Source organism: Cynocephalus volans, chromosome 15 (assembly GCF_027409185.1).
Source record: "Cynocephalus volans isolate mCynVol1 chromosome 15, mCynVol1.pri, whole genome shotgun sequence".
Classification (NCBI taxonomy): domain Eukaryota; kingdom Metazoa; phylum Chordata; class Mammalia; order Dermoptera; family Cynocephalidae; genus Cynocephalus; species Cynocephalus volans.
In genome coordinates, this window is record NC_084474.1 from 19490659 (window position 1) to 19562747 (window position 72089).

A 72089-nucleotide genomic window follows, 5' to 3' on the forward strand; every position below is an offset into this window, starting at 1 on the left:
CTTCCCGGTCCCCCTGCGTCTCCCTCCACTCCTGTTCCCAGGGATCGAGCTCCTCGCAGACATCTTAGCATGTGAAGTTTTGGTCAGGCTTTGTTTTCTAGGGAACCTAGGCCATGAAGATCGCTATATCTTGAGAAGACCCTAGAAAAAAAGGGGAAAAAAGTTAAAGTACTTTTCTTTATATTAGCATTTTGACCCTACTGTCACTATTTTAACATGGTGAAATATATTGCCAAGAAAGCTAAATTTCCTGACTGAAACTCATGTCAACTTTTATCACCCAAAAGTTTGGGGTTTATACTGCTTGGCTGACAGAAGTGTTTACAATTTTCATCAGTATTAGGGATATACTTTGCCTGGAGCAGTAGCAACAAGGAAGAGAAATATAACCTTCCAGGAGGTATCAAAAAAAAAAAAAAAAAAAAAAAGCAAATAATGTTAGGTAATGTTAAAGTGTTTGGGTAAACTACTTTGCATCTACAATTTTTTTCTGTCTTTTAACTGTTGATCTAACAAGATATGTAATTATAAGTAGAAAGTGGAAGTAGTATATTTTATATTAAGCCAATAAGAAAATATGTTAGATATAAAAAGCATAAATGGAATACATTTTGCTAATGGCTTTTGTGTTCCCTGAACAGGCAGTTAGTTTATTTAGGGTTTATGGCTGAAGAGTAAACCTGGGAGGAAATGAAAATCTTTTATAGTGCTTATCCTGCAAACTGAAACCTTTTAAATCATGTATGTAATAAAGCCCAAAACAGAATTTTTGCATTATGCCCTTGTATAGTTCGTGCTCACTAACCGTTTAAATTATGTGGCTTTAACCTCAATTCTTGCCATGACAGATTAGGATGTGGCTGTGGGACATACCCACCCAAGGGAGGTAGTATAGAACATGCCTCACTGTTATGTGAAAGAGCAGGTGAGAAGCTGTGTATTTATCTAACAACTGTCCATCTGTCATGGACTGGATGCTGTTTCCAGAGTTATTAATTCTCTTGCTTTGTATGCGGGCACAGAGTGTTCCCACACCAGCAACAAGCTGTGTAACAGATGCCCATGTACTTCAAACCTAGCATCTGATCATTCCGATGGGTGTGATCTGTCTTTTTATGTCTAAGGGCTTTTTCAGGAGCCTCTGCAGGCTGGGCTTTCTGCATATACACAGCAAGCTGGACATGCCGGAAAATTAACACCACCAAATCCCCCCTCCCCTCTAACCCATAGCCAGTAATTATCCAGATCTGCTGCTAAGTCCCCCAGCTTTCTCATCCCTTTGTTGGGATAAATCTAAAATTCAGAAGTATTTTTTTACACCAGTGTTGCTCAAAATATGCTCTGCTGTCTTGTGCAAAAACTTTATAGTCTGTATTGGAAAGCGTCATTGCACTTGGCTGGATAGCACAGAATGACACCCACCGGAGTCATTGCTGTTCTCTGTCCTCTCTCCTGTCTTCACCTGTTTGCTGTCCATTGTGCCTCTGCCCTCGGTTTCATGAATGTCCTCAAGTTTGTGTGCTTTTAGCAGACTTTGCTAGCTCACATCCAACTTTCAACTCTTTGCTTTTCAAGGGAATTGTAGTCTTACACTGCTGGTCACCTGTGAGGTAATATTTAGTCTCCCATGATAAGGTTTCATGCACAGTACAGGAACACATTAGGGGCTCAGTAAATATTATATTCTTCCCCTTTATTCAAATAACAGGTATATAAGGACATCTGTGACAGTAAATTAAAGGCAGTATGCATTATGATTAAAGCTAGAAATATAAAGCCAGACTTCCTAGGTCAAAGTCCTGGCTTCATCGCTTACCAGCTGGGACAACCTTGGGCAAGTCATTTAACCATGTTTTTCCTCAGTTTCATTGTTTGTAAAACGGGGATAACAATAGTACCCAACTTATGGCATTGTGAGCATTAAATAAGTGAATTATGTGAAGTGCTTAGAAGAATACTTAACTCAGAGTAAGTGCTATATAAATATGTCATTTTCAATTATCACTGTGGACCTCCCCTGCACTGTTTTCTTCTGAGAAAAGCAGAGTGCCTTCTCTTTCCTCTTCTATTGTTTCATTCTTTAATGCTTTTGTTTCAAATTTTTGTTCAGAAATTTCACTTTTGGTATTCCCCCCCTTTCTATTTATTTAAGAAGTTGGTAAATCCTCACCGATGGCACGGAGTGCAATGTAAGTACATGCTTTTTCAGTTGCCTTACCCACAGAAATCACCTAAGTCATCTCCCTAACCCTGATAGCTATAGTCTCCTCAACTTGCACCAGCATCCCCTGGGCTGCTCTTCAGACCTTCAGATCCTGAGCCCCATCTCAGACCATCTAAAGCAGAATCTGTGGGTAGTAGGGCTCAGAGATCTCAATGGAATAAGGTACCTGAGGGATTCCTGTGACGCTGCTTCTATCTCTCCACACATGGATATTTGCCTTGGTTCTTCAGGAATGGATCTCAATGTCTGCTTCCACCCGCTCATTCAGTTCCCTAAATGCCCTCAGTTCTGCTATTGTAAGTCATCTCTTGACATTAAGAGTTTTTAGGCTGAGCACAATAAAGGAAAGGGAAGGCTGCTGTATCATTCATTTGCTCCTGGAATGGAGAACCTGGCCCAAGCCTTACTCTGCCATGGCCTTGATGGTTGTAAGGTGAATTGCTCATGTGAATAGTATGGACTTCTCTGGTGCTGGGGGAGCCTAGCTATTATGACATCTAAAAATAGAAGCCAGCAGCTTGACAGCCTGAACTGTGGCCAAATCCTGCCAGTTCCTTAGCTTTAAAAGCTGTGGAAACAGCTTTTAGACCTTAAAACTGCCTTTAGACCTCCTTAACACAATTGTACTCCTCAAAACAACTTTTAGTGGTTGCACTAGGATTTGAAATGTATGTTTACAACGAATGTGAGCACACTCTCATATAACAACTATAGTCCTTCATAGGCTGTGCTGGTATCTTAACCAGTTTTCCCGAATCCTCCCTCCTTTTCCTTATAGAATTGCTGTCACTAATTACACACATCCATATAGTATAATTATCCACTATGCTATTACTATTATTACTTTGAGCAGTTTTCTATTAGATCAATTATGAACAAGAAAAATAAGAGAATCTATTTTTACTATTATTTATTCCTTCTCTGACACTTTCTTTATTGAGACAGAGTTTCTGAATATATCATTTTATGTCTCCCTGAAGAAATTTTTTAATGGGATATGTTTTTTAGAGCAGTTTAGTTTCACTGCAAAATTGAGCAGGGCATTCCCACGTACCTTCTGCTCCCACACGCACAGCCTGCCCTCCATCATCGTCCTGCCCCAGAGGGGTACATTTGTTAGAGTCAATGAACCTTCATTGGCACTTCAATATCACCAAAAGTTCATGGTTTATGTTAGAGTTCACTTCGGGATTGTACATTTTATGGGTTTTGACAAATGTATAATTACAGGGACCCACGATGATGACATGCAGAATAGTTTCACTGCCTTAAATATGCTTTGTGCTCTTCCTCTTCAATTCTCCCTCCTCCTTAGCCTCCAGCAACCATGGATCTTGTCACTATCTTCATAGTTTTGCCTTTTCTGGAATGTCATATAGTTGAAATCATGCAGTATATGGCATTTGTAGATTGACTTCTTTCACTTAGTAATATGTATTTAAGTTTCCTCCATATCTTTTAATGCTTGGTAGCTACTTTTGTTGAATAATATTCCGTTGTCTGGATGTACCACAGTTTATTTATCCACTCATCTACTGAACGACATCTTGGTTGCTTCCAAGTTTTGGCAATTATGTATAAAGCTGCTGTAAACATTCATGTACAGGTGTTGAGTGGACATAAGTTTTCAGCTCCTTTGGGTGTATACCACAGAGCATAATTGCTGGATATAAGACTAAAAGTATGTTTAGTTTTATAAAACACTATCAAGCTGCCTTGCAAAGTGGCTCTACCATTTTGCATTTCCCCCAGCAATGAATGTGAGTTCTTGTTCTACATACTTGCCAGCATGTGATGCTGTTAATATCCTGAATTTTGACCATTCTAATAGATATGTAGTAACATCTCATTGTTGTTTTAATTCCTTAAAGATTTTCTCTCTCTGTTTATATTACCCATCTGTTCTTGCATTTTGTCTACTTTTTTCATTATATCCCTTAGCGTATTATTCACAGTTATTTTACATTTCTCATCTGGTAATTCCAGAATCTGTATCCTATCTGAGTCTGGTTCTGATGCTTGCTTTGTCTCTTGAGACTTGATTTTTAATGTCCTTTATATGCCCTGTAATTTTTTCTTGAAGGCTAGACATGACTCATGAGGTAATGGGAACTGAGATAAATGGACCTTTCTTGTGAGATTTTATGTTAATGTGGGTAGGAGATGGCTAGGAGATGGGCTGCATGTAGTGTCTGTAGGTGTCAAAGATTTTAATTTCCTTGAGTGTCCTTGTTTGTTGTCTTCTCTGTTTTCTTTGGATTTCGCTAAAAATATTTTCTTAAATGGAATGTCTGTCTTGTAGTTCTTTTAGCTGAAATCCAGTGATATTATATGAAAGCCTTATAGCTGTGGTGGTAAGGTGTGGGGGGAGGAAAGTTCTATCCTGTGAGTGAGAATAAGTTCAGTCTTTCAGTGCCTGTTTCCCCAGGCTGTGAACTTCACAGGTGTGTCTCAGTTTCTTTCCCACTTAGGTGAGAGAGGAAGACAAAAGCATTCTGGAACTGAGTCATTTCCCTTCCCTGATGTCAGATAAGGCTTTTTGGTAAAGTTTTTTTCCAGAAGCTCTGGTCCTTGTTATAGAGAAAGCTCTGGGAGTACTTCAAAATAGTTAACTTCTCAGCCTGTATATATTCCATTATCCTCCCAATTAAACCTTTTGGGTGTAATATTTGAATGCTACTGTGACCATAAATTCCAAGGAAACTAAAAAAAAAAAAAATGAAACTACCACATTAACTGAAAGGATAAGCAATAAGAATAACAATATTTTCTAACTTTCTTGAATAAGGGAAGTCTTAGTGATTGTTGTTTATTAATTCTAAGAGAGAAAGCAACAAGCTAGTGGGTCAGGAGAAAGAATGATAGTTCATTTATCTCAATTCTGAGGAATACAAAGTTAATGAAAATGAATAAATGGGAGGCTACTGTTCAATTCAGTGACAAGAAATGAATATTGAAATCTTTTAAATGATTTTTCAAAACCAAATGGCATAAAAGTTGAGAGTATCAAGATCTCACATGAGTACCAGCCTTAATGAGTCCAATTTGCTCCCTTGAGCTTTGGCAAGTTCAAACTATATATTTCTTAGACAGAGAGAATATTAAAAACCTTTCTTTCCTGCTGTGTTCTCATAAATCTCTCTAACAGCACACCTAGGCCTGTTTTGAGAGGAAATCTATTCCTACAGAGAATAGTCTTCCCCACTTGGCAACCCAGCTGTTAAGATGCATTTGAGCATGCTGGCGTTAAGTACAGAAAGGGATCTTGTCTTTGTGTTCCACTCCTGAGAACAAAGGTGCCAAATAGCCGCACACTCTACATTCACTGAACTGCCAGCTTTGGGACTAGTCACCTCCATTGCTGGCAGGTGAAAACACCCCCACCAAAAATAATAACATGACTTGGAGGAAGAAGAGGTCTCATTCTTTAGGAGGCCAAGGTTCATGAAGGTGGGGAAGGGGGCACTTCTCTTCCCCAAACCTAAGAATGGGAAGCTTCCGGAGCGTAAAGTATGCATGCGCCTATAAGAAGAAGAGAACAGTTTTTTTAAAATAAATATCTGTGATGCAAACAGAATTGTTGATGTCTTTCTACGTTGCTGAATTAGGGAAGAAAATATTGGAGGAAACTCATTTGGTGGATTCTGCTCTGGAGGGAACGGCACCTGAGCACTGTGCTCTTCGTTTTCCTGGACCACCCTTGATTTCCCAGTTTTTGGCAGGTGGCTCCCGCACATGCCTACAGCCCATAGTTTGATGGGGAATGATGAGGATCGTGATGTGTACATCAAAAGAACGCCCTGTGAGACAGACTTATGCTTTTAGGAAGACGGAGTAAATGCAATTTTCTCTGTTCTCCCTCTAAGCACAGCTAAAAACCTGGGTGTTGTATATAAAATAAAAGTAAGAAAACTCTGAAAGTTAGATAGGAAGTGGACAAAGTAGGAATTTGGGGAACAAGGAGCAACACAGTGGTGAGTTTTTGGGGTTTTTTTTTGTTTTGTTTTCTTCCTTCCTTCCTTCCTTCCTTCCTTCCTTCCTTCCTTCCTTCCTTCCTTCCTTCCTTCCTTCCTTCCTTTCTTTTCTTTTCTTTTCTTTCTTTTCTTTTCTTTCGTTCTTGCTTTATATATCCCAGTCTACGTGATGGAGAAGACAGAATCCCAGAAACACCAACATGTGTAGGAAAAAAAAAAAAGCCCTAACAGACATTTTTCTTGCCCTCATAAAGACTAGGAAAAGGACAGCCTGGCAAGACAGCAATCTTTACTTCAGCCAAAAACACAGAAATAATTGTGGCCCCACCCATGCCAGGGAAGGTGAGTGGGAAGTTTAGATTTCTACCTTTTGGGGGCCATAGCAAGGTGTGCCAACACTGTCTGCAGGGTGGTATCAGAGGAGGCCATCTCCATCTGGCAGTGATGAGCGCCCTGCCACTTTCCCACGGTGGTAGTGTATGTGAGGGGCTTGGCCTTCCATCTTCACCTGGCAGTAACGAGATATCCCCCCTCTTTCCCATTGGGGTGGTTTCATAGGAGGCCTATTGGAGAGTAAAGATTTTCACCACTTCCCAGAAGTAAGGAGGCCACACCTCTCCCACGGTGTCAGCAGAGACCAGGTGTAGAAAACTAATAAAGCACTCCAGCCCCTCCCAGCTGAGGAGGTATCAGCGAAGGCCTGGTAAGGAACCAGAATCCCCACCCCCACTCAGCAGTAGCAAGGAGCTCCCCCCGCCAGGTGTTGATGAAAACTTATGGAGAGCCTGGACTTCTACCAGCAGTTGGGAGTTACATCAGGGAGGAAGAAACAACATGGTAAAAGAGATGGCTGAATTAAATAGATTTTCTTTCTCCCCTTGAGTTTTCTAAATTATGGTTGATGGTTGGTGAAAAATCATAATATTGTCTGATATGGTCCTCAATGTATGTAGAGAAAATATTTAAGACAATCATAAATGGAGTGGGTTAATACATTAAAGAGAGGCAAAGGTTTTATAATTCACTCATGCACCAGGATATGCTTAACACCAGTAGACTGATATGTTTTGATGTATAATGTAATACCCAGTGTAACCACTAAAAATTCTAAAAAAGAAATATACTTAAAACAGTGCAGATATATCAAAGTGAAAATCTAAAAAAATGTGCAAGCAACCCACAGGAAAGGCACATAAAAGAAAATACATAAATGAAAAACAAAGGAAAGTAACAAAAAATAAATAAATAAAAGGGGAGGTTTACTCCCTAATATATCAATAATTGCATTAATTGTAAATTGTCTAAATACATGAATTAAAAGACAGAACTTAGAAGGATGGATTAAAAAAAACATGACCCATACTCATGACAGAAATCAAACAAGAAGTAAATAAATGGAGAGTCATTTTATGTTGATGGATAGGAAGATTCAGTACTGCCAAGATATCAATTTTTATCAAGTTGATCTATACGTTCATCACAACCCCAGTGAAATTTCCAGCAAATCGTTTTGTGGATATCAATAAACTGATTCTAAAGTTTATAAGGAGAGGTAAAAGACCCAGAACAGCCAGTGCACTACTGAGGAGGAAGAACAAAGCTGGTAGGCTAACCCTAACCAACTTCAAGATTTACTCTAAGGCTACAGTATTGAGGCAGTGAGGTACCGATGCAGGAATGGACAAATAGGTCCGTGGAACAGAATACAGATCCAATAGACCCCAAGATATAGTGAACTCGTTTGACAAAGGAGCAAAGGCAATATAATGGTGACAAGATAGAGTTTTCAAGAAATGGTGCAGCATAACTGGACATCCATATGACCCCCCCAAAAAAAGAATTTAGACACAGACCTTACATCCTTCCCAAAGTTAACTCGAAATGGATCGTAGACCTAAATATAAAATGCAAAACTATAAAACTCCTAGAAGATAACAGAAGAAAATCAAGATAACCTTGGGCATGACTTTTTAGATACAATACCAAAGGCACAATCTATGAAAGAAATAACTGATAAATAAACTTCATTAAAAAAAAAAACTGCTCTGCAAAAGATCCTGTTAAGAGAACGAGAAGATAAGCCACAGACTAGGAGAAAATACTTGTGCAAGATATATCTGATAAAGGACTGTAATCCAACATATACAAAGAACTCTAAAAACTCAATAATGAGAAATAAACAACCTGATTTAAAAATGGGCAAAAAAATCCGAGCATACACCCCACCAAAGAAAATATACGAGTGGCAAATAATCATATGAAGATATGTTCAACATCGTATGTCATAAGGGAACTGTAAATTTAAAAAAAAAAATGAGATACCACTACATACTTATTAGAAGGCCAAAATCTAGAACACTGACAACGCTACCTGTTGGAGAGGACATAGAGAAACAGGAACTCTCATTTGTTGCTGATGGGAATGAAGAATGGTACAGCCAATTTGAAAGGCAGTTTGGCAGATTCTTACAAAAGTAAACAAACTCTGTATACAGGAGCAAAGACATGGAATCAACCTAAACGTCCATGGATGGATGATTGGAAAAGGAAACTGTGGTACATATACACTATGGAATACTGCTCTGCCAAAAAAAAGAATGAAATACTTCCATTTGCAAGAACACGGATGAACTTTGAGAAACTTATGTTGAGTGAAATAAGCAAAACACAGAGGGATAAATACCGCATGTGCTCACTCATATGTGGGAGCTAAGAGAGGAAGGAAGGAAAGAAAGAAAGGCCACAGTGCTGCGCTGGTCTTACAGAGGGAGGGAGCATTCCTGGGGCTGCAAAGCGCAGTGTCGGGGAGGGGGGGTAGTTGGGGGACAATTGGGTGGAGACACGGGGTATAAAAGCAATTTCTGGTAATTTGTATCTCATGAATATTCATAATAATAATAAATAATTAATTAATTAAAAAAAAATAATGCACTGGGAGACTGCCAGCAGGGATTAGTCATGAGATGTTGCCAAATCGCACAAGTGACTACCAAGAGTAACAGAAACAGAAAGCTCCTCATTCATGGACTGGTAGAGCTATTGCATATCTTCATAACCGTGTTGTTGTCATTCAAAGGAGGAATCGTAACCTTCCTGATGTAGTGCTCTTAGTCCTCTGCTTCCACGGTCAACATAAGCATGGTACGTGGGAAGAGGTGGGGAGCAGTCTGTGAGGACCAGAGCACAGCCTCCTTCTACCCTGAGCAAAGGTGGGATGGACACAAGATCTCTGAAATATTTACGAGAATGAAATTTCAAAATAAACAGGATTGAGTTGTAAGAACCCCAAATGAGAGTGTTAATGATTCGAATAACATAACAAATCATAATATAACTATATGTAATGTTTCCATATTATAACTATAATAAAATATTATGGATTCTGACTATGAGCATGTCATGGCAGTCCACCAACAGGTGGGTAAGGACATATTTAACACAGCAAAAATGATGGCAATTGTCAAATAATGATGACACGTTTTCATTTTTAGACTCTAATGGATTGCCATTCTGAAATAAATTAGTCATGCATTATAAAATTGAGAAAAGAAATCACAGCCAGGATAGAGTGACAGAGAATAGGTGCTTCTTCTGCCATACTCGTACAGGTCCTTGTGGTATCTTTTAGGAGCCTAGCACACTTTTTGGGACTCCTTCATTGTCCCCTTTTAAAGGCAAAAAATCCCTGTTCCCTTCACCAACCTCCTATGACACACCCACAGTATTTCTCACTTTGTGTATTTTTTAAATCTTTCTGCTCACATCTTTTTCCTTCTTAATTACCTTTTTAGTAAAAATATATAATGTTCACTCAGAGATTTGAATATTACAGGAACTGTTGAACACTTTACCAACATTACACTATTTAATCTGCACAACAAACAATACAGTGGGTACAAATACTATCCTGTTTTTTAGACAAGGCAAACTAGATCACAGAGAGCTTAAAAAACTTGTCCAAGGTCACATAGTTGTCAAAATTTAAAAATGCCCCCCAAAAAGCAATTAAAAATTGTTTTATAATTATTTAGAAGAATGTTTGATTTTCTCAGGGTTGCTTATTGCCGAAAAATATTTTTTTGGACCAATATGATAAATATGTGAGAAGACTCAGTTCGATGATACATTTTTTTTTAAAAGCCCTCTCCCTACCCTCACATGCCTTTACTTCCACCCCATACTCTTGGTATTCAAAAAGAAACATAAAGACCAGCCCATGTGTTACAATGAGATGCTCTCTAATGGGTATGTAGAAGAAATTAAATTTGAGATTTTTTATCAGATTGCAAGATATGTAACTGAATATGAACCTTAGTCTAGGACACAAGCCAAAAAGATAAAAAATAATAAAGACTACTCAGAAGTCAATGCTTTTCTTTCTTTTAGGAAGAGAGATGAAAGGGGGAAAATTGTATTATGGGGTAATCTTTATCTAGTAATCACAATGTGCTTCCTAAAGAGATGTGCTAGCCTTTTATAACACTAAAATTAAAAACGCATATTTTAAGGCATCTGCATTTTACCCACTTTTTAATTTACATAAAGAACAAATGCAAGCTTATTGGAAGAGGATCCATGGTTGTTATCATAACCAGCAAGGATGATTGGAGTGTGGTACAATGATAAGGACAGAGGTTAATTCAGCACTAATGAAGTCTGTATTCATTATGGATGCAAACCTAATTTTATCTCTATATTTAACAACAACAACAAAAAAAATTAAGAGGCTACTCTCAGAGAAACCTTGGGGAATCTCTACAACACATTTGGCTCTTTAAAAATTTACTTGTCTACGTAGCTTTCTTTTAAAATCTCAATTAATGTCCTTAGAGATACAACCAATACAATTAATTATAATGGCATAGAATTGAGGAAGGAGCATATAGTAAATTTCTCCTTACAATACACCTGCCTTGAGGTTCTACTAAATTTTGGAAATTAGATTCTGAAGTAGTGCCATGGAGTAAGCAAGAATAAAGGCCATGTAAAAATGAACCTACAACAATTTTCATTCCCACTTTGGAAGTAAAAGCAAAAGGCATGTACCCTCGGGTAAAGGGCACGGAATTTGTTGGGGGCCAGTATCCCACACTAATATAAGAATAAGCCTGCTCCTGCTGGGATTGGAACAGGAAACACACTTCTATCCAAAAATCCTCGCAGGTATAAGGCAGAGTTTATATACAGAACAGCAAAAATACAGCAGACTTCTTTTCAGAAACTATGTAAAGCAGAAAGCAACAAAATAACATCTTTAAGGGACTAAAAAATAGTACATACTATCAATGCAGATAAAAAAAATCTTTAAAAAATTTGGGCAAGTAAATGGTTTTCTGGTCAACCAAAGTTGATAGAATTCATTGCCAGCAGACTGCACTACAGTAAATGTTGAAGGAAATTCTCCAGTGAGAAGTGGGATACTAAGGGCAAAAGTGAGAATAGACATAAAAAACAATTTTTATGTTTTTAATGTCTTTATAAGACAATTGACTTAAAAAATATTAAGAATGTATTGTAGGATTCATAGCATATGTAGAAGTAAATGTATGACACGAATATTAAAAATGATGGAATATAGGAAATGTAAATATACCATTGATAAGCAGATGGCAAATAAGCCATGGAGAAATGCCCAATATCATTAATCATTAGGAAAATACACATTAAAACCATGATAAGATACCCCTGCACATTTACTAGAATGATTAAAGATCAAAGACTGAAGAAAGAAAGACTAGTGAGCAGGTGGAGCAACTAGAACTCATGCATTGTTGATGAAATGTCAAATGATACAACTGCTTTGCAAGCCAGCTTGACAGTTTCTTAAAAACTTAAACATACAGTTAGCATATAATCCAGCAATTCTATTTCTAGGCATCTACCAAAGAGAAATAAAAACAATTGCCTACATAAAGAGTTCTGTCGGAATGTTTATGGCAGTTTCACTCATAATCAACAACCACTGAACACCATCCAAATGTCCTTCAACTAATGAATGAAAAACAAATTGTGGTATATCCATTCAATGGAATTCTACTTGCCAATAAAAGGGCACAAATTACTAACACATTCAACAACATGGATAAGTCTCAAAGTGTTATGCTGAGTGAAATGAGTCAGACACAAAAGTCTACATACAGTGTCATCTCATTTACATAACCATCTGGAAAAAGTAAAACTGTAGTGTCAGAAATAGAATCAGTGGTTAACACAGCCCAGGGTGAGGGAGAGGTTGACTGCAAAGAGGCCCAAGAGGCATAGAAATGCTACATAGTTTGATTGTCATGGTGATTACACTGTTGTATCCATTTATCAAAACTCCTCTCTACTTAGAAAGGGTGCATTTTTCTAAATGTCAACTATACCTCAACAAAGCAGACTTAGAAGAAATAAGTGCTCACAATAATTTGGCCTATACTCTAAAGCAAAGCCTTTTGATCTTCTAATCTATGGCAGCATCACAGAATCAAAAGTTGTTCTCCTTTGGCAAATTCACTCTCTGCTTTCCCAAACCCCACCAAATTATGCTAAACAAAACACAGTTAAAATCTTCAAGATATCTCTTCCAGTCAGATTGCTGCCACTAATTCCACCTGGATAGCAGTTTTGAAAGCTGACACTGGCCCACTTTGACCCTTTCTCTCAGATATGGATTTTCAACAGCCCCCAGTAAGATCCCCACCTCATAGAGTCCCATGCATTGCTCCAGGCCTGCAAAGGTTTTCATTCTGGAATTTTATTATCCTATATGCTACATCCACATTCTGGAATTTTGTTATCCTATATGCTACATCCACACCTAAGGGAAGAGATGATCCCAGCAGAACAGAAAGGAAGAGAGGTCAATACTTTTGACTTTCAAAAAGCTTAGCCCACCCCAACATCTAGCCCTGTGACTGACAGCACCAGTGCGCTGGCCTTCTTGCTGGCAGCAGCACTCCCAGCCTCTGCTGCAGACATCAGTGCTGAATGAGTAGTCCACAAAAGCCACCACCTCAGCAGCTGCCACGACAAGGGTGGCTAGTGGTCACACCAGCAGCTACTGTTGCCTTATAGGTGGCCTGCTGACCACTTATTAGCATAGACAGAAGGACAGTCAGCAGTGGAGCACAGACAAAGAGGTGAGCGAGCACAGACCCACAGTCCAGGGGCCCAAACCACAGGGAGAATTATGTCACAATATTTGGTAGCACAACTGGGGGTGGGAGGTACATGTGCAGCCCATGGGACTGCCTTCATCTGGGTAGAGACACATGTAGAATACCCTGAGAGTACAGAAACCCAGGATACTCAGAGTAAAGAAGAAAATTCCCAATTACCACCAAACCATTCCCCAACTGGGAGAAACAAAACAAGGACCCAGGAGGAACCTCTGCTTGTAGGAAAGAAGAAAGAGAAAATCCACTCAGGGTCACCCATTCAAACTGAGGAGCACCAGTATACCCCAGTGCACCCATCAGGGTCAGGGGAAGCTAGGTGAGGTGTCAATAGACCTGCCCAATGTCACCCACCATAGCCAAAGAGTGGCAGAGCACAGGGGTGCTTTAACCAAGAATTTGAGAGCTTGCCCACATCCTGGATGAACCAACATAGTGTCACCAACCTCTGCAAGAAATTAGTAAGCACCCTAGGGACTAGGCCACAGAGGCACTCACATACAATTTCAACAGTGAATTCAGCCAGAGTACCCACATGGAGACTACACTACTGCATGTGCCTGGAACCAATACTAACACACCCCATTCAATGGTCATTATAAAGCACATCTACAAGAAAACTCTCTCACCTCAAAGCCCACTCCAGAGCACTAGAAAAAGCAACTTCTCTTCCAGATGACTAGACACCAAGGTAGAGATACTAGAAATATGAAAAAGCAAGAAAATATGACACCACCAAAGGAATATAATACTTCTCAGACTCTATAGAGCAGGAAGTCCTTGAAATGACTGAAAATGAATTCCAAGCAACAATCTTAAGGAAACACAATGAGATACAAGAAGACTCAGAAGACACAACAAAATGAGAAAAAGTATCCAGGATCTGAAGGAGGAAATGTACAAAGAGATTAATGCCTTAAAAAAGAATGTAGCAGAGCTTCTGGAGCTGAAGGATTCATTCAATGAAATAAAAAACACAGCTGAGAGCTTAAGCAGTAGGCTAGAGCAAGCAGAAGAAAGAATTTCTGATCTTGAAGATAGTCTTTTTGAAATAACATAGGCAAACCAAAAAAAAAAAAAAAAAAAAAAAGAAAGAAAAAAATTATTAAAAAAGAATTTTTAAAAAATGAAGAAAATCTAAAAGACCTGACAGACAACCTGAAGCACACAAACATCCATATAATGGGTATTCCAGAAGGGTAGGATAAGGAAAAGGCACTGAAAACATTTTTAATGAAATAATGTCAGAAAACTTCCCAGGTATAGGGAGAGATATGGACTGTCAGACCCAGGAGGCCTGAAGATCCCCAAATAGATTCAATCCAAAAAGGTCCTCTCCAAGACACATTATAGTCAAATTGGCAAAGTTCAAAGACAAAGAGAGAATCTTAAAAGTAGAAAAATAAAAGCATCAAGCTACCTATGAGGAAGCCCCCATCAGACTAACAGCAAGCTTCTCAACAGAAATCCTAAAGGCCAAGAAAATGGGATAATATATTCAAAATAAAAATTTAAGGGCCGAGCCCGTGGCGCACTCGGTAGAGTGCTGCGCTGGGAGCGCGGCGACGCTCCCGCCGCGGGTTCGGATCCTATATAAGACTGACCAGTGCACTCACTGGCTGAGTGCCGGTCACGAAAAAACGTCAAACAAAATAAGAAAAAATAAAAATAAAAAAATAAAAAAAACAAAATAAAAATTTAAAAAAAAAAACCCTGCCAGCCAAGAATACTATACTCAGCAAGGCTATCCATTAGGAATGAGGGAGAGTGCTCACTTCGGCAGCACATATACTAAAATAGGAATGAGGGAGAAATAGCATATTTCCCAGACAAACAAAAATGTGGGAGTTCACACCATATGGCCAGCCCTACAAGAAATCCTCAAGGGAGTACTGCATCTGGAATTTGACAAACAACAATTGCTACCATGAATAAACAAGAAAGAACAAAATCCAGTAGTAGAACAAAAATGCAAATGAGAAAGATAAAGAAACTTTACATAACCACCTCAAAAAACCAACAAACATGGAAGACAACAATAAAAAGTGAAGAAAGGAACAAAATATTTTTAAAACATCCAAACAAAAATCAACAAAACGTCAGGAGCAAATCAACACCTTTCAATAATAACCCTAAATGTGAATAGATGAAACTCCCCACTCAAAAGACACAGACTGGATGATTGGATTAAAAAGCTAGGCCCAACTATATGCTATCTTCAAGGGACTCACCTCACCTGTAAAGATGCACACAGATTAATAGTGAAAGGATGGAAAAAGATATACCATGGTAATGAAAACTGAAAACGAGCAAGAGTAGCTATTCTTACATTGGATAAAGTAGACTTTAAACTAAGAATCATAAAAAGAGACAAAGAAGTCCACTAATGATGATAAAGGGATCTATCTACCAAGAAGACATAATGATCATAAATATATATGTAATCCACATTGGAGCACCCAGATATACAAAGCAAACACTGTTAGACCTAAAGAATGAGATATACCCAAACATGATAGTAGTTGGGGACCTGAACATGCCTCTCTCAATATTAGACAGATCATTGAGGCAACAAATCAACAGAGTAACACAGCATTTAGACCATACTTTAGAGCAATTGGTCTTGGTAGACATCTACAGAACATTTCATCCAACAACCACAGAATATACATTCTTTTCATCAGCACATAGAACATTCTCCAGGATAGACCACATATTAGGCCACAAATCAAGTCTCAACAAGCTTAAAAAAACTGAAATTATTTCAAGTATATTTTCAGACCACAACAGATTATAACTAGAAATCAATAAAAACGGAAACTCTGGAAACTATACAAACACATGAAAATTGAACAACATGTTTCTGAATGACGTATGGGTCCAAGAAGAAATAAAACAAGATATCAAAAAATTTCTTGAAACTAATGAAAATAAAGGTGCATCATACTAAAACCTGTGGGATACTGCAAATGCAGTACTAAGAAGGAAGTTTATTACAATAAATACTTACATCAAAAGAATAGAAAGATTTCAAATAAACAACCTAATGCTATGCTTAACTGGAAAAACAAGAACAATCTAATCCCAAAGTCAGTACATGGAAATAAATAATTAAGATCAGAGTAGAACTAAATGAAGTAGAAATCCAAAAATGGTAGAAGAGATGAAACAAAAGTTGTTTTTTTGAGAAGATAAACAAAATAGATAAACCCTTAGCTAGGCTAACTAAAAAAAGAAGAGAGAAGACTCAAATAAAAATTCAAAATGAAAAAGGAGACATTACAACTGATGCCAAAGAAATACAAAGAATCAATAGAGACTGTTATAAACAACTATGCATGAACAAATTTGAAAACCTGAAGGAAATGGACAAATTTCTGGACACATACAAACAACCTAGACTGATCCAAGAAGATATAGAAAACCTGAATAGATCTACAACAAGCAAGAAAATTGAAGCAGTAATCAGCAGTCTCCTGAGAAATAAAGGCCCAAGCTCAGATGGCTTTACTGCTGAATTCTACCAAACAATTAAAGAGGAATTAATATCAATTATCTTCAAACTATTGAAACAGAGGCCATTCCCCCCAAATCATTCTATGAGGCCACCATCACCCTGATATGAAAACCAGACAAAGATATAACAAAAAAAGAAAACTATAGGCTAATATCTTTGATGAGCATAGATGCAAATATCCTCAATAAAATATCAGCAAATAGAATACAACAACACATCAAAAAAATTATACACCATGATCAAAGTGGTATTCAACCCAGGGATGCAGGTTCCACGTATGCAAGTCAATAAACATGATACACTATATCAACAAAATCAAGGACAAAAAACATATGATTATCTCAATAGATGCAGATAAAGCATTTGACAAAATTCATCATAACTTCATGGTAAAGAATGTCAGCAAATTAGGTCTAGAAGGTAAATATCTCAACACAATCAAAGCCATATACCACAAACCTACCACCAACACCCTGAATGGTGAAAAGTTGAAAGCTTTTCCCTTAAGAACAGGAACAAGACAAGGAAACCCACTCTTACCACTCCTATTTAACATAGTATTGGAAGTTCTAGCAAGAGCAATCAGGCAAGAGAAAGAAAGAAAAGGCATCCAGATTGGAAAAGACAAAGTCAAACTGTTCCTGTTTGCAGATGACATATCCTATATATAGAAAAACCTAAACACTCTACCAAAAAACTCCTAGAGCTGATAAACAATTTCAGTAAATTTATAGGATACAAAATCAACATGCAAAAATCAGTAGTTTCTTTATACTCCAACAACAAAATAGCTGAAAAAGAAATCAATAGACTTCCAGTCAAGATGGCAGAACAGATGATTCCCAGCACCACTCTCTCTCCCAAATCAACAAATTTACAACTATAAAAAAGCAATGACAGCCAAGTTGGGGTCACTAGAGCTCAGGGGAAGAGGAGAAGAGACCTACGGAGTGCATGAAGGCAGGAGAAGCCACAATGAGAGAAAGAAAAAGTTGCTCTGACTGCTTTGAATCCTTGCCACCTCCAGGGTGGAGCTGCTGAGCACATGGAGCAGGATCTGGCAAAAACTGCAGCTGTGCTCTTTGGATGAAGTTGCTTGGAGGCAGCAGGGGAGAGGAAGGCCTTGGTTGCCCCCAGGTCAGCAAGACCACTAATCGGGTTCCTATGGATCCACATAGGCACTCGCTCCTGAGTCAGGGTGGTGGGGGGCCAAGGGCCTCAGCCACATTCCCCCAACACATGCAGCCAGCCTAGTGATGACTCCCAAGCTGCTGCAGGAAGCGTCCAGTGCTCTCCTGAGCTGGGGAAGTGGGGAGCTGATGGTCTTGACCATGCCCCTCAACATGTGCAACCAGCTCAGTGATGACCACCAAACTGCAGCAAGAAGGGCCCTGGATTCCTGAGCTTGGGTGGTGGGGGGCTGAGGGCTTTTGCCACACACCCCTGACATCTGCACCCATCCTGGCAATGACTAAGCAACCACTGGAAGCCCCCTGGTCTACCCTGTGTGAACGAGATGGGTGTCACAGGCCTTAATTCCACCCCTCTTCCTTCCATCCCATTTGTTTCCCCTTTCCCTTCTCCCCCTCCTTCCCAACTGCTCTGCAACAACATCATAGAACATAAAAAGATAATATTAATTAAAATAAAAAAGAAATCAAGAAAGTAACCCATTTACAATAGTCACCAAAATAAACTAAACTAAAATAAAATACCTAGGAATAAAGTTAATCAAGGATCTGAAATATCTCTTTGATGAGAACTACAAATCACTGCTGAAAGAAATTAAAGAGGACACAAAAAGATGGGAAGACATTCCATGCTCTTTGATTGGAAGAATTAATATTGTGAAAATGTCCATAGTACCCTACTGATCTACAGATTCAATGCAATCCCCATCAAAACACCAATGACATTCTTCACAGAAATAGAAAAAGAAAATCCTAACATTCATGTGCAACAGCAAAAGACCTCAAATAAACAAAGGAATCATGAGCAAAACATATAAAGTCAGAGGCATAACACTATCTGACTTCAAGTTATACTACAAAGCTATAGTAACCAAAACAGCATGATACTAGCATAAAAACAGACACACAGACCAATAGAACAGAACAGAGAACCCAGAGATAACCTACATACTGATCTTCAACAAAGGCACCAAGAACACTCATTGAGGAAGACTGCCTCTTTGATAAATGCTGGGAAAACTGAACATCCATATGCAGAAAGTGAAACTAGACATTTAATTCTCTGTATGTATACTAAAATCAACTCAAAATGGATTAAAAACTTAATATACGTCCTGAAAGTATAAAACTCCTAAAAGAAAATAAACGGGAAGCTTTTCAGGAAGCAGGACTGGGGGAAGACTTTATTAATATGACCTCAGAAGCACAGGTAACAAAAGGAAAAATAAAGGGGATTATATGAAACTAAAAAGCTTATGCACAGCAAAAGAAACAATTAACACAGTAAAAAGACAACCTACAGAGTGGGAGAAAATATTTCCAAACTGTGCATCCAACAAAAGACCAATATCCAGAATAAACAAGAAACTGAAACAACTTAGTAAAAGAATAAATAAACCCAATTTTAAAAAATGGGCAAAGGAGCTGAATAGGCATTTCTCAAAGGAAGACATATAAATGTCCAACACGTATGTGAAAAAATGCTCAACATCACTAAGCATCAGGGAAATAGAAATCAAAACTACACTGAGATATCATCTCACCCCAGGTAGACTTTCTATTATCAAAAAGACAGAGAACAACAAATACTGGTGAGGATATGGAGAAAGGAGAACCTTCCTACACTGTTGGTGGGACTGAAAATTGGTGCAGCCATTATGGAAAATGGTGTGGAGTTTCCTCAAACAGCTACAGATAGAACTGCCATATAATCCAGCAATCACACTGCTGGGTATGTACACAAAGGAGCGGAAATCATCATGTCGAAGGGATACCAGCACGCCTGTGTTTATCACAGCTCTATTTACGGTAGCCAAGTGTTGGAACAAACAGATGACTTCATCAGATGACTGAATAGGGAAAATGTGGTTTGTATACACAATGGAATACTACTCTGCCATAAAAAGAATGAAATTCTGCCATTTGCAGCAACATGGATGAACTTAGAGAAAATTAAGTTAAGTGAAATAAGCCAGGCACAGAAAGAGAAATACCACATTTCCTCATTTATAAAGTGGGAGCTAAAAATAAATAAATAAAATTTTAAAAAGAAAAAAAGAAAAATGCAACAATCAATATCATAGTAATATGTTGAACTTTCAAGTGAAGAGAACAGAACTGAGGTTACCAGAGATGAGATGAGAGAGGGAGAGGGGGATAAGGGAGGAATTGGTAAGTGGCCATGAAAATCAATTACATTTATAATGTTCAATATACTAATTATCCTGATTTGAATATTGTGGAGGATATTGACACTAATAAAACACATGTATTTCACAGGGCCATAGCTTACAGTGTAGTAGGACCAAAGTCCTTAGTTTAGCAGGACCAATGTCCTGTCGTTTAAGCCATAGCTCAATTCTTTAGAAATACACATAGAAATGCTAAGATTGAAAAAGACCAAACAACAACAACAACAAATTTCATAGGACTTAAGTCTTTGATGTAGATAAAAAAATTGAAACACAGCAAAAGTGATTGCTCTTGGGGCAGTTGTCCTTGGTGCAGCTAAACCTAAATGATGGGAAAGTATGTGAGCTAAAGGCTTCAAGGCTATTCTGCTAGTTAGTGGTGGGGTGATGTTACACATCTTACCCTCAGCTGTTTCTTTAAGTTTCTTGGGGAGCTAAGCACTGCCATCGTGACTATCTCATTGTTTCTTTTTGTATGTCACATAGCTTAGTTTTATGACTCCTTTTGATGGTAAATTGCTTGAACTATTTTAAGTCACACCTGCTTCAATGAAAATTGTCATGTAGCCAGTTTGTTTATGTTTTCACTATGATTGATTAACCACCTGTGTTTCTTCTGTAACTTTCTTGCCTGCACAATAGAAACTGAGAGAAAACCTGACTTGGTGCTGTGCCTGGGGCCCTTCTCTCTTGAAGGAGTTCTCCCATCCCAACCTCCCATCCAGGGACAGACTCTGGTTCTGTGGGTGAAGTTAAGGGTGAACCAGGAGGAAGGCAAAGAAGGCTTAGATTCAGTTTTCTTAAGAAGACACCTTGGGCCTTGATGCCTCTCCCTCCACCAATAGCATCGAAGACACAGAGAGGAGATATGGTTCCTCTTCCCCAGGCTAGGGCTCTAAAATCTAGCAAGGTCTCAAAGCTACCTCATAGCCAACAAGTTGTAGGAAGAGAAAAATATTTACATGCCGTGTTAGAAAGATTGGTCTCGAATCACTGCAGAAGTAGGGCAGTATCTCCTGTGGGCCCTAGAGTGGCTCAAACTTGATGTAGTGAGTTGGTGGAGGTGAAGAGAGGTTATGTTCAGGACAGAAAAAATCCCAGCATGAGCAAATAGCCAGAGACCAGAAGGGACAAGGGTATGTTGGTGGCTGCCAGTCCACGGATGACACAAAGACGTCAACGGATCCCATTCTATTCCTCCCACTTCCAACTTGAGGTCTTGGCATCACATAAGCTCACATAACATAGTGACCATTCTGGAGAAAGCGATGAAGCAGGGCTGTAATTTAAGGTCAATCTTTAATCACTCGGTTCATAAGTTCTCCAAAATGCAAATCATGTTGCTGGAGAAACATGATAAAAAATTTTCTTCATAGCATATATGGGTTTATAGGGTGAGATTTTCACCTCTATTTAATTATTAATTAATTAATTTATTTATTTATTTTATTTTTACAAAAGCAATTTTTTAAAAACTTTTTAAAACCCACTTTAATCCATGACATTATTTATTCAACTTGATTTCCAGTAATGTTTTTATTTTTTATTTATTTTTTTAAAAATTTTATTTTCTCGATATACATTGTGGCTGATTATTGCTCCCCATCACCAAAACCTCCCTCCCTGCTCCCTCCCTCCCTCCCCCGCAACAATGTCCTTTCTGTTTGCTTGTCGTATCAACTTCAAGTAATTGTGGTTGTTATATCTTCTTCCCCCCCCCCGGTTTTGTGTGTGTGTGTGTGTGTGTGTGTGTGTGTGTGTGTGTGTGTGTGTTTGTGTGTGTGTGTGTGTGTGAATTTATTTATTTATTTTTAGCTCCCACCAATAAGTGAGAACATGTGGTATTTCTCTTTCTGTGCCTGACTTGTTTCACTTAATATAATTCTCTCGAGGTCCATCCATGTTGTTGCAAATGGCAGTATTTCATTCATTTTTATAGCTGAGTAGTATTCCATTGTGTAGATGTACCACATTTTCCGTATCCACTCCACTGATGATGGACATTTGGGCTGGTTCCAACTCTTGGCTATTGTAAAGAGTGCTGCGATGAACATTGGGGAACAGGTATACCTTCGACTTGATGATTTCCATTCCTCTGGGTATATTCCCAACAGTGGGATAGCCGGGTCGTATGGTAGATCTATCTGCAGTTGTTTGAGGAACCTCCATACCATTTTCCATAGAGGCTGCACCATTTTGCAGTCCCACCAACAATGTATGAGAGTTCCTTTTTCTCCGCAACCTCGCCAGCATTTATCGTTCAGAGTCTTTTGGATTTTAGCCATCCTAACTGGGTTGAGATGGTATCTCAGTGTGGTTTTGACTTGCATTTCCTGGATGCTGCGTGATGCTGAGCATTTTTTCATATGTCTGTTGGCCATTTGTATATCTTCCTTAGAGAAATGCCTACTTAGCTCTTTTGCCCATTTTTTAATTGGGTTGCTTGTTTTCTTCTTGTAAAGTTGTTTGAGTTCCTTATATATTCTGGATATTAATCCTTTGTCAGATGTATATTTTGCAAATCTTTTCTCCCACTCTGTTGGTTGTCTTTTAACTCTTTTAATTGTTTCTTTTGCTGTGCAGAAGCTTTTTAGTTTGATATAATCCCATTTGTTTATTTTTCCTTTGGTTGCCCGTGCTTTTGGGGTCGTATTCATGAAATCTGTGTCCAGTCCTATTACCTGAAGTGTTTCTCCTATGTTTTCTTTAAGAAGTTTTATTGTTTCAGGGTGTATATTTAAATCCTTAATCCATTTTGAGTTGATTTTAGTATACGGTGAGAGGTATGGATCTAGTTTCATTCTCCTGCATATGGATATCCAGTTATCCCAGCACCATTTGCTGAAGAGGCAGTCCCTTCCCCAGTGAATAGGCTTGGTGCCTTTGTCAAAGATCAGATGGCAGTAAGTGTGTGGGTTGATTTCTGGATTCTCTATTCTATTCCATTGATCAGTGTGTCTGTTTTTATGCCAGTACCATACTGTTTTGGTTATTATAGCTTTGTAGTATAGCTTGAAGTCAGGTAGTGTTATGCCTCCAGCTTTATTTTTTTTGCTAAGCATTGCTTTGGCTATGCATGGTCTTTTATTGTTCTGTATAAATGACTGGATAGTTTTCTCCATTTCTGAAAAAAATGTCTTTCGAATTTTGATGGGGATTGCATTGAATTTGTATATCACTTTGGGTAGTATGATCATTTTCACTATGTTGATTCTTCCATTCCAAGAGCATGGGATATCTTTCCATCTTCTTTTATCCTCTCTAATTTCTCTCAGCACTGGTTTGTAGTTCCCATTACAGACATTTTTCACCTCCTTGGTTAACTCAATTCCTAAGTATTTTATTTTTTTGGTGGCTATTGTAAATGGGCAGGCTTTCTTGATTTCTCGTTCTGCATGTTCACTATTGGAGAAAAGAAATGCTACTGATTTTTGTGTGTTGATTTTGTATCCTGCTACTGTGCTGAAATCATTTATCAATTCCAAGAGTTTTTTTGTAGAGGTTTTAGGCTTTTCGATATATAGGATCATGTCATCTGCAAACAGGGACAGTTTGACTTCATCTTTTCCAATCTGGATACCCTTTATTTCCTTCTCTTCTCTGATTGCTCTGGCTAGTACTTCCAACACTATGTTGAATAGGAGTGGTGAGAGTGGGCATCCTTGTCTAGTTCCTGTTCTTAAAGGAAAAGCTTTCAGCTTTTCCCCATTCAGGATGATATTGGCAGTGGGTTTGGCATATATGGCTTTAATTATGTTGAGATACTTTCCCTCTATACCTAACTTATAGAGGGTCTTTGTCATGAATGAGTGCTGAACTTTATCAAATGCTTTTTCAGCATCTATAGAGATGATCATATGGTCCTTGTGTTTGAGTTTATTAATATGGTGTATCACATTTATTGATTTGCGTATGTTGAACCAGCCTTGCATCCCTGGGATGAATCCCACTTGATCGTGATGAATAATTTTTCGTATGTGTTGCTGTATTCTGTTTGCTAGTATTTTAGTGAGGATTTTTGCATCTATATTCATCAAGGATATCGGCCTGTAGTTTTCCTTTTTGGTTATATCTTTACCTGGTTTTGGTATCAGGATGATGTTTGCTTCATAGAATGAGTTTGGGAGGTTTGCTTCCGTTTCAATCTTTTGGAATAGTTTGTAAAGAATCGGTGTCAATTCCTCTTTGAATGTTTGGTAAAATTCTGCTGTGAATCCATCTGGTCCTGGGCTTTTCTTTGTTGGGAGCCTTCTGATAACAGCTTCAATCTCCTTTATTGCTATTGGTCTGTTCAAATTTTCTACGTCTTCATGGTTCAGTTTTGGGAGCTTGTGTGTGTCCAGAAATTTATCCATTTCCTCCAGATTTTCAAGTTTGTTGGCGTATAGTTGTTTATAGTAGTCTCGAATGATTCCTTGTATTTCAGATGAATCAGTTGTAATATTGCCTTTTTCATTTCTAATTTTTGTTATTTGAGTCTTCTCTCTTCTTTTTTTTGTTAGCCATGCTAATGGTTTGTCAATTTTATTTATCTTTTCAAAAAACCGACTTTTTGATTTGTTGATCTTTTGAATTGTTTTTTGGTTTTCAATTTCATTCAGTTCTGCTCTGATCTTAATGATTTCTTTCCGTCTGCTAACTTTAGGTTTGGATTGTTCTTGTTTTTCTAGTTCTTTAAGGTGAAGTGTTAGGTTGTTCACTTGCCATCTTTCCATTCTTCTGAGGTGAGCATTTAATGCAATAAATTTTCCCCTCAATACTGCTTTTGCAGTATCCCACAGGTTTTGGTATGATGTATCATTATTTTCATTAGTTTCAATAAATTTTTTGATTTCCTGCTTGATTTCTTCTTGGACCCATATGTCATTAAATAGAATGCTGTTTAATTTCCATGTGTTTGTATAGTTTCCAGAGTTTCATTTGTTATTAATTTCTAGTTTTAATCCATTGTGGTCTGAGAAGATACATGGGATAATTCCAATTTTTTTGAATTTATTGAGACTTGATTTGTGACCTAATATGTGATCTATCCTGGAGAATGATCCATGTGCTGATGAGAAGAATGAATATTCTGAGGTTGTTGGGTAGAATGTTCTGTAGATATCTTCCAATTCCAATTGGTCTAGAGTCTTGTTTAGATCTTGTGTTTCTCTACTGATTCTTTGCCTAGATGATCTGTCTAATATTGACAGTGGGGTGTTCAGGTCCCCTGCTATTATGGTATTAGTGTCTATTTCCTTCTTTAGGTCAAATAGAGTTTGTTTTATAAATCTGGCTGCTCCAACATTGGGTGCGTACATATTTATGATTGTTATGTCTTCTTGATGGATCAGTCCTTTTATCATTAAGTAGTGTCCCTCATTGTCTCTTTTTATGGTTTTTAGTTTAAAGTCTATTTTGTCAGATATAAGAATAGCCACTCCAGCTCATTTTTCTTTTCTGTTTTCATGGTAAATCTTTTTCCATCCTTTCACTCTTAGTCTGTGTGAATCTTTATGGGTGAGGTGGGTTTCTTGTAGGCAGCATATAGTTGGGTCCTCCTTTTTGAGCCAGTCAGCCAGTTGGTGTGTTTTGATTGGGGAATTTAAGCCTTTTACATTAAGAGTTGTTATTGAAAGGTGTTGATTTATTCCTAGCATTTTATTGGTTGTTTGGTTGTCTTAGGTGTCTTTTGTTCCTTGCTTTCTGATTTACTGTTTGGTTTCTGTGTTTGTTGGTTCCTTAGGTTGTAGATAGCGTTTTTGTTTGCTTGTTTTCTCTTCATGAATGCCATTTTTATTATACTAGTGGGTATTGATTTTTCTTGGGTTTTTATGGCAGTGGTAGTTATTTTTCAGGAACCAAACCCAGTACTCCCTTGAAGATTTCTTGTAAGGGTGGTCGTGTGGTAGTGAACTCCCGCAGTTTTTGTTTGTCTGAGAAATATACTATTTGCCCTTCATTTCGGAAGGATAGCCTTGCAGGGTAGAGTATTCTTGGTTCGCAATCTTTGTCTTTCAGTATTTTGAAAATATCATCCCATTCCTTTCTAGCTTTTAGGGTTTGTGATGAAAAGTCTGATGTTAGCCTGATTGGGGCTCCCTTATTGGTGATTTGACGCTTCTCTCTTGCAGCTTTTGAGATTCTCTCTTTGTCTCTGAGTTTTGCCAATTTGACTATGACATGTCTTGGAGAAGGCCTTTTTGGGTTGAATACGTTTGGAGATCGTTGAGCTTCCTGGATCTGAAGATCTGTGACTTTTCCTATACCTGGGAAGTTTTCTGCCACTATTTTTTTGAATATGTTTTCAATGGAATCTCCGTTTTCCTCCCCTTCTGGAATACCCATGACTTGGATATTTGAGCGCTTAAGGTTGTCTGATATCTCTCTCAGATTTTCTTCAATGTCCTTGATTCTTTTTTCTTTCTTTTTGTCTGCTTGTGTTATTTCAAACAGCCCGTCTTCAAGTTCAGAAGTTCTCTCTTCAACTTTGACAAGCCTGCTGGTTAAACTCTCCGTTGTGTTTTTTATTTCGCTGAATAACTTCTTCAGTTCAGCAAGTTCTGCTACATTTTTTTCAGGACATTGATTTCTTTGTACATTTCCTCTTTCAGATCCTGTATACTTTTCCTCATTTCATCATGATGTCTAGCTGAGTTTTCTTGTATCTCATTCAGTTTCCTTAGAATTATCACTCGAAATTCCTTATCAGTTATTTCAAGGGCTTCTTGTTCTATAGGATCTAGAGTTTGAGATTTATTAACTTTTGGTGGTGTACTTTCTTGATTTTTTGTATTTCTGGTATCTTTTTTTTGATGTTTATTCATTGTGTCAGGGGGTTTCACAGTCCACCGGTTTGAGACTATTGACTAACTAGGATGTTGCTGTGGTTGCCAATTTCGTATGGCTACCTCCGTGGCTGCTCAGTTGGCCTCTAGTGCCTTGTGTGTGTGGTTGCCTCGGGTCTTGGGCTTCTTCGGGGAGCCACCTTTCTGGTCAGCTTGGACTCTGCTGGGCTGGTGGATCACGTACCAAAGGGTGTGTGATCGCTGTTGAGCTTTCACTTCCTGTGCAGGACTTCTCCCTGTTCCTGTGCTCTGGCCCAGGCTGTTGGATCGTGCAGTGGCGACCCCACAGGGTGTGTGGTTTCTGTCGAGTCTCCGCCTCCCTGGCCACATGTCTCCCCACTCTGTGCACACTGTGCTGGGCTGGGGCGTGTCTTTTGCAACCCTCTTCTATCAGCTGGGCCTTCAAGACCCTGCTCGGCACCGCCTCACCCAGGAAGTCTACCAGGTTTCTGGTAGGCACAGACGACCGGTCACTCTGGGTGCCTTTGTAGCACTGTGTAGATCTTTCTCGGGACTTGCTCACCTTTGTATCCCCCCCGGTATAAACTGAGTCTAGCACCCGCCTGCAGCCAGCTCTCCGGCAGGTTCAAGCGGACCTGGGAACTCTTTGACCACACTATTCACAACCAGAACTTGGTTAGGCTTTTTTGCGAACTGGTGGCCGCAGAGATGGTATCTGCCTCCCAGTAACAGGAGTTTACTGGGGGCCAGAGTCCAGGGTGTGGTGGAGTGACAGTCGGCCTGCCCGTACTTCCTTGCCCTCCTGATACTGGCCGGGGACGCCCCACGCCACCAACCCGCCAGAGAACTGTGGAGGGAGTGGGAGGGGAGGCCGGCCCACAGGCTCCGGAAAGCCCCACGCCGGGCCAAGCAAGTGGGAAGGCTCAGTGATGGCCGAGCCGGGCGGAGCTGCTAGCACCTGGGAAAATGGAGGCAGCCCCGGGGTGGTGAGTGGCCTGGTGATGCAGGCGGGAGCCGTGTGGGAGTCAGCCCCCCAAACAGGGCTGGTCCAGGGGTCTCTCACAGGGTTGTGCCAGGTCGGGCGCTCACTCTCTGCCTCTGGTTTGCTGCCTTCCCCGTTCTCGGCCACTGCCGCCTCGGGCTGTTCAGTCGCGGTGCGGCTCGGGCGCTCCCAGGAATTTTCTTTAATGCCGTCCTGAAACCTCGAATCTTAATTATTAATTTAACAGTAAGAATCAGAATTACAATTTAATAGCACATGCTTACCTCTTTTAATTCAAAGAATTTTTAACAGAATATCTGAAAATCTTTTTCTAATTTATATTGTCTTCTTACAGGCATTCTATTTTTTTTAAGACTCATACAGACAAATCTGCATGATTATCATTAAAACCCAAAGAAGTTATTAAAATTCTTTAATTCTTTCAGGCCTTTATTTTTAGTTTGAGAGAGTGAGTCATTTCCAGTTTCTTCACTAGATCTCAAGTTTTGATAAGCACAGTTGCTGTCACATTTTATGTGCTTTAAAAATATAGTTTAAATGAGGAAAATTATTTAGAAGTCATATAGCGTGAAAATATTATTGAGGTTTTATGCAGAGAGGCATTAAGAGATTTATAAATAATCATCATATTTTAATTCAAATTATCATCATAATTAACTTCAGTGATTTCTCAATATTGAGAAAAATGGAAATTCCTGCCATAAAAGTTCAAACTGTGAGAGTGTATTTACATCAAAATGTCACTTTTGCTCTGCTCCTGGTTTTGAACATGAGAGATTTCTCATGATCTTAAAATGTTTCAAAGTTGTGTTTTTCCTAAAAAGAGAAAAGGAAAAAAAGGGCAACGGCCAACTCTCTCAACAGGCCACTTAGATCTCTTGACAATTCCAGGGAGTTCACTTCTGTTCATGGCAGGTATTTCCTATTAAGAGTTGGTTTTATCTCTGTTTGTCATTCTTCACCACTGCCGAATGCATCCTCTTATCTGTATGCTGACTGAAACTGGCCTCAGTATCCAAGATCCCCATCTTTCTTGCCCCTCAGAAAGACTTCAGCTCTGGGAGACGATCTATTTCTGGCTGTTTGCATGGAGATTGGAGTATCTGATTGCCGGTGCTAGCCCAGTCCTGGTTGGTCAGCGTGGCTTTTGAACCTGTGGACCCCATCCCCAGATCTCCCAATTGCACTTCAGGAAGGCCTGCCCCCCAGTGCTGTTTCCCTGCTTTTCAACCCTCCCATAGTTTCTCTGGCCCTGGCCTCAGTCTCCCATCCTTTACCAGTGTTATTAATCAGGGTGTTGACACATTTCTTAAATATAGTTTAAGTAAGTATTCATATGTTATGATGATATAATAACAAAAACTCTCAATTATTTTCCAAAATCCTCATTGTCTGAATTAATAGAAAAAACACACAGAGAAAGTATACTGTTAGAGTCAAATAATTATAAGATAATTTTTTGATAAATAGAAGTTACACTAATAATTACTGTTAACATGTTGGAAATGACTGGGCTCTAAAATATTCAGCCTAACACCAAGGTCAAGGGTTTGAATCCCCTTGCTGGCCAGCCACCAAAAATAAATAAATAAATAAGTAAATAAATGTATAAATAATGTAGTCTAGTTATTTGGGAGTTTTTAATAAATGAGCTGGATCATCAGTGTACTAGTCAAATCAGCTTTTTGATGATTGGTTATTATGGGTAAGAGGATAGAGTTCAGAAGATACTGCTAACAATTTCTTAAAAGATGCCAAGTATTCAATTATTCAGTTATTAATATTAGTCACATGTCCACTGTATAAAATTCATTGCTCTTTAAGTGAGCAGACATGGATTCTACCTTTACAGGCCTACAATCAATTTTAGAGGTTGGTGGGCCCACTGACTATTTTTGTGAATCAAGTTTTATTGGAAAACAGCCACACCCACTTATGTATGGATTGTCTATGGCTGCTTTCATGCTATGACAAGAGTTGAGTTGTTGTGAGAGACTAAATGACATGCAAAGCCTAAAATGCTTACAGATATAGCTCACCCTTTATAGAAACAGTTTGCTGACTCTTGCCTGTTGTAATGTCACAGATATAATCACAATATCACATTGGAAAGAGAATAAGAAACATTTTGGCATTAAAAAAGATACCTCTTCTAGATCTGACACTTAATAAATGTTGGTGATGATGTTGATGCTATCATTCAATTTGAACCTTGACGTATTTGAACTTGGGGTCTGGAATTTATATCTGGCAATCTAGTGAAGTGGAACAATGCAGATGAAAAAGGTAAAACATCTTCTTCCACGGTCCCTGTACCTCCCATGATTCTGTGACCCTATCCTCCAGCCAACCACATGACTTGCTCTTCTCCCCACTTGCTCTGCTGCGTGGCTCTCACTCAGGGATTTTACTGAATGTCTCTTCTCATCGCCTTGTGACTGTCCACCTATGGATTTCTACCATGCTTCAGGATTCGCATGAAATAGTATTTTATTTCCATAAAGCATACTTTCCTTGTCCTTAAGTCTGGAAGTGACTTCTCAGGCATTCGTCTTCTTCAGAGGTTATTCACTCTTTTCTAATGTGACGTCTTACACTCATATACTGTATTTGTGTATGTGTAGTAAACTGCCAGACTATAACTCCAGGGCAGGCAGAGTTTATGGTTTACTTTTTTAGTGTTCCACACAGTAGTTATGAACATGTCAGTAAAGTAGTAATAACTCTCTGTGAATGCAAAAACTCTGTTTTAACTCTCTGCAGAACATTTGCTGTTATCTGGTATTTTCTTATTGATTGTTCTGTTGAAGGGCTGTGTTCCACAACCAAAACGTAGAGATCATTTGAATAGGAATTTGTCTTTTTCATTGTGATGGCCTATTACCTGGAACATGCTAGGAGCTTAGTCAAAATGTGTTAAGTGAATTAGTGACTGAGTGAGTAAATGAAATTATAAACTTGGAGTTTCAGAAAGTAATAGTCCCTTCATGTACTAAAATAACTTTATTTAGTGGTTAATAGTAACTTTGATAAATAAGATTCCCAAGTTACCTGTGAACTAGCATTCTTCAATAATTAGGCAGGGAATAGTATGCAAATTCAAAGACATTACTTCTTCAAATATAAATGTAAATTTATCTGTGGGAAGATATAGCATTGTAAAAATTAATTATTATAAAATGTGGGCATTTTAAAGGTTTTATACTGAAGCTGAGGTTCAGGAGATTGGTGAACTTGCTAATTATCTATTAATGCTTCCTATTGTCTCACAAATTCTGAGGGGATAATTACTATTATGCTCCATTATTATTCTTAAGGATCAGACAGAATGAACAAGAATTTCTAGGCAATTGTTCTTCTCTGGTGGGCTCAGAAGATACCAGACAGGTAAAGGAATCACTTAATCATGCAAGAAAACCACCATTTACTGAAAAAGGTCTGGTAAACTTTTATGTGAAAATAAAAAGATACTTTATATGGACAAATGCAGCTATTGCGTACAATTGACATGGCTGTGCAGATGGCAAAGAGGAGATTTCTGATCAGTCTTTTGTTATAAAAGCTCAGGAAAAAAACAAAAGTTTTGAAAGTTCAATGTTTTATTGTGGAGAGAACAGACCTATAGTTACTAGAGGTGGGAAAGGGGATAAGGAGTGGGGAATAGAGAATAATTGGGTAAGGGACACAAAGTAATTACGATTTGTAATGAGCATGCTAATAATATTGATTTGATCATCACATACTGTACACAAATACTGATAGTCGACTCCATATCCCATAAATATGTATAATCAAAAATAAGTAAATTTAAAAAAAAGAAAATTAAAAAAAAAGAAAAACATAAGTTTTGAGTTTAATTTTTTTAAATGCTTGCTCATTTTCTTTGACTTGCTAAATTCATATTTAAATCATATCCATATGATCTCAGTTTAAACTGTCACCATATTTTTAACATCACCCATTTCCCAGCTGGAAAAATGCCTCCTTGTCACTTTAAATGCCTCCTTTTATGTTCGTGTTGACAGACAGGACACACACTTAGAATCTGCGTGGAGCAGAAAAAGCTGAAATGGTGAGGCACGTTTCACATTTACATGGGCAGGTGGTAAGTGATGAGCTCTCAGGCTCTAATCCCAGACAGACCCGAGAACCCTCGCTCAGAAAACATCAGCTGTGTGCACTTGAACAATTTGTTCCAACTCTGGTCTATGAAGTTGGGGGTAACAATAGTACCAGTTTCACAGGGTTGAGGAGGGGATGTCAGGAGACAGTGCATAGAGCTACTCACGACAGCTAATGTGTGAGCAAGTGGGCTAAGCATTTTACATGTATTGATCACTTAATGCTCACAACAGCCCTAGAAGATCAGCACTGTTATAACCCCTTTTCTCAGATGAAGAAATGGGAGCACAGATTATTGGCTGATACAGAGTAAGATCTTTTGGTATCCATGGAGGACTTACATGTATTACTTAACTAAAAATACACTAACAGGCAACAAACATTACATTGATCCTGGAACAAGCCTGAACACTTTACATGATCTTCTAAATTTATCTTCACATCATCCCTCTGTAATAGTACTGTCACCCCCATTTTGCAAATTGAGGTTTAAAGAGGTTAAGTGGTGTGTCTGAAGCACTAGAGTTAGAAATCAAAAAAGCCCACACGTACAAATCTGGGAGGTCTGATTTCAAGGACTGAAAAAGTAACTTGTCTTCATGCACATTAACTCTACCCTTTTACCTCATATCTAGGTTATTAAGTTAGTAAAAGGGAATGGACTTGACAAAGAGGTAGGTTATGGAATAAGAAGAAAAAGAGCATGCAGAATGACTTTAATTTAATTTAGTATACACATATTAATCTTCTAATAATACTATATCGGGCATTTGGGGACTACCAAGTAATATCATACTTAATTGACTAAGATGCCACCATTTGTAACATGGATGATTATTCTTATTTACAACTAAGGAAAATAATGCTAAGTACAGAGGGTGTGTAATAGGACACTGCACATTAAGTTAATACAAGTATTACATGCTTGGTGTAAGGGTAAACAAGAAATAAACCTGACAAACAGAAAAGGACTGGAGACGTTGCATATCTCAATCCTGGCACTGGATAAAGGAGGGAAAACAAATCTTACCTAAAAATTTGAAGCTGCTATATACTTATTTTGTGTTCTAAATATACATTACAAGTTTAATTTAAAGTGGTTTTAGATTGGTAGTTTCTGACAGAAGCAAACTCAAATACTCTCAATAAGAATGCACTGTAATTCAAGCCCATAGTAATTTTCAGCTGCCATTGATTATAAAATACATTCTGATTTCAGAGATGTTAGAATGTGAAAAAATGCATCTCAGAGTGGTTGGAAGATATGAGATGTACTTCCTGCCTTAGAAGAGCTTAGAAGCATCTGAGGTCATGTGATTGACAAGATAGAACACAAACTACAGCACAAGTTATTACATCAAAGTGCAGAATAAGTGTTGCAAATGTGGAGGGAAATGAAAATTCAAAATTGACAAACTTCTGGGAAGAACAGTGAGGTGAGAAGTCTTGGTGGGGAGGTGGGAGTTGACTGGACCTTGACACCTGGGTTGGGTTGGCATGGGGGAGGGAAGGAAGAAAGACATAGTAGGGTGTGGCATCAGATTTAATTACGATATTTTTAGATTGGGGTAAATGAGGAGACCAGTCCAGCTGGAATGAAGAGCTTTTGCTGGGTGGTAATGGCAGGTAAGTTTAGAAAGTCCTATTGAGTAGGAGAATGAAACTAGACCCATACCTCTCACCATATACCAAAATCAACTCAAAATAGATTAAAGAACTAAATATACATCCTGAAACAATAAAACTGCTTAAAGAAAACATAGGGGAAACACTCCAGGAAGTAGCAGTGGGCACAGACTTCATGAATAGGACCCCCAAAGCACAGGCAACTAAAGGAAAAATAAACAAATAGGATTATATCAAACTAAAAAGCTTCTGCACAGCAAAAGAAACAATCAACAGAGTGAAAAGACAACCAGCAGAGTGGTAGAAAATATTTGCAAAATATACATCAGAGAAAGGATTAATATACAGAATATACAAGGAACTCAAACAACTTTCCAGCAAAAAAACAAACAACCCAATTAAAAAATTGGCAAAGGAGCTGAATAGGCATTTCTGAAAGGAAGATACACGAATGGCCAACAGATACATGAAAAAATGCTCAACATCACTCAGAATCTGGGAAATGCAAATTGAGACCACATTAAGATACCATCTCACCCCAGTCAGGATGGCTAATATCCAAAAGACTGAGAAGGATAAATGCTGGCGAGGTTGCAGAGAAAAAGGAACTCTCATACGTTGTTGGTGGGACTGCAAAATGGTGCAGCCTTTATGGAAAATGCTATGGAGGTTCCTCAAACAGTTACATGTAGATCTACCATATGACCCAGCTATCCCACCTAGAGGAATGGAAATCATCATGCTGAAGGGATACTTGTACTCCCATGTTTATTGCAGCACTATTTACAATAGCCAAGAGCTGGAACCAGCCCAAATGTCCATCACCAGATGAGTGGATACAGAAAATGTGGTATATCTACACAATGGAATACTACTCTGCTATAAAGAAAAATGAAATACTACCATTTGCAACAACATGGATGAACTTAGAGAAAATTATATTAAGTGAAACTAGTCAGGCACAGAAAGAGAAATACCACATGTTCTCACTTATTTATGGGAGCTAAAAATAAATAAATAAATAAATAAATAACACACAAACAAACAAAGGGTGTGTGTGGGGGGGGAGAAGACACAACAATCACAATTCCTTGAACTTTTTAAGCCAAGTGAACAGATATGATGTGGGTGGGAGGGGAGTGAGGGAGGGGAGAAGAGGAACGGGTAAAGGGTCATGAAAATTGACTGTAATGTACATTGAGAAGTTAAAAAAAATTACTATATGCTACCTGGAATAAATACAAATTATAAGCACTCAAAAAAAAAAAAAAGAGAGAGAGAGACAGTCCTATTGAGAAGTATAAAAGGCCTTTAAGGCTTTAAGTGAAGGACAAGCTAAAAAATCAGATGTAGAAATGGTAGCACTCATTAATTAATTTATTCTTTCATTAATTAGCTTCCTGACCAACCAACTGCCCAACCAACATGCATTAAGCAGCTGCTATATGGCAGATATTGCGTGGGGAGCTGGGGATACAATGACGAATAATCCAGCATCTTGTCCTCTAAGTTACAATCTTTTAGGCAAACAGACAAAAAATTAGGATAATACCACAGTGTGTCCTATAGAAATAGCTCCAATGTATTAAGCAACTATTATTTCCCAGTTATGTAGGTAATTTATGTTATATACTATATTTCAAAACTAAAGCATATTTATTTTAGAGATTAAAAACCTGAGGGTCAGAGACATGGAGATTATTCTGCACCTCTTCTCAGCACTTCACTAAAAACGTATTCTATTACTTACGATATGTCTTTTTTTTACACAAATTATGCAAAGCCCCAATCATAAAATAATAAAAATCCTGGAAAAAGATGACTTTGTAACTTATTTAAAACAACCAAGAAACTTGTTCTATCTTGGTATAAAAAAAATACACTTAGTGATGAAGTTTTAAGTCGATTAATGTACCTCAGGGCTAAATAAACTCTGAGTTTGGCCAAGGATAATTTGGAAACAGCTGAGGCGTGGCAAACAAATGGTGTAACCTATTGTCTGTAGCAATTGTTAATATGTATCACCAGTTGCATTACCTTACAGCTACATAATTATAGATGAATAGAACACTGTTACCCTAAGTTTAGTGAAGGCTGTGGTGTGACTCCAAATTTCTCCCAGTACAATCCGAGGGAGAAATGTTCCTTCTGCAGCTGCAGGTGGCACAGAAACTGACAGATCTCAACTGCATCTCTTTCTGGGGCTGTCTTCCCATGCAAAGAGCTGCCTCACCCCTCACCCAAGATTGTGTTCCCTTCCCAGGGGCAGACCACATCCAACTAGTCTATGAAGACTATGAGGACTTCTTGCTCTTGTCTCACTTCAGGACAATCCTGAAGGGTCATCTATTTTCTCTGTAGGATAATTGAATTCATTTCAACTTCTCCTTGATTGGCAGAATAATGGCCACTCAAAGATATCCACGTCCTAATTCCCTGAACCTGTTAATATGTAAGGTTAAATGGAAGAAAGGAATTAAGGCTGCATGTGGAATTAGGGTTGCCAATCAGCTTACTTCAAGATAGGGGTATCATCCTGGATTATCTGGGTGAGCTCAGTGTAATCACAAGAGTCCTTGAAGTGGAAGAGGGAAACAGAAGAGACCAGAATGATGAAATCTTGGAAAGACTTGACATGTCATTGCTGGATTTGAAGATGGAAGAAAGGGGCAGGAACCAGCGAATGTGGGCAATCTCTAGAAGCTGGACAAGGTGAGGAGATGGCTTCTCCCCTAGAGTTTCCAGAGGGGAACTTGATTTTTAGCCCAGTGAGCCCCCTCGCGGACTTCTAATTTACAGGACTGTAAGATAATAAATGCGTGTTGCTTTAAACCACGAAGTTTGTGGTAATTAGTTATGGCAGGAACAGAAAATTAATACTAATAATTAATAATTAATTCTCTGACCAATGTGGCTTCCTTCCCTCCCTCAGGGGTGTTGATTCTGAAAGTATTTCCCAGTCAACTTCATGCAGCAAATCTCTGTCTCAAAGTCTTTTTCACATGGAACTTGACCTACAATGCTAACATATATTTGAGTCTTTCATATTTTCCCACTTGAAATACAGACCTCATGTTCACCTAATCATTGGTGGCACTGCTGAGATGATTATCTCAGCTCAAAGGCATAAGCTAGCACAATTTTATTTGCAAATTTGCAGGCTGGATAGACCACGTCAGGCTGTAAGGGACCACGGTCAATAGTGTGACTGGAGTATACTGTGAGTCATGTGAATCAGAGGTGGCTATAGTTTGAATGTTCGTGTCTCCTCCAAACCTCAGTGTGATAGTATTAAGAGGTGGGGTCTTTAGGAGGTGATTAAGTCATAATGGCAGAGTCCTCATGAATGGGATTAGTGACCCCCTGGAGGGGACTAGCTAGGCTCCTTTTGCCCTTCTGTCTCTTCTGCCATGTGAGGATGTAGCATTCAAGTTGCCATCTTGGAAGCAGGGACGAGGCCCTCACCAGACACACAACTTGCTGGCACCTTAATCTTAGACGTCCCAATTCCAGAACTGTGAGAAATAAATTTCTGTTGTTTACAAATTACCTAGTGTAAGGTATTTTGTTACAGCAACACAGAAGGACTTAATCAGAGACTTAGGTCAGCTATGTCAGAGAGCCACGGGCCAAACCATAGGCCATGTCAGGTAAGGGTCACCTTAGGGAAAATCCCTCATGCATGTTTTAGGAACAAGAAGACTGGTGGACAGTGGATTAAGAACCAAAGGGCCTGATCAGTAAATTTTTTTGTGTGAAAATACTGAGCCTGGCATGGAAGAGGCAATTAGTAAATGTTAGCTCTCGTTTTCTGTCCCCGTGCTGATATCTGAAACTCAGATGGTAGAAACTCCTCTACTGCTTGGGAAGCTTCATCAGAGTATAATTTCTACAGAGCAGCGGGAAAAGGTATTTTTTGCTTGTGCATACTTTAAAACATATAAAGGTATTATAGAAGGCGAAAGAAAAAATGTCAAATAAATTATCTCTTTTCTAATTTAAAAACAAAACCAAAATAACAAGGCCCAGATGTATATTTGAATGTGACTACACAACTAAAGGGAAAACAAAATGTACTCAGCATTACCACCCATCAGCGCAATGCATGTCATGCAGCGGAAGAGGGGGATAAAAGCTCCCATTAGTGTCACCGAGTCTGCACTTCGTGACCTGTGAGATGGCAGAAATGCATTAGACACAAAATGTGTTCATTTGAGCATTTTTCTTAAGACACCATGAGAAGGCTTTTTCACATTAGTCAGTGTATGAGGAATACAGCCTTCTGCAGTATCTTGAACAGAATCACCCTGATACCAAATGGCCTATGGTGACAACCTAAGTAACTTCATCCATGTTGTGAATTGATCTCCAGGTTCAAATTATCTCATCCCCTGAGAGTGGGAGAGTGGCTGTGCATTTGCTTAAATTGGTCCAGAGAAAGAGATTTCTGATACATACTGGGCTGTCCATTTCTGTGTGCCCTAACTGCAGCATTTTTCACGCTGCAGTGTATTGTACTTTTGATGTGTATACCCATTGCCTAATATGCTGAAAGCACCTTACCATGAGGGTCTGAGTCTGATGACTTTTTTAAAAATTTAAATTCCTATGTCATCTTGCACAGCAAAAACCTACTGAGTGAAAGAGGAACAGCAGATTGGGTAGAAAATAGTCTAAGTAACTTCTAAAAGACATGGTTGGCCTAGCTGAGGTCTATACACAATGTCACTTGGATTTGATGAGGCTGCGAAGACATGACCACCTGCTTCCATGGGGGACTTCCTACTGGGTCACTGTCACCTTCTGTGCCACCAGCATGCCATCGTTTGATAGTCTTGAGAGTGCACCCTGCAGCTTTTGATGAGTGAGGGAGGGAACAAACAACAAACAACAAACCTGTTGGCTCAGGTTTACTTCTGTTCTAGTCCAGCAAAGCTTCAGGATCTCTGACCTTGGCATCTAACAACAGAAATGTAATAGGCATCTGGTCTGCTGTGGCTGAAAATGGTCTAAACCTGGCTGCTTGAACTTGATTTTTCCTGGCACCTGCACAAATTGGGCTACAATAATTGTGGATAAATTTTAATGATTTTATCTTAATATCACAAAAAATGCACATGTTTATTGGAATAGAAGAGTCAACAAAAGTTTTAGGATTATGGTGTACAATAAAGTTCAGCTCAGTTGTTAATATTTGTTATTATGAGCTGCCATAATAACACACTGTACACTGGATAGCTTAAACAGAAATTTATTTTCTCACAGTTCTGAAGGGTGGGAAGTCCAAGATCAAGGCTCTGACAAAATTTGGTTCCTTGTGAGGGCTCTCTTCCTGGCTTGCAGACTGCTGCCTTCTCAATGTGTCCACACATGGCAGAGAGGGAGAAAGAGTAAGCTCTGTGGTGTCTTTTCCTCTTCTTATAAGGGCACTGATCCTGTGGAATCAGGGCCCCACCCTTATAACTCATTTAACCTAAATTACTTCCTTAGAGGCCCTGTCTCCAAATAGAGCCACACTGGCGGTTAGGGCTTCAACATATGAATTTTGAGGGGACATGAACAGTCAGTTCATAACAATATCTATCAGGATGATTTGGAAACATTGATTTATCGATAATTAAAAAGAATAATGAATTCTGAAATATTTTATAATGAACAGAATTTCAAAAAAATAGTTATGACTATTTGGCTATTGCTATAGATATTTTAAAAATTATTTTACATTTTTACTATGCTTCTCAGTTTATAAAACTCTTCCTTATATGTTAATGACCATGAAAATCCAATAAATATATATATATATATATTTTTTTAATGTTTTTCCGCTTTTCTTTTTTTAAAATTTTTTTTAATTTTTTTTTTTTATCCAATAAATATTTTTAATTTTATTTCATGGATAAAATAATTTAAGACAGAAAGAATGCTATGAAGAAGAATTAGCCCCAGATGATAGGTCACACATTATGTTACATAAATTGCTAGTCACAGAAAAAATTACCTGTAATGTTTTCCTGGACAAACATTGTCATGCTTATCTTTATTATTTCCTTCCTCTGTTTATGTTAGGTATAACTTCTTTCTCTTTCAGTTTCTTAGAGTGAATTATTGATCTGAGGTATTTCTCAATACAGGTGTTTACTGCTATTAATTCCTTCAATCACTACTTATCTGCTTTTCACAAATTTTGATATGTTTTCATTTTCATTAATTTCAAAATATTTTCTAATTTAGCTTCTCATTTCTTCTTTGACTCATGGGTTATTTAGAAAGATATTAATTTCCAAATATATGGATATTTTTCAAACGTAATTCTGTTACTAATTTCTAGTTTATTTATGGTTTGCTTAGAAAACATGCTTTCCGTGATTTCTGTCTTCTTAAACTTACTGAGACTTCTTTGAAGTCTGGAATAGAGTCTCTCAGTGGATATTCCGTATGAACTTGGAAAGAATGTTGTTGGGTAGAGTATTCTACAGATGTCAATTAGCCTAGGTCATATTGTTCTACAGACGTCAATTAGCCTTTATCATGTTGTTCAAATGTTCTTTATCCCTACTGATTTTTTCTCAACTTGTTCTATCAGTTACTCAGAAAATAGTGTTGAAATTGTCAAATATAATTGTGAATTTGTCTAATTTGTTAATTTTTGAGAGTCTTTACTTCACATATTTTGAAGCTCTATTATTAGTGTCATATATATTTAGGATTGTTATGTACTCTTGGTGGATTTATACCTTTGTCATTATGAAGTATTCTATTTTATCTCTTATAGTATCCCTTGTTCTGAAGTCAGCTCTGTCTGACATTAATACAAGCACTCTAGCTATCTTATAGCTAGTATTTGCCTGGTATATCTTTCCCCAAGCTTTTTCTTTTAATTTATCTATGTCTTTATATTTAAAGGGGGCTTCTTTTAAAAAAAAAAAAAAATATATATATATATGTATATTTTTTTGAGCATTGCTTTCTATCCAATGTGACAGTCTCTGTATTTTCATTGGTGTGTTTAAGCCATTTCTGTTAGTTCGGTTATCAATATGGCTGATTTTATTTATTTATTTATTTTTATTTTTATTTTTAAATTTCTATTTATTTTTATTTTTTAATTTTATTTTATTTTGTCAATATACAATGTGGTTGATTACTGTGGCCAATTACCAAAACCTCCCTCCCTTCTCCCTCTCCCCCCTCCCTGCCAACAATCTCCTTTCTGTTTGCTTGTCGTATCAACTTCAAGGAATTGTAATTGTTGTGTCTTCTTCCCTCCCCTGCCCAGGTTGTTTGTGTATTTATTTATTTATTTTTAGCTCCCACAAATATGTGATAACATGTGGTATTTCTCTTTCTGTGCCTGATTAGTTTCACTCAATACATTTCTCTCTAGGTTCATCCATGTTGTTGCAAATGGAAATATTTCATTCTTTTTTATAGCATAATATTCCGTTGTGTAGATACACCACATTTTCCATATTCACTCATCCGATGATGGACATTTGGGCTGGTTCCAACTCTTAGCTATAGTAAATAGTGCTGCAATGAACATTGGAGAACAGGTATACCTTCGACTTGATGATTTCCATTCCTCTGGGTATATTCCCAGCAGTGAGATAGCTGGGTCGTATGGTAGATCTATCTGCAATTGTTTGAGGAACCTCCATACCATTTTCCATAGAGGCTGCACCATTTTGCAGTCCCACCAACAGTGTAGGAGAGTTCCTTTTTCTCCGCAACCTCGCCAGCATTTATCATTCACAGTCTTTTGGATATTAGCCATCCTAACTGGGTTGAGATGGTATCTCAGTGTGGTTTTGATTTGCATTTCCCAAATGGTGAGTGATGTTGAGCATTTTTTCATATGTCTATTGGCCATTTGTATATCTTTGTTTGAAAAATGCCTATTTAGCTCTTTTGCCCATTTTTTAATTGGGTTACTTGTTTTTTTCTTGTAAAGTTGTTTGAGTTCCTTGTATATTCTGGATATTAATCCTTTGTCACATGTATATTTTGCAAATATTTTCTCGCACTCTGTTGATTGTCTTTTAACTCTGTTAATTGTTTCTTTTGATGTGCAGAAGCCTATTAGTTTTATATAATCCCAATTGTTTATTTTTCCTTTGGTTGCTTGTGCTTTGGGGGTCGTATTCATGAAGTCTGTGCCCAGTCCTACTTCCTGGAGTGTTTCTCCTATGTTTTCTTTGAGAAGTTTTATTGTTTCAGGGTGTATATTTAATTCTTTAATCCATTTTGAGTTGATTTTGGTATATGGTGAGAGGTATGGGTCTAGTTTTCATTCTCCTGCATTCAATATGGCTGATTTTATATCTACCATCTTGCTATTTGTTTGAGTGTCTTGTTTTCATTGTTGTTTTTTCCTCTGTTTCTGTCATCTTAAGATTTAATTGAATGTTTTTATGATCTCTTTTTTACCTTCACTATTGATCTAATAGGCATGCTTCTTTATTTTTAGTGATTGTTCTAAGATTAAAAAATAGATTTTAAAAATTACTTAATTAAATTTAATTGTTTAATTATTACATCTATCTTTGGACAATATTACACTACTTCATACACACCACCTCACAGCCTGCTTCTGCTCGTGCTGCTGTCGTCAGTCATTTCACTTCTACATTTTACTCATAATTCCTACAATTCATCGTTATATTTTGCTTTAAACAGTCTTCTTTATGAGGAAATTTAAAAAGTAGGAAATATAAGATAAGATATGTCTTTCATCTTCACCAGGATATTTTCCATTTATGATGTTTCTCATGCCTGTTTGTAGATACATAGTTTCATGTGATGTCATTTTCCTTCTTCTTGTCATGTGTTCCTTAACATTTCCTGTGATGAAAGTCTGCACGGTGATGGATTTTCTAAGGTTTTGCTTGGCTTGAAAGTCTTACTCCCTTTCATTTTTAAAAGATATTTTCACTAGTTACATCTTCCTAGGTAGTCTTTTTTTCCCCATTTAATACTTTATAAAGATATTTCTATGTTATCTTCTGGTTTGCCTAGCTTCTGGCAAGAAACCAGTGTCACCTTTATCTTTGGGTCTTTGTTCACAATGTATTTTTTCTACCAGTAGTCTACAATAATTTTCTCTTTCTTACTAATTTTCAGCAGTTTGATTATGATATGACTTGGTTTGGTTTTTTTAGTTCTTATTCTACATTTTTTGTTGTTATTTTCTATTTCTTGGATAAGGTTTACTTTAGTTTTTATTAAAGTCATTCATTCTTCAGCTCTTATCACTTCATATATTTTTCTGAACCCCCACCTCCACTCCAAATTTCTCATTTCCTACTTGGACACTCAAATTACACAGAGATTAGATTATTTGATGTAGTACCATTGGCCATTGTTTTTCAGTCTTTTTCCTCTATTTGTTTCATGTTGGATAATTGATGTTTCTATGTCTTTATGATCATTAATCTTTTTTTCTGCTATGTCTAATTTGATGTTAATCCCTTCCAGAGAATTTCATTTCAAATATTGTATTTTTTACCTGTAGGGGTTCAATTCTGGTTTTTTAAAATACTTTTTAAAATTTCTCTTCTCATCTTGATCTTGTTTCCTTCTACCTTCTAAAACATGTTAAGTGTATTTTTAATAGCTATTTTAATGTCCTTGTTTGTTAATTCCATCATCTTGGTCATTTCTGGATCTTTTTGTATTGACTGATTTTGCTCCTAGTTTTGGCTCATATTTTCTTGATTCTTTGTATGTCAGGCACTTTTTAATTGAATTCGGGACATTGTGAACTTTACATTGTTGGGTGCTGGATTTTGTTTGGTTTTCATAAAGGTGTTGGACTTTGTTCTTCCTGAAAATTGTTTGTGATCATTTGATCTTTTGATTACAAGCTTTTATGCTGTGTTAGGGCAATTCCAAGGCTGTCTCTAGTCTGGGGCTAATTTAGCCTCACTATTAATGTAATTATCTTCTGAGGACTCTTTCAAATGTTTCTGTATTTTGAAATCTTTGCACTCTGGCTGGTCAAAGACAGCTATTCCCAACCCTGTGTGAGCTCTAAGAATTGTTTAAGCGGCTGCTTTCTTTTGGTTCTTTTCTTTTCCTTGTTATTGAACCAAAGTTTCTATGGCTCTTCACAGATCTCTGGAGCATTGTCCCTCTCTGTCTCTCTCTTCCTTCCAATTGTTTCCTCCTTTCTCATACTCCTCCCTGGAAATTCTAGTTGCCTTGGGCTTTCTGAGTTCTAATTTCTGTCTCTCAACTCATTGAAAATTCTGGTCTCTGCTTTGGTTCCACTGGTTTGCTCTGTGGCCTGGGAACAGCCTCCAGGAAATAAGCTTGGGGAAAATTGTCGTGCTTTTCTCATTCGTTTCACTTTTTTCAGGGGTCACAAACCTTCACTGCTACCCCATAACCACATTTAATATGCAGTCAGGTATCATAGTTGTTCAAGTTTTTTTTTCATTGCCCTGTTTTAAGATCATGATGTATCTTGTTTTTTACTCTAAACTGTGTGACACAGGTACCCGCTTCAAGCACAAAAGAAATATGTACTACAGTACATTAGCACCTTTCAATAAAAATTGACACAATTAAGAAATTTAATTTTCTCCAGCTCTCAAGACTTTGATACCTTAATAGTTTTGGAAATTGTGGAAGAACAGAAAGCCCATCTTAATATGTCCTCCTAGCTGTTACCTGTTGAAAGGGTATTGATGTTGGAATCACAACAACATGGTGTTGAATTCTATTTCTATCACTAATTAGATGCTTGACCCTGAGAAGTTTGTATGACCTCTTTGAGCTTAAGTGTCCTTTACTCTAAAATAAGTAAGATAATATAGGTCAAATGCCTAGCACTGTGCCAGCAGTGGGCACTCAATCAATTATTTAAATCCCTTGGTGAGTTAAGAAATAAAGTCTGTTTACAAGGTATATAGGAAAAAAAATAAGATTCTGCCCAATTAGATTGGTTTTGACACATAACTGTCCCAAGTATATAAACGTATTTCATGTAGACAGAGTTCCTGGGCCAAAAGATTTTATTAAAGATATTTACTTAAAGAAAGAATGAGTCATTAAGAAAAAGGTTATTGGTCATCCACAAAACAGAGATAAAGGAAAGTCACTGTGGTAAACTTGAATGGCGCCCACCTGAACCTTGTTCTAGAAAGAGGGTGGCTGTACGGAGAAGCTATCTGACTCCAATAGCCTGATGCCACTAGATATATAAACTATAAAACTAATCACCCCGGGCTAAACCCGTGGCACACTTGGTAGCGTACTGCGCTAGGAGCGCGGCGACGCTCCCGCCGCGGGTTCGGATCCTACATAGGAATGACCGGTGCACTCCCTGGCTGAGTGTCGGTCACGAAAAAAAAAAAAAAAAGAAAACTAATCACCCCATCCTAGTTCCGTATGTAAGAGGGAATTTTTAAATAATAATTTGGCTTTCCTTGTAGCTTGCTTACAGGGTGAGAATTTGTTGTTTAGAGGATGTAAGTACTCAGCCCTCTTGGCCAATAACTTTTCCAGTTTTTAAAAATAAATTGGATTTCTGAGTAATTCATTAGTGTCATATGAGCTCAGTTAAATCAATTAGTGTCACATAGGCTCAGTTAGCTCAGTGTGTCTTGTTCCAATAGCTCTGGGGCACACACAAAAGCAAAATTCTGAGACTGTAAGGAAAAGAAACTAGAAAGCAAGTTCAATGCCAGCTAATCTCTCTAGACCCAATGACTTAATCTTGAGAGGATGTCATTCTACTCAACATTTTCTGGCTATAAGTGGAGGAAAATAGATATTTACCTATAAATCAAGTTTTATAAAATGAAGTAGAGTTTAGAAGTTACTCTGTGATGGAGTTTGGATGTGTTGTCCCCTCCAAAACTCATGTGGAAATTTGATCTCCAATGTGGCAGTGTTGGAAACTGACTGAGGAATGGGGGCAGATCCCTCGTGAGTGGATTAATGCTTTCCCTGGGGGAGGGGGGATTAATGAGTGAGTTCTCGCTCTATTAGTTCCCATGAGAGCTCGTTGCTTAAAAAGACCCTGGCACCTTCTCTCTCTCTGTCTTGCTTCCTCTCTCTTGCTTCCTCTGGCCATGTGATCTGCTTGTACCAGCCGGCTGCCTGCTGCTTTTCCACCATAAGTAGAAGCAGCCTGAGGCCTGTGCCAGATGCAGCTGTCCCAGAATCGTAAGCCAAATAAACCTCTTTTCCTTATAAATTACTCAGTCTCAGGTATTTCTGTTATAGAAACACAAATGGACTAAAACACTCTGCAACTGTTACAATGCTACTGAAAGAAGTGAAAAGCAGAATCAAAGACAATAGTTATTAAAATTTTAATTCCACCTTAAAGTTACTTTATTGGTCAAGTATCTTATCAGCTGATTGAATTAATTTGTTTAGCATTTCAGACTTGGCAAACTAGTATATCCCCAATTCAGGTAGGATATACCTACAAATGTTGCTTAGTAAGGATAAAAAAAAGAGAGAGAGAAAAGTTTGAGTTGCATGGCCTAAGACTCTGAATATCATGGCCTTAATATTGACTAAAATTGACTAAATGAAAATATTATTAAAAAGTTAGGTCCCTGTGATATTGAGCTTCTGCATGTCTATGCCATTATGAAGCACACTTTTGTTGGTTTTGTCCTAAGCCCTGCTTACAAGCGATGGATAGAGAAGACAAACCTTACTTGAAACTTCTAGATGCCATTCTTATTCCTGTGCTCTAGCAAGGTAGCAAAGGATTACAAGTGCTGATTGCCTGTGAAGCTTTCTTTCATTCCTCTCTCTTTCCAACAGCTCATGATTTTCTTTTAAGGATTCATGTGCTTATGAGGAAGCTGTGCCCACCTACCATTGTTGCAGGGTTGGAACAAATGATGTAGAATTTGCCAAAAGTATATATCTCATTACTGTGGCTACAGTATTTGCTTCAGTGTTGGACATGTCATTTAATTCAATTGAATTTGAATGAATCCCCAAACTTTTGCTTAGAATTGCGGGACATGGGCACAGTATCTTCATCCAAATGATACAGGGTATCGATGTGAGGGCTGGGGCTGTTGTATCAGTTTTTAGTAACAGCAACAGAAAGAAAGGAAAAACCAAGAGGATATGAAAGACACTGAGACAAAACCCAATGATGTCATAATCCTAGGGATCAAGCCATGTCTACCCATGGTCTTACCTCTGTACATCTCAGTTGTATAAACTAATACATTCTTATTTATTGTTTGGGTCAGGTAAGTTGATTTTTTTCTTGTTTGTGATGCTAATACAGAATTATACTGTGCAGTTTTCATTATGAATATTAATTTCCCTAATTTTTAAATTAGAACACTCAGAGATTAATAGAAATTTTAAGTCCACATCAACTTTTAGGGTTATAATTTTACTGAACAAAATGTTTTTAGAAAAAATTTTTCAGTTTGAACCATTTTCTTATATCATAGGACTTACTTATCTGTCCCATCAAATCAATAAAATCTCAGCTCTAAAGTTTCAGTTTTGAACAGTTTAATCCTAAACCATTTTGAAGAGCACATGGAGGAAATAACAGAATGTTCTTGGGCATAAATAGATATTTTAAAATTGCAAAGGCTCTCAAAACCTAAAAAAAATAGAGGTCAAGAACTCAAATCACAAGGAATGTGGGATGAGAAAAAGCCTTATTGCATTTGATCTTATTCTGGTTGAGCCCTCTCTATATTTCCCATATAGATTTTACATTTCACATTTTTGGAAATGAAGGCAGCATGCTAAAACAGTTCATATGAAGATGAAAGTATCAAAGAATACATGATTGTATCCTAAGATGCTACATGAAATTTTTTGCTCTCTAACACCTGTCATACCACACTTTTATTATTTACAAATTTAATTGGAAGATATACAGGGCTAACAGGTACATGAAAAATCAACATCAGTAATCAACAGGGAAATGCAAATCAAAACCACATTGAAATATCATCTCACCCTGGTTAGACTGGCTATTATCAAAAAGACAGAGAGTAGCAAATGCTGGTGAGGATGCAGAGAAAGGGGAACCTGCCTACACTGTTGGGGGGACTGTAAATTAGTACATCCTTTATGGAAAATAGTATGGAGGTATCTCAAACAACTACAGATAAAACTACCACATGATCCAGCAATTCCACTACTGGGTATATACCCAAAGGGATAGAAATCATTGTGCGGAAGGGAAAATTGCACTCCCATGTTTATTGCAGCTCTATTTACAATAGCCAAGAATTGGAACCAACCTAAATGTCCATGGATGGATGACTGAATAAGGAAAGTGTGGTATATATGCACCATGGAATACTACTCAGCCATAAAAAGAATGAAATTCTGCCATTCACAGCAACATGGATAAGTGTGGGGAAATTATGTTAAGTGAAATAAGCCAGGCGCAGAAAGAAGAATACTGCATGTCCTCACTCATAGGTGGGAGAAAATAAAATAAAAGAACAGAAAAAAGAAAAGAAAAGAGAACACAATAACACATTGAAATTTCAGGAGGAGAGAACAGAACTTCCCAGGGGAGGGGGAAGGGGGTAAGGGAGAAATTGGTTAACGGACACAAAGAATGATTACATTTTGTAATGATGAATATGCTAACTATCCTTATTTGATCATCACATATTGTACACAAATACTGATAGTCAACTCTGTACTCCACAAATATACATATATATAATCAGTTACATTCAATAAAACAACAAACATAATTGTGAATGTTTAATTTTTGAGGACTGGGTCAAATATGTATCTCACTAGGATTTTGGTTATCATCTTTTCTACAAAATTTAGAATCATGGCTTGAGTACTAATTAGTGTTTGTTGTTACAAAACAAAAAACAAACAAAAAAACACCAAATACCCAGAAATTAATTCTGATTTTTGTTAACCTAAAAGAAACTGAGGCCAAACATATAAAGCATAAGATTTATTGAGCCAATATGATGATTGCAACAGAGGAAGTGAGTAGATCAGGTCTCCTTGAGAAATGTGCTCCCAGGAGGTCCAGCAGATCTTAGCATTTTGCAATAACAAGAACTGGAAAGGATCAAAGGAGAGAGAGAAGATGGCCCCTCCTAATCAGTACTTCTATTGGTTGTACATGACATATAGACATGGGATTGTTACTAGGTTACGTATTACATACAGGGATCTAGGGTAAGGATTACAGGAAGTATTTTAGGTTGTTTTATGACTTTGTGGTGCCATCACATCTGCTTTTAAGTAAAAATGGCCATATGGTAACATTTTCCAGGACAGATGGATGTGACTACTGACTTGTCCCAGATCACCCAAGGCACTATAATTTAGCTGACCTGGTCAGAGCAGATTTTTTGTTATCACTTGAGGTAAAGGGACTTGTTTGAAAGGAAGTATACTGGAGAGAGAGAGAGACAGAGAGAGAGAGAGAGAGAGAGAGAGAGAGAGAGAGATAAAGAGAGAGAGAGAGAGAGAGAGAGTGTGTGTGTGTGTGTGTGTGTGTGTGTGTGTGTCTGTGTAATCCCAAATGTCGGGTCTCTCAGAATTGACACAAGGTTAACAGCAGGTTTACAGACAGAAAGAAGCAAAGGGAAAAACAAAGGAATCCACACATGCTTACAACACGAAAAAAGGAAGCACAGTAATTCATCTCTAAACATGAAAAGCCTGGCAAGAGTCCTCACCCTCTACAAGAAGGATGAAATACCTCCAACCTTCTGCTCCCACCACTTCACTTGGTCAAGATACAAATTCCCAGGAACTATGAATTTTTTGGTCAAATGGAGGCAAGGTGCAGAGGAAAAAATTCTAATTTCTTTGGCTTGTGCTTCTGCAAGGAGAAGCAAATAACTGGAGGTTCTCTCACCAAAGGAAATTGGGGTACTATTAGAAAGTCCTATGGACTCTATCCAGAAAAAATGGCACAACTGGCAACTATACTATTTACAGAAAAGGGACCCAAAATAATTCTTAGCTCTTCATGTAGACATAGGATGTTAAAGGAGTAAACATCATGACTATTGTCATTTTGTTTTATCATTTTAAGCTGGTCAGATGATTAAAATTTTTCTGGAAATATGCATCTCAAGTGTGAAACACCACTCCTAGGCACAATTTTTGAAAACAAATAATAGATAAAATATTTGTGATCATGCTGTGTAACTCTTTGTAATGTAGTAGGAGGAAAAAGCTTGAGATGGAAGCATGCATGCTATGTTCTGTCCCCTAAAGACACTGGCCCCCTTAAGTCTCATGTGAATAAAAAAAGCAGACTTCCTAAGAGCAAAGGGTTGATCTCTTGAATCAATCTCTGAAAAGGGAATAGAGGATGAAGTCAGTTTATTTATGAAAAATGCTTTCATTGGAAATATCACACTGAGCAAGAAAAGGAGATAGTGTATTTATTTCAAGTCTTCATTCTCTAGGTTTCTAATCAGCAGTGGTGGTTTATTCTTCTCATCCTTAGAATCCGGCATGATAAATTTGATTTCCAAGTGCCTTGCCCTTGCTATATTGGATTATTTGAAGCTAGATAAAGAAGGAAGATTTCATCCTTAGACTAAAAGCCCTTGGACAAAAGCTTTGGGGTTTGCTTCAATTGTAGCTAAGCAACACAAAAGAGACGGTAAGTTGAGGAAAGAGAAAGTGAATCATTGTTCTTTAACTACTAGCCCATTTCCTTAACATCCCAAAGAATAGTCACAGAACAGAGCCATCACACTTTCCAATAATGCAGCCCTTTGTAAATGTAATTCACCGGTGCAGTATCTGAGTTCTCAGTGGGTTCTGACAGTTCCATCCATCACAATACAGCCCTCACCATGTCACTGCCTCAGACTGATGGATGCAAAATGACAGCCATTCAACCAGCCCAATAGAAGAAGCTGGGGAAAATATAAAGTCACTCAGAAACTTTGATACAGCTTTGCAATGTATATCTTTTCCCTTCCTTTGTCTTTCGTGTGTGTGTGTGTGTGTGTGTGTGTACATGCCAGAAGGATACACACTTTGCATAAATTTGTACAACATGACTTATTACCCTAAAATAGAAAAACAAATTTAGAAAAGGCTATAGCTACATTAAAATGGATTCAGTTTCTGTTATGATCTAAGTAGAATTAATTAGAGATTAAGGTTAAAATGTAAATGTCACTTCTTTGTCTGTTTTCTTGTTGCTGTTGAGAAACACAGTTTAAAATTTGCGGGCAGGTAGAGTATAAAAGTAATGCTCAATTATAGCAATTATTTTAATTTTTTTATTTTATACAATAGTTCTACAAAAATATTGTGTATTTTTATGCACTGCTATGGTCTGAACCTTTGTCCCCTCAAAAGCTCATGTGGAAGATTGATCCTCAATGTGGCAGTGTTGAGAGGAGGGGCCTTTAGGAGATGAATGGCCAGTAATAGCTTAAAGGTTGAATAGGTTACTATGGATATGGACTGGTGGCTTTATAAAAAGACAACTAAGTAGCAGCCCTGGAGATGTGATTGACTGTGTTCCCATGGGACTCTGTAGAGAGTTTCCACCAGGAAGAAGGCCTTCATCAGATATGTTCTGTGGACCTTGGACTTCCCAGTCTCCAAAACTGTAAGAAACTGTTAAGAAATTTCATTTTCTCATATATTACCCTGTTTCAAGTATTCTGTTATAAATAACAGAAAACAAACTAATGCATGCACATTAAAGGAAAATGTTTGTAGATTCACTGTAAAACAGGCACTAATAAAATGGATAAATACAGCTGTATGCCTGTAACTTAAAAATAAAAATAATAAAAATAACAAAGTAAACTGGAAGACATTGTTCTTTCACCTTCCTTTTCTTATGTTTATTTTAAAATGAATTGTACTGTGTGCAGATGCTCCTTGACTTATGATGGGGTTACATCCTGATAAGCTCATCCTAAGTCAAAAATATTGTAAATTGAAAATGCAATTTAAAAACCTGGTGAACCCATCATAAAATCAACAAATTGTAAGTTGAATCATCATTAAGTCCGGATGCTCCTCATCATATGATGGGGGTTATGTCCCGATTAATCCATCCTAAAGTCAAAAAATTTTAAGTCAAACCATCTTAAGTTGGGGACCATCTTTATATCAATATTTAGTGTGGTAAGGTGTTGACTTAGTAACAAATACAATTAAAAAAATTTTTTTATTATACGTACATGTGATGTACAATGTTGATTTTCAATAATAGTGTAGAATGTGTGGTGCTTAGATCAATATAGTTAGCTTACTCATCACTGTAATACGTAATCATTCTTTGTGTCTGTTGACCAATTACAAATCCAATTTCTGATTCAGGTTTCTTATTGCACATTATTACACAAATGTGGGGAATCTCTAAATACACATTTTTGTTTAACATATCATTGAGAAAGACAGTCAAGTGGTATAACAGAAACAACACCAGCCAGGAAGTAGATGGCTCAGTTCTCAAATTCTTTCATACCTCATGAAACTAGTTACTATCTAAGTTTTAAAATGTAATTTCAGTATTTTATTGCAAAATTCAAACGGAATTTTATTTAGTTATTTCCAGCTCTATTGAGGTAAATTAAAAAATAAAAATTGTAAAAATTTAAGGTGTGCAACTTTATGTTTTGATATGTGCATCATTGTGAAATGACTTCCACAATCAAGCTAATTAACATATCCATCACCTCACATGGTTACACATTTTTATTTATGGTGAGAACACATAATATCTATTCTGTAAGTAAATTTCAAATATATAATATAGTATTGTTAACTATAGACACTATGCTGTATATTAAATCTCCAGAGCTTATTCATCCTGCACAACTGAAACTTTGCACCCTTTAACCAGCTCCCAGCCCTGGTAACCACCATTCTAATGTATGATTTTATGAGTTCAACGTTTTTATATTCCTCATATAAATGAGATCATGTGGTACTTGTCCTTTTCTGCCTGGCTTATTTCATTTAGTATAATGTCTTCCAGGTTCATCCATGTTGTTGCAAATGCAAATGGGAGGATTCATATCTTTTTTAATGCTGAATAGTATTCCATTGTGAATATATAACACACTTCCTTCATCCATTCATCCATCGACAGATACTTCAGTTGTTTCCATATTTTGGCTATTCTGAGTAATACTGAGAGTGCACATATCTCTGCAAAATACCAATTTCATTTTCTTTGGATATATACCTAGAAGTGGGATTGCTGGATCATTCCGTAGTTTTATTTTTAGTTTTTGGAAGAACTTCTATACTGTTTTCCATAATGGCTGTATCAATTTACATTCCCACTAACAGAATACGAGGGTTCCCTTGTCTCCACATCTTCGTCAACACTTGCTACCTTTTGTCTTTTTGATAATAGCCATTCTAAAATGTATGAGGTGATATCTCATTGTGGTTTTGACTTGTGTTTCTCTGATAGTTAGTGATGTTGAGCGTCTTTTCATATAACTGTTGGCCATTTTTATTTCTTATTTGGAGAAATATCGATTTGAGTCCTTTCTCCATTTAAAAAATCTGGTTATTTGTTTTTTTCCTATTGAGTTATTTGAATTTCTTATACATTTTGATATTAGCCCCTTATTAGATACATGGTTTGAAAATATTTTCTGTTATTCTGTAGGTAGTCTCCTCACTCTGCTGATTGTTTCCTTTGCTATGCAGAAGCTTTTTAGTTTGTTACAATTACTTTTATCTGTTTTTCCTTTTGTTCCCTGTGGTTTTGCTGTCATATCCAAAAAAATCATTGACCAGACAAATGTCATGGAGTATTCCTGCTGTGTTTTCTTCTTGCAGCATAACAGTTTCAGGTCTTTCATCTAAGCCTTTAATGCATTTCGAGTTAATTTTAGTATATGGTGTGAGATAGGGGTCCAATTTTATTTTTCTGTATCTGGATATCCAGTTGTTCCAACATCATTTATTGAAGAGACTATCTTTTCCCTATTGTCTGTTGTTGCCATCCTTGTGGAAGATCAATTGACCATAAGTGTGTGAATTTGCTTCTGGGCTCTCTATTCTGTTCCATTAGTTTATATGTCTGTTTTAAGGCCAGTACCATACAGTTTGACTACTGTTGCTTTGTAATATATATTTAAATTAAGAAGTATAATGCCTCCTATTTTGTTCTTCTAGCTCAAGATTGCCTTGGCTATTTGGGATCTTTTCTGTTTCCAAATGAATTTCAGGATCGTGTTTTCTATTTCTGTGAAAAATGTCATTGAAATTTTGTTAGGGATTACATTGAATATGCAGATTGCTTTGGCTACTACGGACAGTTTAACAATAACTATTCTTCCAATCCATGAATACAAGATATCTTTCCATTTACTTGTGCTTTCTTCAATTTATTTTATAAATATTTTATAGTTTTTTTGTGTACAGATCTTTCATCTCCTTGGTTAAATTTAATCCTAAGTATGTTATTCTTTCTGATGCTATTATAAATGGATTGTTTTGTTAATTTTTTGGATAGTTTATTGTTAGTGTGTAGAAATCAAACTCTTTTTTGGATGTTGATTTTGTATTCTGCAACATTACTGAGTTTATTAGTTCTAACTATTTTTGATGGAGTCTTTAGGAATTTCTACATAAAAGAACATGTCATCTTTTCATCACATTGAATAAAGAAAAATTTTACTTCTTTATTTACAATTTGCATATCTTTTATTTTTTTCCTTGCTTAATTGCTACGGCTAGGAATTCTAGTACTATGTTAAATGTAATTGATGATAAGGTGCACCATTGTTTTGCCCTTCATCTTAGAGGAAAAGTTTTCATCTTTTCCACTTTGAGTATGTTATCTATGGGCTTGCCATATATGACCTTTATTATGTTGAGGTACATTCTTTCTATACATAATTTGTTAAAAGTCTTTATCATTAAAGGACATTTAATTTTGTCAAATGCTTTTCTTGAATCTATTGAGATGATCATATGATTTTTATCCTTCATTCTGTTGATGTGGTTTATCACATTTGTTGATTTACATGTACTGAACCATCCTTGCATTAAAGAATAAACCCCACTTGATCATGGTGTATGACCCTTTTAATGTGCTGTTGAATTCTGTTTGTTACTATTTTTCTGAGAATTTTTGCATCTAAGTTCATCAGGGATATTGATCTGTATTTTTATTTTCTTGTAGTGTCCTTTTTTGGTTTCCTGGCCTCATAAAAAATTTGGGAAAATTCCCTCCTCTTCAATTTTTGGAAAGAGTTTGAGAAATATTGGGGTAAATCTTTCTTTAAGTGTTTGGTAGAATTCACCAGTAAAACTATCAGGTCCTGGACTTTGCTTTGTTAGGAGGGTTTTGGTTACTGATTCGATCTTCTTACTCATGATTGTTCTCTTCAAATTTTCTATCTATTTGTGATTCATTCTTGGTAGTTTGGATATTTATAAGAGTTTATGCATTTCTTCTATGTTACTCTATTTATTGAACTTTAATTGTTCTTAGTAGTCTTTTATGATCCTTTGTATTTCTGTGGTATAAGTTGCAATGTCTCCTCTTTCATTTGTAATTTTATTTATTTGAGTTCTTTCTCTTTTTATTCTTGTCTAGCTAAGGTTTGTCAAGTTTGTTTATCTTTTTCTAAAATCAACATTTAGTTTCATTAATATTTTATTTTTCTCATCTCCATTTCTGCTCTAATCATTAACTTTTTTCTTTTTAGTTTGTTTTTCTTATAGTTCCTTGAAATGTAAAGGTAGATTGTTTTTTGAGTCCTTTCTTTTTCTTAAGGTAAGCATTTATTACTATAAACTTTCTTCTTAGAACTGCTTTTGCTGCATCACATAAGTTTTGGTATTGCATTTCTCTTTTCATTTGTCTTAAGGAATTTTTTGATTTCCCTTTGGATTTCCTCTTTGAACCATTGGTTGTTCAGGAGTGTATTGTTCAATTTCCACATATTAGTGAATTTTTCAAAATCTCTCCTGCTACTAATTTCTAGTTTTATGCCACTGTGGTCATCAAGGATACTTGATGTGATTTCAGTCTTCATAATTTTGTTAAGACTTGTTCTGTGGCCTAAAATATGATCTGTTCTGGATAAATTCTGTGTGTGCTTGAGAAGAATGTGTATTTTGTTGCTGTTGAATGGCATGTTTTGTATATGTCCATTAGGTCCATTTGGTCTAAAGTGTAGTTCAAGCCCAATGTTTACTTACTGATGTTCTGTCTGGGTAATCTATGTACTGCTGAAATTGAAGTATTAAAATCTCTACTATTATTTTATTGCTATATATTTCTTCCTTCAGTTCTGTTAATATTTGTTTTATACATTTAGGTCCTCTGATGTAGCATACATATTTATTGATAGTTATTATATCCTCTTAATGAATTGATCTCTTTATCATTATATAATAACCTTTTTTGTCTCCTTTAATAGTATTTGACTTAAAGTCTATTTAGTTTAAGTGTAGTCATCCCTGCTTTCTTTTGGTTAGCATTTGCATAGATTTTTTTTTCATACCTTCACTTTCAGCCTATGTGTGTCCTTAAAGATGGAGTGAGTCACTTGTAGGCCACACATAGTTGGGCTGTATTTTTTTTTTCTAATCCACTCAACCTCTCTACATCTTTTGATTAGATAAATTAATCCATTGGAAATTAAAGTAATTATTGATTGGTAAGAACTTACTGCTGCTATTGTAACCATTTTTTGTTTTGTAGTTTCTCTGTTTCTTTCTTTTCTTTTCTTTTTAATTCCCTGCATAGGTATCATGCTTTTTGTTTTCATTTATTCATATTTATGGGGTACAGAGTTGACTATCAGTATTTGTGTACAGTTTCTTGCTTGCTGTCTTCCTTTGTGATTTGATGATTTTTTTTTTTTTTTTAGTGGTATGCTTTGATTCCTTTCTCTTTACCTTTTCTGTATCTACAAGAGGACGTTTTTCTATGGTTACCATGAAGCTTACATAAAATATCTTTTAGTTATAACAGGTTGTTGTAAGCTGATAACAACTTAATTGAACACTTTTACTTTCCTCGGCATATTTTATGTTATTGATTTCATGATTTACTTTTTATATTCTGTATGCATTATCATGTTACTGTAGCCATAATTATTTTCAATGTTTGCCTTTTATCTTTTATACCAGACTTAAAAGTGATTTACATACCATTACAATATTAGAGTTTTCTAAATTTAATATATACTCACCTTTACCATTGAGTTTTGTACTTTCAGATATTTTCATGCTACTTATTTTTATCCTTTCATTTCTACTTGAGAAATTCCCTTCAGCATTTCTTATAAGGCAGAGCTAGTGGTGATGTACTGGTTTAGTTTTGTTTGTCTGGGAAAGTCTTTGTCCTTCATTTCTGAAGGAAAGCTTTATTGTGTTTAGCATTTTTGCTTGGTTTTTTTGTTGTGTTTTAGAACTTTGAATATATTATCCCACTCTCTCCTGGCCTGCTGAGAAATTTACTAATAATCAATGGAATTTCTCTTGTATGTGATGAGTTGCTTTTCTCTTGCTTCTTATACATTTGTCTTCAATTTCTGATAATTTTATTATAATGTATCTCATAGTAATCTTCTTCAGGTTGACCTTGTTTGGGGACTCTTGAGCTTTGTAAACCTAAATGTTCATATCTCTGCCAATATTTGGGATGTTTTTGGCCAGTATTTCTTTAAAAATTTTTTCTGCTCCTCTCTCTCTCTCTCTTCTCTCTCTCTCTTCTCTCTCTCCTTCTACTTGGACTTTCCAAATGTATATATTGGTTCACTTGATGGTGTTCCATAAACCACATTGGCTTTGTTCACTCTTCTTTATTCTTTCTTCTTTTTTCTGACTGGATAATTTAACATGATATGTCTTTGAGTTCACAGATTCTATCTTCTGCTTGATCAAAGAAAGAGCTACTGTTGAAGCTGTTTGGAGAACTTCTTTTGAAACTCTCTGTTTCAATCTTCATTTTATTTTTTGTGGTTTTTAGCTCTAGAATTTCTGTTTGAATATTTAAAAAATGATTTCTATGTATTTGTTGAACTTCTCATTTTGTTCGTGTATTGTTTTCCTGATAATGCTAATTGGCTATCTGTATTCTCTCATTATTTTTTTTAGTTGACATGTAATAATTGTACATATTTATGGGGTCCAGAGTAATATTTTGATACATGTATACATTGTGCAATGATCAAATCCGGATAATTAGCATATTCATCACCTCAAACACTTATCATTCTTTGTGTTCTTTTGTAGTTTGCTGAGCTTCCTTAAGACAATTATTTTGAATTCTTTGTCAGGCAATTTGTAGATTTCTTTGTGATCAGTTACCGGAAAATTATTGTGTGTCTTTGCTGGTGTCATGTTTCTTTGATTTTTTGTGTTATCTGAAATATTGTTTTGCTGTCTTTGCTTTTGAAGAAGCAGTTATTTTCCACAGTCTTTACTGACTGGCTTTGGGGGAGAGAGAGATCTTCACTGGTCAGCCCAGCTAGGGATTCAGCAGGTCTCTCAGGCCTTTTCTATGGATGAGCCCACTCCACTTTTCCTTATACCTCTTGCAGAGGATATCTTAGGATTGTATGCCATGCCTTCTCTCTACCCCACAAAGCCAGGTTGAGAGCTTCCCATTTATTTTCCCTACAGCAGTGCCCTACAGTGTTCAAGTTCTGGTGCCCTTTCCCAATTCAGCTGAGTTGATCTGACTGTATGAGCTTGTGTGTAATCTGTACAGGCTTGCATGTGCTGTCTGCAGGGACACATGTGGGTGGCTGGTTGCAAAGGGGAGGGCCATGCAGATTTCTGGGGGTACATGTGGGCTAGCTGGGGGTTCTGCAGTTGACCTCTACTTATGAGGTTAGTGGGAAGGCCTCTTGGTGGAGTCCATCAGGTGGTTAGTAGAAACCATGACCTTTGCTGAGTTCTGTGCTTCCATTCTTCAGAGCCCCCATCCTTTTGCCCTGCTCCTAGCTGCATACAGGCTATTCAGCCATGCCAATTATCTCAGTATGTGAGACAGATGTGGGCCTCCTGGGTTGCATCCCACATGGCTGGAGAAGCAGAGTGATCACTAAGCTCTCACTTTCTCCTTTGGGATAAATTTTAGGCCATGGGGGTTTCTCTTGCCACTGAGCTGTGCTGTCTTGATGAAGGTAAAATGAAACTATTCTCTTGCCAACTTCAATGTATCTATTCACAGATTTTTGCTCCCACAAGGTGCTGGATCCTCTCTGCTGGACTCCTGTTCTCCCACAAAGGTGCTGTCATCTGTGGGTGGTTGTCAAAATTGGCATAGCTGTTGGGAGGAGGAGAGCTGCAGACTCTTATTTTGCATCTTGATGATGTCACTTCCCTGGATTTTTATCTTAATAATATTAAAATGTACACTATCAAAAGTCTTTAAAGATATTATTTCATTTATTCAACAAATATTTACTCAGGCTGAACTCATTCCTACACACTGGGGGTACATCAATGAACAAGACAAAAACAATGGCCCCCAGGAGCTTAAGTTCTAGTGAAGGAGACAAAAGTGAACAAGAAAACAAGTTATATTATTTGTGATAGTTATGAGCATAAGTGCAATGAAGAAAAACGAAGCAAGTTAAGGGGAGAGAAACCGTTATGCACTTGTGGGCCTGAAGCCTGGGCCCATGGGTGTCATCCCAGTGCTGAGGATGGTCCATAGCCTGAGACTGCTGGGGCCGGCCTGGCCTTGGGGCAGACATGGAGTTTGGGGCTGTGGGGTCCTGCCTGATGTCAGGGTGGGTTAGGAGGTTCAGTCTACAGGTACCAGCCTGGAGTGGGCCCATGAGGATTTGCCTGGCACTGGGTTTTAATGGTGCCATTCTGGTGTTGGGTCTGAGGCAAAGTCCAGTGCTCACTTGCCTCTCCTTCCCCCCCACACAGGCGTCTCTCCATCTTTTCTTGTTTCTGTGCTACATCTAGGGCTGCCATCTCTTAACTTGGTTCCTTTGCTCCTGTAAAGGTATTTTCGCGATTGGATAGCTGTTTGAATTGATGTTTCCACAGGGAAATGAACACTGGAGAGTCCTGTTCTGCCATCTCGCTGGAGTCCCTCTGACCCTCTTTTCCTTTAGTCTGGAAAATCTGATGTGCATGTCCTATTCTTCACCAGCAGCCTCGGCATCTCTCTGGAGAGGCCAGATGTGTTAAGGCTGTGCAAAATCCTCCTCTTTGTAGTTTTCAGTTCGTCAGCTCTACTAATAAGTCCAAATCATTGGTCTTCATCTTTCTTAGAAAATATTTTTTAAAAAGTACTGTCTCGTTTTTAAAAATATAATTCAGATGTGGATATCACCTCACTATTTATAGACTTGATCATAGAATAACAAACTAATTATGTACTCTAGTGTTTCCCTCTGAAGCTGCTCCAGATAGTCTACATTTGTGTTCACTACATCTTTGGGAGGTGGCCCATAAGATCAATTATTTTCCTGTAATGGAAAGAAGAAGAGGAAAGTGGTTTGCCCAAGGTCACTCACCAAATTAGTGCTGGGACCCAGTGGCATAAAGTCAGACCCTGTGACTCCTGTTCCTGTGCTCAACCCAGGAAGCCCTGTGGTCTCCTAAACCATGACATTGTTCCAGGATTGGCTCCTGTTCTGCCAGGCAGACAGACCTCCCTCTGAGACATTCAGCCATTCAGCTAGCCAGAGATGCAATCATGCATGACCAAATCTGCTCCTCCCCTTAGACCAGAAACAGCACATACTAAATAGATTACACCAGACAAAGCATCCGCACATCTCCATCCAGTGTGATGGACCATGCTCAAGCACCTCAGTCTCATAAACCCTTTGCTATTACAATGACAGCAAAAGTAGAGATGCTATGTACCCGTCAGTCACACTGATCTATGAAAAATAGAGAGTTTAATACATACAAGGCCCTAGGTTATTTCTCATGCATCATCCCATGTGATCCTCATAAAACACCACGGGGTACATATTATCACCCCAACACAGAACTGGTAAGTGCAGGAGCGAGGGTTGAAATCAGCTCTGTCACCAGCCTCCCCTTGTTAGAGCAGGAGGCAATGTGAAGGTGGGTACTCACAGAGCAGGTCACTCTTACTCATGGGGACAAGAGACAGATCTGAGTAAACCAAGAAGGATGAGGAGATGAAGTGGAATGAGTGTCCCTCAGGTTGCCACTTGACTGTGGAATAATTTAGCTTTGTGACCTTGGCAAAGTCAATCTTACTGTCAAAAAGACTGTTCCAAAATATGAATGATTTCTAAATAAAAAGGATACTGGGGGAATGGAATAATGATAAATATCCTCATAGAGGAGGGAATACATGGGCATCTATCTCTCAAATGGGTCTGGCACCAATTTTTATCTATCTATCAAGGCATTACTACTCTTTTTTCAAGACATTGAACAACCACCTCTTTCTAGACATTCTCCAGCACAAATATTCAGTATATTCTGACACTTAAAAATAGGCCCACCCAAACTGGGACAGGTTTGAATTAAAGTGTGGACAGTAGGGATATGGAAGAGAAGTGAGTGGGTGATATGTCGCTTTCTGAAGTGTAGAATGAACAGTTCAGCAGCCAATTGCTGTGTGGCGAGATACTAGTTAACAATTCCTGTGCAACAAACTACCCAAAGCATTCAGCTATTTAGCTCTTGATCTGTGAATCAGCAAATTGGTCTGGGCTCAGCTGGGTGGTTCTCCTACTGGTCTTATCTGGGCTCTCTCTTATATGTGCCTCTCAGCTAGGTGGCTTATCTTCTAAGTCTTCATGAGCCTGGGTGTTTAGCTGGGGCAAAGGTGGTGATTGGACCACATGTGTCTGATTATCCAGCAGGCTAGCTCTGATTTCTTTATATGGTCCCAAAATCAGCAAGAAAGGAATCCCCAGTGCACATGCACTTTTTAACCCTCTCCTTGCATCGTAATTATTTATTTCTACGTCATAAGCCAAAGCAAGTCACATGGCCAGCCCAAATTCCTGGAGGTGGAAGAACATTTGACCTTTGATGGAAAGAGCTACAAAACACTGTGGATATTTTTGCAATTTACTGCAATCTGCTTTCTGGTCACAGAAACTTACATTACTCTCACTTCAAAATATGCCCTTCATCTCAGATTCCCCAAAAGTCTCATCTTGTATGATTATGGCATCAGATTTTAAGTCCAGAATCTCAGCATCTCCTCAAATGTGAGTCCTCTATATCCAGAGACCAATGAACTAAGACAAGGTATTTGCCCCTTACCATCAAGCCATTTTCTTTACTGTACCCTAGAAATGGCTTCCTAATCCAGAGCTCTTCACAGCTCTATCCTTTGGGCTTTTGGTACCTTTTATGAAATATCCTTTCCTCCTCATGAAAAAAATGGCCTATTTTGCAGATGAGCAGCTACCTAACTCTGCTTTTGGCAAATGGAAATTTGGGAGTCTACTTTTCGAAATTTGAACAGTCTCGGTCCCTTTAAGTTGAAGCTGCGGGCTCTTTTGCTTGGTTAAAATCCTTAAAACATGTCCATAAGTTTTTAGGAGTCTTTTAATCTAGTTGAGTGGAGTTTATAGCACCACCCTAAATCTTTTAGAAGTATTACCAATTGACTGTACAGCCACACTCTTGATTTGATATTTTCCATTAAAATTCTTTTACTAGCTGGAGAGGCAAAAACATGAGAAAGTTTTATTTTCTAACTCAGTAAGTCCAGAGCCTTTGATATTCCCCCTAAATTATGCTTGAAAACTAAGCAATGCTTTCTTTAATTTGTTTCTCTCTTCCTGCCCCTTATCATAAAAGAAATAATATAGCACTTTCAAGATTCCATCTAGTGATCTCCTTAGCAATCTGGAAGTTTATTAGGTACTTGCTTGTTATAAAGTTACTGCAGGTATTAGTTCTGCAAATTGCTGTACTTCTATATAACTCTTGTCACTATTTTCCAATCTTCGCAGACAGCATCCTCACTGCTTTTCTGGCTTTTGCGTGCTGCCTGGTCTCAAAGCCAATGCCATGTATTTTAAGTTTTTCTTTTGGCAGTACCTTACACTTAGTTTCCAAATTCATTATCAACTATCTCTTGTAGCATAAAAGCTACTGCAAAATTTAGTTGCTTAAAATAACCCTCATTTATTTGGCTTAAAATTTTGTGGGCCAGCAATTCTGGCTGGGCTCAGCCAAGTGATTTTTTTGGTCCTCTCAGTAGCATTCATGCACGTGTCTGAGGGCCATTCAGCTAGGGACTATGCTTCCGGGATTGACAGGCTGGGCAGGTTGACTGGAGGCATGACTCGGCTGTGTGTTTTTCAGCATTTGGCGGGCAAGCTCAAGCTCTTCCACTCAGTGAGATGACAGGGGTCCCAAGAGCAGTACTGAGGGGGCTCTAACACCCAAGCACTTTGAAGCTTTTGCTTATGTCAATTTTGCTACCATTTCATTTTCCTAAGATAGTCACAGCCAGTCCAGATCCAAAGGAAGTGGTTGAGAAAGAGCTTCTCATGTTTGTTATCTCCTGTTTCTTGTAGCCCTTGAATTCCTCTTTTTCTTTTCTGTTTTTCCCTTACTCTTTTGTTAGACCACAGCCTCTTATGGAACGGTAGGTTTTGTTGTTGTTGTTTGAGAATCTCTTGCTTGACAATGTCCTTATTCCGTCCTTGACTGACTCATAGTTTGACTTGACATGTAATCTAAGTAAGAGATATTTTGCTTGCTAAATTTTGAAGGCATCTCTCCACAGCCCTCTGTCTTCCACTGTGACTGTCGAGAAATCAAAGATTTTAAATTTTGATCGTATTTGATCTGGATCTCTTAAGTTATGAAACTGTGACTCTCTGTTTCCATTTCTTAAAAACAGGTACAATAATCCTGCCTCCCACAATGTACTATGTGGAATACGTAAGAAGGTACTCTGTGTGACGTGCTTGGTGGGAGTGTGGCTTATCTGCCCCCAAAACGACAGCGTAGTGCCCCACAATCACCCTCTTCTACCAGGAAAACGCCAAACAAGAAACAAAGGCTCAGCACACACCAAGCTACACTTCATTCTCCCAGTAACCAACCTCTTTAAAACACCCTCAGATATATTTTGCAAACCGACTGGCTGAAAAGGAAAAAGGATGGTTTTAGAGCTTTATTTTTGTCCCCACATTTTTGGATAAGACATTTTTCTTATCTTTCTGAAAAGCCCTTATCACTCTTTAGCAACAACCTTGGTCCCGCACACGTCTGGCAGTGCCTTAGACTAAGCAGCCAGGTCAAAAGTGAGTGGAGAGATTTTGGATCACAGGCCAGCCAACCAAATGCAGACTTCTGCTAGGAGACAATTTGGATGATTATTCATAACATCGAAGGTCCAAACTTCCATTACGAAGGTGGTTCCATCATTAAAAAAAAGGAAGAAAAGGATGAGAAGACATTATTGCACCGAGATGAAATTCAGAAAATTGTGATAAATATTCATTCCACATTTTCCACAAGGAAGACAGTCATCTGCCATTACTAATTAGTGCTGAAAATGAGAGGATTAGGGAAATTGATCCAATATGAGGTTTAAAAATCCCTATTCTATTTTATCCCCTAGGTCTCTTTCTTCAGCAATTCAGATGATAAAAAGTATTTAAAAATAGCACAGCATCTCTTTATCATGCAAATATGAATGTAAAATGTGAATAAAAATTAAATCACAAGTTATATGTTGAAGAAAAGTAAAAAAAAAACCTTAGCATTGTTCTGAAAACAACACTTTACCCAGAGGAAATTAACCTTGAGAATGCATTCCCTTTTCCTTTCAGAAAAGAATTTATTTTTTGCAGATGCAGATGAAAATCAGCAAATATCTTTCAGTGATTTTTAATTTCAAACGTATGTGCTTTTGTTTACCATAGATATTCTCTGAGTTTGAAAGAGTATAAAGTCTCGGTCAAGATCCAGCCGAAATACAAGCAGAAAGGGACATGGCAGTGAAGAATTTTTTATTTAAAAAGAAAGTTTCAGTCAATCACTATTGTTGGTTTTTACCACTTCGTTATTGAATTTATTAAAACTATAGGACCAGGACTGATATTGTGTTCCATCTTGACAGGATCCATGGAATACAATAATAAGCAGAACAACGTCAGGTCTCAGACTACACTTCCAATAGCTAATTCAGAACTCCGTATCCACCTGACATATGCCAGTACTTAAGGAAATCTCTTTCCCTTTAATTGCCTTGTTGCCTTATATATGAATTGAGGCCCACTGAATCATATTGAACCTCAAAAAATTTACTATGATTTAAGGAAGACTAACAGATAAACATAAAGACACAAATGCCTACAACTAATTATAATAAAAGGCTGGCTATCTTAAGTGCTATACCAGAAGTACGAGGGTACTTGAAAAAGTTCATGGAAAGATTTGTATTATGTTTTAATTCTATTTTTCCGTGAACTTTTTGAAGTACCTGTGTATAAATATTCCATAGTTACGTAGTCATTCAGTGCCTCGGTTTTAACTAAGGCTCAAACATTTGATGAAATTATGAAATTATTAACCTCTTAAGAACGTGTAAGAGAGCAGATGCTGACTGGAGGCACAAAGACCAATTAGGAAGTTGTTGCTCTATTCTGGGCCAGACTTAGTGTGCACCTGACTCTGGGAACATGACTTATATAGAAAAGGAGTGACAGGTGTGAGAAATATTGTCAGGGGAGACTGAGGTTTGAGTAACAGATTTGTTGCCACCCTAAGGAAGAGTTGAGGTGAAGAAAAGAATCGTAAAATTAATATACAGATGTTCACATCTACAATTTTAACAGTGATTGCATTTTGAAAATTTAATGAAAATATAATCCTGTTCAGCCATCAGGACACTATCTTCTGTGGAATCTACAGACAGAGTCCCCTCTGTGGGCTGCTCCTTGCTCAGGAAGTTCAGATGTTTCAAATGAACCTATACTGAATAAAGTCCACTGTATACCTGGTACAGGATTAGGTACGTGGGGAAAATATGAATTTATTACAATGGAGTCCTTGCATTCTTTGAAGACTGATGGGGGTCTGCTGCATTCTAGAGGTGCTTTGGAGCCCAGGAAGAGGCAGCTCTCTTGCTGCCTGGTTAGGTCAAGAGTAAAGGGCTTAAAGATGCCACACAGACTGCACGTGTCCTTCTGCTTCCTCCCGTGGGTGCTCTGAACATCACCTACAGGCCTCTCATAAGCACACGAAACAGCCTTGTGAGAGGTGAGGAAAAAGGATGAAGTAGTGAGGGTGGAATATACTATAAAGCATATGTTCTTCACAGGGCCTGGTTTTCCAAAGCCTTGCAGTTTCAAATATTGACCTTGTGGAGGACTGGAAATTTTCCTCGGGCTACAAAGTCTCTGGTGTAAGATAAAGATTTGTGGCACAGCAAGGTTGCTTGCTCAAGGACAGACTAGTTACTGATTGTTATGTAAAGATACTGAGAAATTGCTGTAAGAAAGAACGTTTGCTAAGATCAAACTTTTGTTAATTGCCTTACTGGAATGTCATATGGCTTGTTTCACTGAGAGTTACCAGCCTATATTGTTAAACCATAACCCCACCTATGTCTTCTTCCTGTAACTTCCTGGTCTGGAAAATAAATGCAGGAAGAGAATCCCAATTAGAGGTTAATTTCCTGAGGAAGGGATCCCTCTCACTGGAGGGTTCCAGGGAAGTAAACTGCTTCAGGATCTCTCACTGCTCAGAAGTGACGGGCTTTGAGTAATCCTTTGCCTCTCTGTCACTCAGGGGAAGAGGGGTGACAAATCCATGGGGGGCAAAGCAGCACAAAGCAACAGTGAGAATCACCCCAACCTCTGCCAGCCCCACTCCACTGCCACCATCCTCACGGTGGCCACAGGGTCCCTGTGACTAAATCCAATGGACACTTCTGCTTCTGTAGCAGTCCAGAGGGGCAGAAATAGCAGAATGACTGAAAAACAACTCAAACTGCCTTAAGCAAAGAAAGGGCGTTCACTGGTTTAAAAAATTTAAAAGTCCCAGGCTTCCAGCACTTTACCAATTGTTCCAGCAAAATCCCTGGCACAGAGTCCCATTAACCTCACTGGCTCACAGGCCACCTCTGTGCTTGGGAGTGAGGGATGTCACACCATTTGTCTGCACCTGGGCCATGCACTACCACTAAGAGCCACTGGGTGCAGGTCACTCAACTCACACTGAATGGACCCATAGCAGGGAAGGTGTGGTTCCCACGGAAAACTGCATTCTCAGAAGGGCAACAACCTGCTCACATCCACTGCAGCGTCTATTTTATTTACTTGGCAGAAACATCAGGCACACTCTTCCCTTGCCATTCTTTTTTTTTTTTTTTTTGACTGGTAAGTGGATTGCAACCCTCGGCACGGTGTTGTCTGCACTACACTCAGCCAGTGAGTGCACCAGCCATCCCTACATAAGATCCGAACTCGTGGCTTCAGTGCTACTAGCACCACACTCTCCTGAGTGAGCCACAGGGTTGGCTCCTTTGTCATTCTTGACACCACTCTGCTGTCTTCCACTTGGCTAACTTCTCGGTCTTCCTCACAGGATATACCCGACCCACTTTCACTTGGCATTTTAAAAAATTCAATTCATTCTGATACATATACAATATATATTGTGATATATATATATATATATATATATACATATATATATATATAAATTATTAAGTCTTTTAGGCACTTATCTTGATTCCTAGCTAGGGAGGCCCAGTGAGGTCCACATCATTTGCAAAACTCCAGCTTCTGTCGCCAGGACTGCATCTTGTGACACTGTCATCTATCTCAGGTCCCCCCAAGGGTTGGGCTTTGGCAAGGCCTCCACTGTGCCGTTGTGGAGGGAGTGAGTACTAGAAGTTCTAGTTTCAGGTCTAGAGCAAAACAGACCACAGAGCCTTCTGCTTTCTTGAGGGCTGCCTGGAAAGGCTGGTTAACACAGCCAAGAAATGCAGGGAAGTGAATGCACAGCAAGGCCAGCAGACAGACTGCACTCCTTCCTGCCTGGGAGACTACTTCAATGACAGTGGTTTTGTAGAGTCTCTCTGGAGAGGACTTGCATGACCAAACACCAGGCTGTGTTTTTTCCTGAAGCTGTAGCAACTATTTGGCACATCACCATGCATTTGTTTCCCTGCCTTTCCTACCTCACTCTTATTTTTCTCTTATTCTTCCTGTCTTGCTAGGACACCCCCAACCTGAATAAAGGGTTAACATGCAGCTTTGTTTCAGTCTTTGCTTTTTGGGAAATCTGGGCTAAGACACAAGACCCTCTTTCTCTGCTTATCACACATTTATAATTCCCTGTAGGGTTCCTCCTAGGTCACTTCACTTCTGACCGATACAGGAGGTGCTCAGTTTCCCTGATTTGAGTTACAGGACACACCTCTGGGTTTCAAACTTTTCTTCAAGGTTTCAGGCCCCTACTGTAGGCTGTCCCCTAGAGGAAAGCTACTATTGCCAGTTAGATCTATTTTTAGCACCAACACAGAGAAAATGAGACCACAAGGGGCTGGCTTATGCAAATCTAGTGGCTGGGCATGCTCAGTAGAGAGGAGTTATGTAACCCTAGAAGCCAGGCATGCTCAGTAAAGTGGAATTTATCCTCTGCATGACCTTCTCACAAGAGGTGCTATAGAGCACAGAACCTTCATGAATATGTCTGGTGCATGTGACAGGATTTGACCAATGAACATGCTACAGGAAGAGACTAACTGAGCATGTGCAAGACTAATGTTGCATAACAGGGAGCCATCCCCTTAATTGAATATTCATTAGGTAGAGAAACTGTGAAAGCGGAATCCCAGCAGAAGGTGGGGTCCGTTGCTCACTTTCCTGAAGCAACCTGTTCTTTGCCAGCTGAGGTGTGTATACTTTACTTTGTATCAAACTTACTTTCAGCAAGCAGCTCACTCTCTTGAGCCAGCCTGTACTTTGTACTGAACTTTAAGTATGTATTTCTTGCTTTTGTGTTAGACTTGCTACCTGTACTGAACTTACATTTGTGTTAGACTTGGTGTGGGCCCTGCTCAGTCTCTGAAGCTATGCTCCACTCTCTCTGTGGAACTTGTATTTCTTATCTGTTTTAATAAACCTGTTCTCATTTTCTACTGTGACTGATCTTGAATTCTTTCTTGTGGCCAAGTCAAGAACCTAGTAAGAGGACAAGGTGGGTCGAGGAGGGACCCCTGGGCCCTACCTCCGATATCATGACCACACACACTCTTCTGGGGAGAAATCACCTTCTCTCTGGATTTCAATTACCAACTGTAATTTGATGACTTCCAGAACTCCATCTCCATCCTGGGTTCCTCTCCTGAGTTCCCAGTCCATGAACCAAGCTCTGGACATAAAGATGTGGAAGGTTCACAGGTACCTTGAACTCAACATGTCCAAAATTTATCTATATGCCAAACCCAAATTGCCATTCCCTTGGCATTTCTTTCTTAGTGACTGGCACCACCATGCACCCAGTTGGCTAAATTGGAAACTTGGGAGTCACTTTGATCCCTTACTTTGTCCTACTCACTCTGCTCAGCCAGTCTCTCATCAGGACTTGGCAACTCTACCTCCAAGTACAGCATGGCCTCACAAAATTCATCCCATCTGCACCGCCACAGCCTCTCCTGTTGCTTTGCCTCACACGGGGTGATGGAGATGCAAAAAGGATTACTCAAAACCCATTTCTTCTGAGTAGTGAGACACCCTGAAGGGATTAATTTCCAGGAACCCTCAAGAGAGAGGCATTCCTCCTTGGGAAATTAGCCCTGAACTGGGATTCTGTCTCAGTATTTATTCTGCAGGCCAGAAAGTTGCAGAAAAGGAACATAGGTGGAGTTATGGCTAAGTATAGTTTAATAATAGAGGCTGGTAACATCAGTGAAATAACAAAGTGACATTCGATAATGCAATTTGCAAAAGGTTAAGTCAATCCACCAACAAAAGCTTGTTCTTAGCAAACATTTTCTTTCCCTACAGCAATTTCCTTAGTATGTTTACATAGCAATAAAGTAACTTTAGGTTAACCTGCTCCAAAGACATCTGTCCTTGAGCCAGCAATTTTGCTGTGTTACAATTCTTTATCTACATCAGAGACTTTAGCCTGGGGAAAGTTTCTTGTCTTTTGCAAGCTTAACATTTGCATATGTAATTTTAAAAGGTTAGGTTATACCTGAAACTACAGGGCTTTGGAGACTAGGCACTGTGAAACACATTTGCTTTATAAATATTAGTGTACTCCACACTCTCCAAGTCATCCTCCTACCTCCTCTGCATTCCTCCAGCCCATTTCACAAAGAGCAGCCCCTTTGAAACATCAATCTCAAAGACTTTTTGTCCTCCTTACATAAATGAGTATTCCTTAATGTTATGTAGTACACATTTTATGCCCTATCTCTATCTATATTTTCAGGCTTATTTCTTGCCTTTTAACAATCTAGGGGGTCTAAGCTCCAGCCCTGTGGAACTTTTATTCCTTCAGGGTCCCATGTTCTCTCTCACCTCCAAGTCTTCACATGAGCTATTTTCTCCATGTGAAAGAGTCTTTTCACTCCTCTTCACCTTGCTAACTTCTACTCACCCTTCAGGTGTCAGCTGAGATGTCACGTCCTCCAGAAAGCCCTTCTGGATCCTTAACCCTTTCCCCAGATCAGGTCAGGGTTTACTGCTGTGGCTCCCACTGCTCCTGTATATCTGCTGTCATTGTGTTACAGCACTTAGTCAGATGGACTGTTTAATTGTCCTTTTCTGTTCTGTGTAAGGGCAGCTTCTGTCTACCATGCTCATAATCACTTTCCCAGATCCTGTCATACTGACTGGCTTAAAAATATGTCTAATGTATGAGCACATTTATAAATTTTCTTTTTTGTCTCTTGACATTTTGTCAAGTTCAGAACATCCAGTTTTCTCTCCCAAGAATTTCAGAAAACTGATATATGCTACCTTGCCTTTGCAGATTATTTTAACAGCTTTTCTTGTAAGAGATGGTATTGAGAATTATATGAGATGGTATTATAATGACTTTTAAGACACTATGCTTTTAGCTAGATGTCTTAGACTACTTCTAAGAAATATTGCCAAATAAGATGTGAATGAAACATTTATTGCATATTTCAAAGTTTGTTTCCTTCCTGTTTTACAATGTGGTTTTGCTGATATATAAAGCTTAACACCTACAGTCTTTAAGATTTTTTTTTCACTGCAAGTAAGTAAATTAAACACTCATCTTTATTGCTTGCCAGGGCCTATCACTTGTGCACAGAGAGCCTGGATACAAGTCACCCTTTTACATACTCATTTCATAGTGCGGACATTTTTACCCATGTCTCTTTTTATTGGAGTTTTGTGTGTGTGTGTGTGATTGGCCTAAGCTTTACAAGGTTTTTTTGTGTAGCATTTAGAAAATTTCTTTTAGCATGATAGTTATTTTATACAGTAGTTTAAACTTGTTGCTTAAAAATAGTCAAAAGACACTTAAAAACATTTCCTAAAATAGTTTTTCTCTTAAAATAAGCAAATCACCAGACTTTAGAAAAAAATTTATGACCCTTATCTTATATGTTTTAAAAATTAACACATAAACATTCACTGCATTATCTAACACACTGCTTAGTAGTAAAATTAATTTCTCTGTAATAATATATTATGTTAGTACAGATGATTAATTTTTAGGGCCCTGAAAAGTTATTTAAATTTAACTAATGTAAACTGAATACTAGAGGTAAGGGAGTTGAATTAAAATTCAACTCTAAAACTAGTTTTAGAGTTGGTTTCCCTAAGGAGAATTTACAAAATTTCTTGTACCAATCTGTGATAAAATTTTTATTTCAACTTTGATATATAAGCATAAATCTTTTTTTTAAATAGAGGCTACATTTGGCATAAACTAATCCGCAATTTGTCCTCCAGATTTCTCAAATATATTTCCTAACATCTACTATAAAGAAGTAAAGAAATGAGGCAAACGAGTTTTAGTTTTTGAAATAAAAGGAAAGCAGGAAGAAAAAAATCTAAATAAATTTGATTTTAATTTTTAACTTCATTTTTTAATGATTGTATATCTAGAATTTGTTTAAAATGGTAGATTTTCAAGGTAGGGCATGTGTCCTAAAGGCTAAGCAGACGTTGTTCTTAAGACACCCTTTTACTTTTAATCTCATAGAAAAGTCTAAAATTTATAGTTAAAAAGTCATTAGTCGGTTGCACAAATTCTAATCTTACTAACAGCATCTAAGTCAACCTTGTGAACGCAGCATTAAGAGTAGCTAGGAAATGGAAGTTAATGATGAAGGAAATTAAGAAGGCCTGCAAACAAAGAGATTCAAACTGTCAAAGAGAGAAATAGTCTGAAGAACTTAAAA